At 46.6% G+C, this 72,089-nt stretch overlaps 3 protein-coding genes across 5 annotated transcripts in view; 1 reads left to right on the top strand and 2 right to left on the bottom strand.

Moving 5' to 3' along the window:
* Nucleotides 1-4,845, top strand: part of LOC144950821 (metaxin-1-like) — a 16,783-nt gene extending 11,938 nt beyond the window's left edge. Inside the window, exon 8 of the mRNA XM_078880933.1 lies at nt 243-4,845. Coding sequence (XP_078737059.1) covers nt 243-517 — 275 coding nt within the window. The 3' untranslated portion in view covers nt 518-4,845. The remainder of the gene's footprint in view (nt 1-242) is intronic.
* Nucleotides 4,846-6,791: 1,946 nt separating this feature from the next.
* On the bottom strand, nt 6,792-53,820 carry LOC144950823 (ceramide transfer protein-like). 3 transcript variants are annotated; one of them, XM_078880937.1, is made up of 15 exons: nt 53,386-53,820; nt 40,547-40,663; nt 34,848-34,955; nt 31,761-31,899; nt 30,599-30,685; nt 29,071-29,228; nt 27,359-27,451; nt 18,784-18,870; nt 17,388-17,480; nt 15,457-15,552; nt 13,026-13,158; nt 12,520-12,590; nt 10,497-10,812; nt 9,311-9,442; nt 6,792-7,634 (listed from the first exon to the last, which is right to left on the bottom strand). In XM_078880937.1, the coding sequence occupies exons 1-14, from the start codon at nt 53,671-53,673 to the stop codon at nt 9,315-9,317; spliced, it is 1,914 nt and encodes a 637-aa protein (XP_078737063.1). In that variant the 5' UTR covers nt 53,674-53,820; the 3' UTR covers nt 6,792-7,634; nt 9,311-9,314. The 3 variants fall into 3 exon arrangements, with proteins under 3 accessions (XP_078737063.1, XP_078737062.1, XP_078737064.1); XM_078880936.1 differs by having other exon boundaries at nt 30,593-30,685; XM_078880938.1 differs by lacking the exon at nt 53,386-53,820 and adding an exon at nt 46,299-46,367 and having other exon boundaries at nt 30,593-30,685.
* A 2,596-nt stretch (nt 53,821-56,416) lies between these two features.
* LOC144950824 (digestive cysteine proteinase 2-like) overlaps nt 56,417-72,089 on the bottom strand; it is a 17,789-nt gene continuing 2,116 nt past the window's right edge. The window contains exons 2-8 of the mRNA XM_078880939.1: nt 68,810-68,979; nt 66,651-66,773; nt 64,786-64,983; nt 63,862-64,089; nt 61,945-62,113; nt 59,304-59,415; nt 56,417-57,813 (exon numbers count right to left, since the gene is read on the bottom strand). Of these exons, the coding sequence (XP_078737065.1) occupies nt 57,714-57,813; nt 59,304-59,415; nt 61,945-62,113; nt 63,862-64,089; nt 64,786-64,983; nt 66,651-66,773; nt 68,810-68,979 (1,100 nt within the window). The 3' untranslated portion in view covers nt 56,417-57,713. The remainder of the gene's footprint in view (nt 57,814-59,303; nt 59,416-61,944; nt 62,114-63,861; nt 64,090-64,785; nt 64,984-66,650; nt 66,774-68,809; nt 68,980-72,089) is intronic.

The raw sequence follows: 72,089 nt of genomic DNA on the forward strand, positions 1-72,089 counted from the left end.
TCTTTCCGACAGACCTGCGCTCCACCTGAGTACGGCTGCTTGCGTTGTGGCCGAAACGTCGTGAGAATTATTTTATTATGTTTTATTTTAATTATTTTATTATTTCCATTCTACGTGACTTTACCGAAAGAACCAAGAAGATGAATCCCTGCAGTCACGAAAGCTTTAAATCGAAAAGTATGACCGTTGTTTCCGGAGCGCCTCCACCGACTATAAACTGACCAGACCTCCCTCTTCCGCAGACGGCCCACCGAGCAAGAATCACCAGCGGCGGCAGAATCAGCCCGCAAGCTCGCCGTCGCCATCCGAGGGGGATCACGAGCCGCACAAGCTGCGGAACCAGCTGCTGTCGCTGCTGGTGGCGGTGGGCGCCATGGTGGGCTACGCGCTCTTCCACGGGCTGGTGACGATCGAGCGCGTGGGCGGCGCCGACACGGACGCCGACATCCCCACGGAGATGTACCCCGACGCCGGCGGCGGTGCCGGCGATGACGACGACGACGATGGAGATAGTTGAGCGTCGTCTTTGGGGGGGGTGGTGGGGGTGGGTTGAGCGAACTCTCAAAAGATCGCACCGGCGACTTGCGGGGGAGGGTTTAGTATTACAGTAATAATGACAACAGTACTTTATTTATCTGGCGAGTGAATTTAGGGGCTCTCTCTCTCGTGCAAGATGGGGGGGGGGGGGGCGGGGTCTTGTTTGTCGAGATGATGTTTGGTCGTTTTCGCGTGGGAGGAAACCGGATGCCTCTTTTCCCACTTCGCATCCGAGCCGCGCCAGGACCCGTGGCACCGACGTCAACGTGCAATAATTCACTGGTCAACACACTTTTTCTGGCATAAGGTTATCCAACGGTTTGAAGGTAATTTTGGGATGCTGATTCCAAATCTGGCAAGTCAGTTTTTGTCTATCACATCAAGTTTTTGAGATATGAAATATTGCATTTTCAATCAAAACTGCAGAAGAAAAATATTAAATAAATGTGGATATTTTCATAAAATTATATTATAAACACACTATCCTAAAAATACAGCACCATATTTTAACACTAAAGCAGTCACTGACTCGCAACAACTTGTAATCATAAGTGACAGAGTTAATTTTGGGTAAAATCAATGAAAATGGGGTATGCCGATAGCATGAAATGAGATGTGATAGAGCAAATCTGAGATCAGATTTGGAATCAGCACCCTGAAATTAGTCTAAAACAGCTGCAAAAGTCCAGGCCAGAAAAAAAATGTTTTTTCTTGTTGACCAGTGTATAATCGAAAGTTGAGACTCCGTGTAAGATGTCGCGGGTGATGCACTGCGTTGGTCTCCACGTACCGATGTCTACACGCAGCCAACGCACGGTTAGACCCAGCCCTGCCCTGCTTGTCCCCGCTGAGCCAGATTCACTTTTGTCTTGTAAGCTCGGCATATCGGCGGCAAATAGCCAGTGGGGGAAAACCCACCTGCCCCACCGCTAAGGTCCTGCGCTGGCTCTGATGTGCCAGTGGGAAACAGCGAACCCACTGCATCATCCGCGTTCCGATCCCACGCCCCCTCGTGTTAACAACAAGGTACGGACTTGTTTCTTTACGTTTAGCAATCATTTGCCAATCGGATGTAAAAAAATTAATAAATGTGAAATTCCCACGGGTGTCGATTGATAAACCTCGTAAGCTGGACCGGCGCGCGAGGAGAGGCTATGCAGCATTAGGGCCTGGTGTCATCTCTGGATCCACCTTGATGAGATGGCATGAAACCACACAAGCGGTTAACACGTTCCTTCGGAGTGGGCAGGTAGGAGCTTGGTTGGACAGCGCATTCGTGCGATCCGTGTCACAGGGCGCAAGCTGCGTGGGGCGGTGCGTCACGTGGTGCCGAGCCTGCCGGAAGCGCTCTATGAAATACAAATCGAGGGCGTGGCTATGCACGACAGACAAGACAGACAAATAATCCCTGGTGGGCAGTGTGGAACTGTTGTTCCTACCTGTATTAACTCCACTCATGGGGGCTACTCCTGTGTCCAGCTGGTCTCTTTATATTCTTGGTTGTTTCGGTAAAGTCACGTAGAAGGGTAACAATAAAATAATAAAAATATTAATAAAATTCTCACGACGTTTCGACTGCCAATACAATCAATCGTCATCAGGTGTGAAATCCACAGCAAGAAAATTTGAAAAACGTCTAAACGTCGTGAGAATTTTATTGTTTTATATTTGTATTATTTTGTTTCCCTTCTACGTGACTTTACCGAAAGCACCAAGAATATGAATCCCTGCAGTCACGAAAGCTTTAAATCAAAATTGGTCTCTTGTCGTTTACTTCCTCGAATGCAGATGCGTCGGGGTAATTGTCCACCGTCACCTCACGGACGTGGTAAATGAATGTGCCACAAGGACTGCAGCTCAGTCGTCGTCGTCATCACGGCCCAAGGCTCAGCGCCTGGCCAAGGCGAAAGCGCCACCTTGGGAACAAGACAACGCCAGACAGCTGTGATGGCAGCGCCGCACATCGCGACAATTTAAATGACACCAGGTGCACCGCTTTGCAAATACGGCGACCCAGAGTCCAATTCTCGGACGTAGCCAAACATTCGTGGCGAGTGATATCCAAAGCCATCTTGGGCCATATCCCCTCTCTCTTTTCCCAACCTGTACTGTGACCAGCATGGCAACGATAGGGCAAACAACCCCCCCCCCCATTACCAACACCGCCTGCAGAGGCTTTTGTCCAGCAGTGGATTGAAAAAGGGCTCTACACAACAGGTTTACGAGTGAATCGGAGTTGTGTGTGTAACAGTGCATACATTCGTTGCTTAATACATTATTATGCTCATAATACATGCGCCAAACGATGTGCACGAGAATCTGTTGTTTTGTGTGTGTGTTGTAAGTTATGTTACACCCCCCCCCGCTCCTACCACTTGAGCTTGCTACATTCGCCACTTTTAAAAATGAATTGCTTAGGAGAGAGTGAATTGTTACACCCCAATAGGCATATCACAATTTGGTTTTAAAATGTTGACATGCTTTTACTACGATATGTACATCAACATGTGGATTTACGAATTCGCTATTTCCTCAATGTGATTGCTTCTTAAATATACTTTAGCCATGATTCTACTCGCACTACCAGGGCTAAACATAAGTGAACCTAATCGTAACCACAAATTCTAACCACTCATTAAACTGTGTGGAATCAGGAGGGGTGGGGGGCGGAGGCGGGAAATCAATGCGTCCCGAGCGATTTAAACCCCAGAATGTCGCTTGAAACAGCAGTCTGACGTCTCTGCTGGAAATAAACACAAACGGAACGGTCTCAAAATTGACATTCTCAAAAACCCACCACACAGTGCGTTCTTCCACATGTATTACCATTTCTCCTTCGTCCAGATACAAATTCGTTGATGGCCATCATCCCAAACTGCACGCGGTACACAACCTCAAAACGCATCGAAGAGCTGCCCAGCATGACGTAAAAACCGAGGCAAGAGAGATTGATTGATTGCGCTAAAGGGGACATCTGCTCAAGACTTGTGCATAAGCGGTTACGTAGGACGGGTGGCTTACGTAGCCCAACGGTTGCGTAGCCCAACGGTTGCGTAGCCCAACGGTTGCGTAGCCCAACGGTTGCGTAGCCCAACGGTTGCGTAGCCCAACGGTTGCGGAGCCCAACGGTTGCGGAGCCCAACGGTTGCGGAGCCCAACGGTTGCGGAGCCCAACGGTTGCGGAGCCCAACGGTTGCGGAGCCCAACGGTTGCGGAGCCCAACGGTTGCGGAGCCCAACGGTTGCGGAGCCCAACGGTTGCGGAGCCCAACGGTTGCGGAGCCCAACGGTTGCGTAGCCCAACGGTTGCGTAGCCGGGTGGCAAAGAGGGCACACGCCATGACGCTCGTTATCAAAAATCGATCGCCAGGGTTGTGGTCATTCCATGTGCCGAGCGTAGCAGTGTATCTCGGACGCGTATCATGGGTAACTTTGATGACTGGTGTACTTTTAAAAATTAATACGTTGCTTCTGACCGGTTTGTGAAGGGGAAACGCGCCAACCGTAAATGATTTGCCGTGGCCAGAGAGGGCTTTTTGTGCGATGTCGCCTCGTGAACGCACGCGGCGATCTTGAATCCCCCGTGGGATGATGTAGTGCCGGGTCCACGCCTCCACGATCAGTTTTGCAACTTGGTTGCAACATCGAACGGTGGCATCCAGTGGCCCCATTCGTCACAGGATGAAGGCCAACTTGGTTGGCTGCATGCAGCCGAATCGCTCTTATGTCGACGTCTCTGCAGGCAGTCGCGCAAGCCGTTGCTGACAGTGGACGGTTCTTTCGAGCGATCTGCCGAGCGATTTATAGCAACGCATTTCATTGTGTGCTGCACATTTGTGAACTACGATTGGTCGTTACAATCCCGATTTGGATGGCGCGATTCGGTCAAGGGCACGGGCGGACACCTTTGGCTTCTTTTGACGCGTCCTTTTTTCGCGCAGCTCCTCACTCCGATGGAGACGAAAGCAGTTGCGAGCGATGATGTAAGCTGCGACGATTTTCGAGCGTCAATTTGGTTGTGCAACCGATCGCTTAATGTGTGGAACCCGGCCTCTAGGGTCTCAATCACATCCGCCGCCCCCCACCCTTACCTTTTGTGCAAGCACCACTATTTAAAAGTTACCAAACTACTTGGGAGCCAGCTCGGGTTTTTCCAGGAATCCTCCAACTCGGGGGGTGCAGCTACCACCCGCAGAGACGAGTGTTGGCAGAGTTCACGTCTGCACAATCCGCGGGTGTCATTCTTTGCGCCCGCAACAACGCAACAAAAACTGATGCAATTCTGGAAATTCCAGACCGCCTCCTGTGCATATTTGCATTACAAAGTAAAAGAATTAAAACACAAATGGATCTCTGCGCGTTGTCATTCTTACAGGTGAGCACAGCGGCTCGTTACCAGACTTGCTACTCGTTCCCTCTGACATGGCATGCCCTGTGCTGCAACGTTAATTCCAAACAACATTTTTTTCCACCAAAAAAAAATGGTGCAGTGCATGATGCTACAGGTTAACTTTGCATGGGTTCTTGGGCACTCCAATACTCGCGTGTCATTTAATGCGTACGTGTAACACATTCCTGCGGAGGGAGCTGGTATGAACGTTGGGTTGCTCGGTCAATGGCCAGGGTCAACGGCGGCGTGGTGTATTCCGCAAATATGCCCGACTGTGAGGGCAGGCACAAGCCGGCGTGAGTAGGTTAAACGTTGAGTTTGATAAGGGCACCACGGGGTGACCAGCCCCTCTCCACCCAGCCCCACCCCTCCCACCCACCCTCCCCACCCAGCTCCACCCATTTTTGGATGAACGACGGACGGACACAATAATCCCCTGTGGGCTGGTGGAACCAAGTGGTTCCTACCAGTATAACCCCTTTTATAAATCCACTACTGGATGAGGACCAGGACCAGCCCATGCCATGCAGACTGTGGACATTATTTGATTGTAATTTTTGCTGGTCAGTGTGGGTTGGTGCAGGTGTGAAGCATAGATGTTGGTGCATAGTAGTACAAAAATGGATTTTTCGCCACTGTCCTTCCTGATAACATAGCCCTGCAGCAGCCAACAACACTTGTTTTATTCATGTTGGTCACCCATCCAAGCGCTACGCAGGCTCCAAAACTGCTCAGCTTCCGAGCTCTAACAAGATCAGTGAATCGGTTATAGGCCGTCCTTGTACGTACAAGGGCTGAAATGGCTGTTTAAAAAGGCAAAGTGACAAATTGGTCATTTCACAAGTGGAATGCTTTAAGTGGAAGGCACAGAGACAAAGAGCGGTCATCCGATAAGACTATTTTAAGTTGGCGTTTCTGTGAAAACGAAAACCAAGTGTACAACCACCGAAGCCCCTTTTCACGACGCTAGGATTTTTCTTTAGACTTGTTCACCTTAATTATTTATTTATGAACAATGTAATGATGTAAAGACCCTTTGAATATTCCAATGGCAGATAAAGGCTTTCCCCCCCCATGCCACGTTGGTGCGTGGGAGTTGTTTAACCTTCAATGCGCGCTGGTCGGTGCGGGTTCGTGCTGTGACGTTATCCGTGGCAGGGAATCGAACTTGAGTCGTAAAAATGTACACTGGGCGCGCAAAACCGCGGTGACACAACTTGCCTACCGCTCTTTAGTAACAATGAAACACAATACAGTAAGGTCCCAGACCTTGCGGGCAGACCCGCTTATACGCGACCGACCCCGATTCACACTTGTGACTTGTACTATCACTACACACACGTCGCGGCAAGCGAGTCAAATCTCCCCCCCCCGCCCCACCGCTTCTGTGTGAATGTGTATCTGACGGCGTGTAACTATAGCCCGTGCAAGAAACGAGTCCAAAAAAATTGTGTTCTGACCTGGATGCTACCGATGTTTAGTGAATCATTGACTGTACAGAATTGTACTTTATTAAACATTTATGTACATTTATATACATGTCATATGCACTCTTACGTTGTATATCTACACTCGTGTAGGCGAACACCCCCAACTTGGTGAATTCGCGCTTACGTGGGGGTACACGGAGAACCTCACCCCCCGCGTACTCCGAGACCTTGCTGTACTCCAAATTGAACACCTTGTGCTCCAATGCCGCACAATCTTTTTGTGCCACAAAACCCAACAATCTGGAATAAACCGGCCAACAACCGTGGTGGTGGCATGAGCCCTGCCTGAGAAAATAAAGGCAGAACAAGGCTGCAAGGTCGGCGTGAGAAACAAGGTTAGAGGTGACGTGAAATAAAACACTCGTCTTGACCTGCATCTACATTGTACCCTTTATTTAATCAAACCCGGTGTTAACGTTGAACCATCACCAAAAAAATATACATTCTCGACCACTTTGGGCAAAATAGGAAATAAAATACAGTATATGTACACACTTTAAAATTCTTAACGTCTGTCACAGCTGTAGTTTTTTTTAAGCACTCGCTCGTCAACTTGACGACGACACCCACTGGGGCAGGTGTGACGGTGCCGCTAGCAAACCTGTCAACCCCTTATCAGTGCCCTCTACCTTATTACAGACCAATTCGGACCTTATTGGTCACCCCGTGCCCCCTTATAAATCTCAACATTCATCCTGCAAAGTCAAATCACAAGCGAAAAAACCACAAACAAATAGACAACATGTTTTTTTTTTTACACACTCAATTTCCCTGTACAAGAATACGGGTAAACCGCATGGGTTGACGGGTATGCGCTAGGTGGCACCGCACGCTTACGCACACGGTGCGGTAGTTTACGATAGGCAGGCGGGCGGGCAGGCGCGCTGCCGCTCCCAACAGTGCATTCAAAACGAGTATGGCAAATCCTCAGGCCGAACACAAGCGCGGCGGACACGGACGCAGCAACATCCTCAGGTCTCGCCTAAAATGCAAACGCGTAAATACGAAACTTGTTCGGCATTTCTCCCTTTAGTGAACGTATAAAGTGGCTTTTCGAAAATACGAAAAATATATACAAATAACCCAAGTGTTAGATTTGTATACTTTAGCAGCGAATACTGTAAGTAGATTTAAAAAAGAAACAAGGATGTTTTTCCCCCCCCCCCGATTTCCAACACATTCACCTCTGTAGTGGGTATCATCGATAGCCAGGTGCGTCTGCGGAAGAGAATAAAAAAAACAAGACATCTGCTCATCTTCTTGCTTCTTTCGGTAAAGTCACGTAAAATGGAAATAATAAAATAATAAAAATAAAACATAATAAAATAATTCTCACGACGTTTCGGCCACAACGCAAGCAGCCGAAACGTCGTGAGAATTATTTTATTATGTTTTATTTTTATTATTTTATTATTTCCATTCTACTTGACTTTACCGAAAGAACCAAGAAGATGAATCCCTGCAGTCATGAAAGCTTTAAATCGAAAAGACATCTGCTGTCACAAGGAATCCAAACAAATGGTTCAGATGTCCCTGCCTGATGTATCACCACAAGATCCAATGACTAACCCCGGGTCTGCGTTGTAAAGGAGAGGGATTTTTCACGGTCGCCAAGTAATGGATAGCGCTGTCGGGAACGTGACACTTCAACTGAGTGGCGTGAACGGAAGCACAACGCTAAACGTGCAAAATCTCAGCGACTGCATTTCAGGCACTGGAGTGGAGGCACAGACATTAATTCTAGATTTGAAGCTTTCGTGACTGCAAGCATTCATACTCTTAGGTTTTTTCGGTAAAGTCACGTAGGTATAAAAAATAATAATGAAATAAAATAATAACAAATGACTAAATTTAATCACGACGTTTCGGAGGCAAACACAAGTCTCCGTCTTCAGGTGGGACCGTCACAGCCAAATTTACTGTATCAAGTGAAGAGAAATCCAAGAGACAAGATCTTAAATATTGGTTAAGGGGAGGGGGGAGGAGCTTATCTAAATGTGGTAGTCAGGGACTGGGAGGGGGGGAAGTGGGCGGGGCTAGAAGGGTCGGTGGGCGGGGCTAGAGGGGAAGGTGGGCGGGGCTAGAAGGGGAAGGTGGGCGGGGCTAGAAGGGGAAGGTGGGTGGGGCTAGAAGGGGAAGGTGGGCGGGGCTAGAAGGGGAAGGTGGGCGGGGCTAGAAGGGAAGGTGGGCGGGGCTAGAAGGGGAAGGTGGGCGGGGCTAGAAGGAAAGGTGGGCGGGGCTAGAGGGGAAGGTGGGCGGGGCTAGAAGGAAAGGTGGGCGGGGCTAGAGGGGAAGGTGGGCGGGGCTAGAAGGAAAGGTGGGCGGGGCTAGAAGGGGAAGGTGGGTGGGGCTAGAAGGGAAGGTGGGCGGGGCTAGAAGGGGAAGGTGGGTGGGGCTAGAAGGGAAGGTGGGCGGGGCTAGAAGGGAAGGTACAGCTGATACACCTCCTCAAGAATTACGGCCGGTGTTGGCTTCCAAAACCAAAAAATAGCAGCACTGTTGAACGCTGGGGATGTCAACAACTCGGTAAAATAGACTAGTACCTGTCAAATAAGATGGTACAAATATGCGTACGGGGAGCGGTAGTGCAATGGTGAGGTCGCGGCGCTACGAAACCCGGCGACCCGTGTTCGATTCCCGCTCACAGGCAACACCGGTGACGATTATCCGAGCCGGTCCTGGGCCTCCTCTAGGTCGACTCGGCCTCAAATGAGTACCTGGTGCGGTGTGTAAATGTCGCCACTAGGAGACAAAGGCGGCCGAGCATGGTGCTGTCCATCCACCCCCTCGGGTGCCGTGCGGGCCTTCATAGGCGCTCGCTAACAGCACTTGCCCCAACAGCCTGTAAAGGCTATACGGGGGGTCTTTGTCTGCTGTATGTGCATGCAACTCACCCAGCTAGAGCATGACCGACTTGTCACGTGTCCTCTCCTGCACGTAAGAGGTGAAGCGCCGCAGGAAGCGTGGGTATTCTCTCCTCGCCACTGTACGCATCACCGATGCAGGTGCCCAACCCCCCGGGTTCACTGTGGGACAGCGGACACGCGCGCACACACACGCGCACACACACACACACGTGCACACACACACGCGCGCACACACACACGCGCATGCACATAAACACGCACACACACACGCGCGCACACACACACACACACGCGCACACACACAAACACGCACACATATACGCGCACACACATGCACACACACACGCGCACACACACACGCGCACAAAGACACGGTCACCCCTGCACAAACGTCACGGTGCCACCCACATCCACAAAATGGCAACAATGTCGAATTAGACAACTCTAATGGCAATGTCGTTATCCAACTCATTTTGAGACCGGCACGGTCGCCAGGGGAGGTGGCTAACATTCGTAAATGCCGACAGCGCATTCCAACGCCACGGCACACCACATCCGCAAAACAGCAACGCTGCGGAATGATACAAACTCACTGGAGGCCAGTGAAGTGGCTAAGGGGGCTAAATGCAATGGAGGTGCACGGAGCCAGCACCGCTGAGATCCTGGGATTGAGTCTCAAGAGTCAATCGTTTCAGCCCGGGCACCAACGATTGCACACACACACACACAAAAACCCAAATTCAAATTTTGATTTAAAGTTTTCGTGACTGCAGGGATTCATATTCTTGCTGTGGATTTCACACCTGATGATGATTGCTTGTGTTGCAGTCGAAACGTCGTGCTACGTAGGTCAATTGTGATATCTTGCTTGAAGTCGGGTTAGAAAATCACTCAGTTAATCATCACCATCATCGGCTATCCACTGCCAGATGAAGGCCTTCTGAATGTATTACCATCCTTCACAGTCTCGTGATGGTATATTTGATCAGAGCAGTTTTAAATAAAATTTCGATTGAAAGCTTTCGTGACTGCAGGGATTCATATTCTTAGTTCTTTCGGTAAAGTCACGTAGAAGGGAGAATTTTATTGTTTTATTTTTATTCTTTTATTATTTCCCTTCTACGTGCCTTTACCGAAAGAACCAAGAATAAATATAAAACCAAATTCGTTACATTTATTTTGGATTCCCGCGCATGCTCCCCACCACTTTTACCGTTGGCCACGTAGGTGATCCGGCACTGCAGGTGCTCCCGAAGGTGGCCGTCGGGCGGAGCACGTGGGTCCACAAATGTCTGACAGATGATGGCGACGTTGATCTTGGCGCGGATTGCCTGGTTCGTCACGGGCACCGCGGGGTGATCGATGGAAAAGTTGCACGTGATCCACGTGTCGTGCGCGCCGACGCCCCCGTCGTTATCGTTGGCACCGCCGGGGCAACCCGGCGGGGCAGCAGACGACACGGGTGGCACCGGCACCTTCTTGAGGCACGAGAGGAAGAGGATGTCGCGCTGAGAGGCCGGCCACACGCGCTGCGGGCGGCACGGGGACGACGGGAGGTGCGCAGGACGTGAGTTCACTTGGCGTGTGTTGCGCTTCCCTGTTGCTTGTCCGAAAGCGGCACGCAACTGTTATTCGAGATTAGAAAATTCCTGCGAAATGTCTTAACTTCATGAATCTATGATAATTGTTTTTTTACCCTTCTATCTGGCAACAAAACTGACACCTTTTTACAAGGAGTCATGTTTGCATAGACCGCAATACCAACAGTCATAATACAAACAAAAGACATAACTCTGATAATGTGCACTGTCCTTGAAGTTGATTGGTCCACACCCGAGACAGCTTTCCTTAGAGCCTAGGCTAGGCTCTAAGGAAAGCTGACTGCAGGTATTGCGGTCTATGCAAACATGACTCCTTGTAAAAAGGGGTCAGTTTTGTTGCCAGATAGAAGGGTAAAAAAACAATTATCATATTTTTACTGGCAAATGAGGTTCCCATGGTGTTCATGAATCTATGTTGAACTTCTTTCGCACCGTACGTGGCCAACCGTGCTCATCGGAGGTGCAGTAGAAGGAAAACAAGCTGAACATAAAAATGCATTTTCCATCTACATTTAAAGGTGCATAGCTTAAGTGGCTATATATAGCATTGTTTTAGTAAGTTTTAGAGGGGCTTGGTTTGGCCCGATTTTTTTATTTAGTATAGATTTATACTTAAAATTTGTATCTGTAGTGTATTATGATTGTTATTGGGATCAAACATTGAAATGGATGTGATGTTCAGATTTGTGTACAATGAATTTTAGGTGTATCTTGTAATTGTATTGTTTGTTGCAGTTGAACCCAAATCAAGAGCCAAATGGCTCACAGGGTAAATCCTAATAAATTAAACTGAAACTAATATCAGAAGAGCATTCCAGATGGCCGCAGAAACACATAAAAGCACACGTTTAAGTTCCACCAAGACACTCAATTAGCTCCTCACACACGTATACTCACAGAAATATATATATCCACAGTATACACGTGAATATTCTCGCTCGCATCCACGTGTGCTCGCATACTTACACACAAAAGACAAAGATCCCCCCCATATTGTCTACACACTGTTGGAGTAAGTTCTGACGCTGCACAGATGGAGGTATGTGGTGCTGCAGCGTTCACGTGGGGAGAGAAGGAGAGTTGTGGCTCAATAACAACTCCAAGGTTTTGGCAAACTCTGCCAGTGGAACGTCAGACTTCAGGAGGTGCACGATCAAACTAGTCTTAACCGAGCGCAAACTTTTTTGCCGACGAGCACTCGTGTTTTGGCAACACTTCGGCGGAGACACTGCTCTAGCATAAACAATAAAAGCTGCACGTAAACACAGTTTTTTTTATATAACCCAACACGTACACGCTTACATTGCACTTATGCCGGGAAGGCAAAGGGCAACAGATACCAGCACACGATTTCAGATAAAAGCACACCAAGACGTTTACTCGTTAATGGTGACAAGTATGAATTTTAAAAAAAATGTCCAGGCTAAAAGATGAGTCGAGTAAGAATGGGAATACCCTTCTTTGGCCAATTAGGGAAAACAATTACCGAAACCACGACATTGTTGTATCGCACAAGTTGAATGGCTTCGGAGAAGATAACGAGGATTGATTGGGCTGCTAATATTTCTGGCGACATTCAACTTTTGGCTATGAAAACTGTTTCAATGTTCATAGCATTACTCTACAAACGAGTACCTTGTGCGTTTGGTGAACGAGCAGTGTGTTCGCCGACAGAACTTCCACCACGTTCAAGCCTTCGATGGTTGCTGCAAAGTAAAGAAGGTTCAGCGATTAAACTGGAAAGGTGACAAACCAAATAACCACAATTCGAAAGATGCTATTACTTCTTCTTGGTTCTTTCGGTAAAGTCACGTAGAATGGAAATAATAAAATAAAACATAATAAAATAATTCTCACGACATTTCGGCCACAACGCAAGCAACCGTCCTCAGGTGAAAACCGGGTCTGTCGAGGCGACGCTGAATTATTTTATTATGTTTTATTTTTATTATTTTATTACTTCCCTTCTACGTGACTTTACCGAAAGAACCAAGAAGAAAAAAAACAATTATCATTCGGTTTTTAGTTTAACCTCTGGAACAAGGGGCAAGCGCTGCTGCTGCTGCTGCTGCTGTTGCTGGGCCACGCTTGGTGTGGCGTGCGGCTGCCCGCCCGCCCGCCCGCCCACTCGCGGCTCTTACTCTCCCAGTCGTTGCGGTACTCGACGTCCCAGAAGTAGTGGCACACCTCGCGGCCCGTAACGCCGCGCACGCAGTGTGTCGCCTTCAGCGGATCCAGCACCACGCCGTTCTCCTCCTCTTCGCGGCGGTACACCTGGCCGCACACACGCGCGCGCCACAACAACTTTAACGGGAGATCAGAACCAGAATATTCCTTTACGCTAGAGGAATCCGATGAGTTACGAAGCTATTTTTTCTCACACAAGTGCAGTAGGACACAGATGTCTTTCAGTTTCGGTTATTTGGTATAGCCCTGTGAGCCATTCGGAGCTTGAATCGGGTGCAACCGCAACAAACAAAAAACCAAAAACATGAACAAGAAAACATCTTAAAGTGACTATGCGCAAACAGAAAAATCCTGATGCAACCCAACAGATACATTAGCTCTTCATCGATAGGCAACTCGGTTTTATTGTACGGGCTGTCCGACAGGTTTGTAACGCTCAATCGATGTTTTTTTTTAAATCACAGAAACGTTTGACTGCCATCACTGGAGCATCACTTCTGCTCTTAAATAAACAAAAAACATTTCCCCTCCCCTGATGTTTTATCCCAATTGTACTATCGGTGCCACGTGACTAAGAATCCATTCAGATCTATCGCAGAACAGTGGAAGTCCCTTCCCCAGACCTAGATTCCTATATCACAAGTATCGAAACCGCTTGTGTTTGGAGTCGCGTCTTCAGTAAAGCCCCATCGGCCGCTTGGCTTCACGGAGCCAAATTTAAAATCACGATTTCATTATGGCCACAGCCGTCTGCTAACCACAACACCTCTTGCGCCAAAGCTTTCATCATTCTCATGAAGCGATGGCTGGTGACCGCAGCAATACACCAGGTTGCAGCTCCCTCCTTCCGCATTGTGTATCGATGGCATCGATGGCATTGACCTACGTGAGGCTCATCTGCCTGGAGTAACCAATATACAGGGTGCTTCAAAACACTTTTTATACTTCTGAGAATTTGCAACAATACCACAATAAATGTGCCTCCGGGCTCTGGAGACCAACTGGAGAAGATTCCAGGCACGCGTTGACAATGATGGCGAATAAGTGGAGAGACTCTTTGACTTTTTGAAGCTATTAACATGACATTTGTTATCATGTTACAGTGTATTATCCGTTCTTGTTCCATTAAAAACGATAGTCCCATATAAGTGTTAAAAAAAATTTGAAACACCCTGTATTACCGAGGGCCCCACTACCCTGTTGTGTGCCATTGGCATCTTACAGGCTCGGCTGCCTTAAGGTATAGTACTGGTAGGAACCTCCTGGTTACACCAGCCCACAGGGGATTATTGTGTCCATCCATCCGTCGTGCAGGGAGGGGCTGGGTGGGGAGGGAGGGGCTGGGTGGGGAGGGGAGGGTGGGGATGGGTGGGGAGGGTGGGGCTGGGTAGGGAGGGGAGGGTGGGGGGCTGGGTGGGTGGGTGGGGAGGGGCTGGGTGGGGAGGGTGGGGAGGGGCTGGGTGGGGAGGGTGGGGCTGGGTGGGGAGGGGCTGGTCACCCCGTGGTGCCCTTATAAAACTCAACGTTTAACCTACTCACGCCGGCTTGTGCCCGCCCTTACAGTCGGCCTTATTTGCGGAATACACCACGCCACCGTTGACCCTGGCCATTGACCGAGCAACCCAACGTTCCTACCAGCTCCCTCCGCAGGAATGTGTTTAGTATTACGAGACAATGACCGCCCCCCTATATTCTTGACAGACTTTTTGGGGGCAAGCGCTGTTAACGAGTAGCACCTATGAAGGCCTGCATGACACAAAAGGGGGGTAAAGCTGGCCAACACCACATCCGACCACCTTTATCTTCCCCAGTGGCGATGTTTACACACTGCACCACGTACTCATTTGAGTACAAAGACAAAGATGCCCCATATAGCCTGGAACAGACTGTTGGGGCAAGTGCTGTTAGCTAGCACCTATAAAGGTCGGCACGGCACTCGAGGGGGTGGGTGGCTAACACCACCCCCGGCTGCCTTTGTCCCCCCAGTGGCAATGTTTACACATCGCACCAGTTACTCATTTAAGGCTGAGTCGACTTAGGGGAGGCCCAGGACCGGTTCAGATAATCGTCACCGGTGTTGGCCGTGAGCGGGAATCGAACTCGGGTCGCCGGGTTCTTAGCTCAGCGTAGCGCTAACCGCTACACTGCCACTCCCCCCCCACCCCGCACCACGTACTCATTTGAGTACAACCCGACTAACCCAGAGCCCGCTTTAGCCGTAGCTTTCAAAAAGAAGTACCCATCATGTTGCCTATTTTGCACGATGAGGATGTGGCGACGGGGGGGAGGGAGGGGGGGGCAGGTTGTAATTGTCAACGTAGCCAAGCCTTGTGACTTTACATTGCGACTGTAACGCGGCACAGACAGAGAGAAACGTGCAGGCACCTTCATTTCCCCTTCCTCCACCAGCAGCTGCCAGTTCGCGTCGCCGCCCATGTCCTGCAGGGAGTACTGCATGTGTCTCTGGATCACCTCCTCCACCTGACAGCGCCGACACCGCCACCGCCACGTCAACGCCACGTCAACGCCACGTCAATTGTTTTCTTTTGAACACATTCCGGTTAGAGGTTGAAAGCGTTCGAACAATAGGTCTGTTCGCCGGTAGCGTAAGGTGCGTTAAGACCAACAGAACCTTTTCACAATACGCGCTCCTAACCTTTGGATGTCCTTACCACCTTCGGTAACGTCTGCAGATTCGGCGTCTGTTTTTAAATCGTGCCTGGAGACATAGCTGCTGAACAATGCGTTTGCTCGCATTGCGTGTGTGTCGTCGATCAGATGCGTACTTCACTCTTTCCAACTGAGGTCGAAAGCGTTCATGCAATGGCTGCATCCGTATGTTCACCATGCCTGGGCCCGTCTCTAATAATGAAGTAATTTAAAACTATATTCTTGGTTCTTTCGGTAAAGTCACGTAGAAGGGAAATAATAAAAGAATAAAAATAAAACAATAAAATTCTCCCTTCTACGTGACTTTAAAACTGCTCTGATAAAATATACCATCACGAGACTGTGAAGGATGGCAATACATTCAGAAGGCCTTCATCTGGCAGTGTATAACTGATGATGGTGATGATTAACTGATTGATTTTCTAACCCGACTTGAAGCAAGATACCACAATTGACCTACGTAGCAGATGCTTTGTAAAAATGCTTACTCTCGTTGCCAAGTGCAGTATAATTCAGTGCAAATTCCAACTCTACGGTTGGGCTTTTGTGCAATTATTTGCGAGAAGGCTAAATTTCCTGCACAAACAAAACCTTTTTATACTTGATCAAGTTGCAAGTCATACTACACCAGGACGTCCCCCACACTCCTTAATCCAACTGCGCTGTTAGTGTCAAGTTACGGGGCAAAATATCCACTGAACTCTCGCCGTGTGTTACAGAACAAAACGTATAATCGGATTCCACACAACTACTTCTGAAATCCCTTCAAGTGACCTATTTATCCACACGCGAGCAAAAATGCATGCTCCTACATGACACACTCCGACAGAGAAACATTTTGGTGCGTGGAAGTCAAACCAACACTTTCATACGTTCAGAAATGCAGTCAAATTATGCGAAACATTTTTAATACAAACTTGCTACCCTTGACAAGCCAGGTTAATCACAACTTGGTCGATATGACTATATGGGTCTCTATGTATATTTTTGCATCTCTACAGAGGTCATATTGGTTTTTATGTAGGTCTCTGATTTTCTATGTAAGTCTATTGATCTTAACATGAGTACATCAGTGTCTATATTATAAAGTCCATGGGTCTCTACCTACCGAGCCTAGACAATCAACTTGCTGCACTTGAGCGTCTGGTTTAATCACGAGTGGCCGCTGTAACGTAGATTCAAACCCAAGTGCCAGCGGTGTCAGCTCCCTGGTCTGACCCGTGAGCCACTCGTCCACTTCCAACTACGTCACGTGTACGCTAAGTTAATCAAGCAGCTCCATTTCGATACAAGGACTCCTCTCCTAAACGAACGAATTAGGTTACAGAGGTCTGTTCGTAAGTCGATTTGTTCGCAAGCCCAACTTTACTCCCGTGTACACGACGTGTACACTAAACACGGCGAATGGCTTTAAAGGTTGTATAATCTCCTGTAGATGTATATGCCACTGGTCCTTCACGTTCTGCAGATGTAGATGCCACCACCGCCATCTATTGCGCGGCGGTTGAACTTACAACTCTCGGTCTGCACAGGCAACTGGACAGGTTTGTTCGTATCTCTGAAAGTTCCTAAATCAAATGTTCGTAAGTAGATGAGTCCCTGTACTAAACAGTTAGTTGGAAGGAGACCGACAGGACCATCGTTACCTGTTGCGTGTAACGATGCTGGCCAGTTGTCGTGAACAACTCCGTCGAACTCACTGATGACAGTGGTTGAGTCCGTGATCTCTCCACTTGGTACTAAAAACATTACAACACGACAACATCGTACCGTGTGTGAACCTTAAAGCTTATGACAACAATTCAACGTACGCAGAGCCCTACATCGATCCGCTGCTGGATGAAGGCCTCACCCACGCCGTGTCGGTCACGGGGGTTGTCCGACTATACTTCGCCACGTTGGTCAGTGCGGGTTGGTGATGGGGTGTGCCCAGGATCCGTTCAGATATCACTCGCCAATGCCGTGACCTGTATCCCGGGAATTCAACTCGGTTCAGCAGGTTCATCGCGCAACCCACTAACCACTGCACCACGCTGATCAGAATAAAAGGCCTGAATGCGTTGGCATTAACGATTTACACTCTCCGACCCCTATTATCTGATGAACTATCATCATTAGGGGGTTATGAACCAATTCAAGAACCAACTCTTGGTTGTTTCTGGTTGTACCTCTTGCCTTCAATTCTCTCGTCTGTGCCGACTCGTTTGGTACATGCCCAGACAGTCCTTTCGTGAGTCCACTGCTAGATGAGGACTTTACTATGTCGGGCAAATTATGGATAGGCGTTATTTCACGGTACGCCGTGACACCGGCCAGTGCGAGCTGGTGAAGGCAGGAAGCACAGACTTACAGGACAACAATGCATTGCACTGCTCTCTGCTTCCCACCGTGTAGCCGCGCAGTCTATAACCAACAGCCTGTGTGCATGGCTCAACGCTGATTAGCTGCCAAGATCTGACAATTAATTTAAATTTTAATTTTTTACCTACGTGACTTTACCGAAAGAACTAAGAGTATGAATCCTTGCAGTCACGAAAGCTTCAAATCTAGAATTAAGATCTGACAAGATCAGGTGCATTCCGCATCATTGAGTCATAGCCTAAATGTAACATTTGCTTATCGTTTTCCTAAATCATATTATTCATACGTGCATTATTCAATGTTTGTACTGTGAGCAAAACAACTTTAAAATGATGAATGCCTAGTCAGCACCAACACAGTAAGATAACGTACATACCCGTCAGGGTGGATAGTGCTTAGACGGGTGCCCACCACACAATACTGCCGTTCGAGGCTGCAGAAAGGCTACATTGTTGTCAGCAGAGGGTAGCGCAACAAAATCAACTGTTGTACAGCACTAACATATGATCCCACGTCTATGTTCACGGGCTTCAGCACCCCACACTGACCGGCGTGGTGAAGCACCCGGTCACACAACACCTGCAACCCGCACGGCGTTGGAAGGCTCACCATTCCAGCAGTGGATTGACAAAAGGGACGTGCGTATGCGTGCAGCGTATGGTGTGCACTGTCCACTGGTACCTGTTCCTCGATTTTGTCTTGCCTATCCAGGGCAGCCTCCACTGCGTCAAAAAACTCATCGTCCTTAATGATGCTGTTGGGCCCTTCCTGCATGACACACAACACCACAGGGGAGGGGGGGTGGGGGGGAATGAGTGGAACAATGAGAGGAGAGGTGGTAGTTCAGAGGAATTCAATTTGGGCATCCAAAGTATTTTACGCGCCGAGATGGCACGTAGCAGCATCCATATTCCGGAGCAAACCCCTATGGTCACTCCTGGAATACCCTCAAGTAAACTATAAACAAACTAAAGATTTCTGGTAGTGTTTCATTCAGACGCTGTCTTTCCGACAGACCTGTTCTTCACCTGAGGACGGCTGCTTGCGTTGTGGCCGAAACGTCGTGAGAATTATCTTATTATGTTTAATTTTTATTATTTCCCTTCTACGTGACTTTACCGAAAGAACCAAGAAGATGAAACTAAAGATTATTATTATTTTTTTACCAGGTAAGGCCCACTAAGCTCTACAGCTTTTTCTCAGAAGCGACCTGGCCACAAACAACATGTGGTAATTTATAGCAGCCAGTTACTCTAAACGCATGTTGATTCTAAATGTTGAGGACCCAGAGAGAAATCCATGCGACCACAGGGAGGACATGCAATCTCCAAATTTACAGGCGTCAGGGTCGGGATCAGACCTACAACCTCCTATAGACCAGACAAGGTAGTTAACATCTCTCCACCGCGGCACCCAGTGAGTCTTCATCCTTGGGGGGGAGGGGGGGGGGTCACTCCTGGCCCTAAGCCCCCAAGGCGAACTCCTTTCCTACTTTCCCATCCCCGAGTGCTCGACAGTAGCAGTCCATTTGATGAAGCTACGAGTCCTGTGGCCGGCCCCTCAGCCTCATTCTCCTCCAGACATGAGGTTCTCTAGCCCAGAGCACCTTGTGGGACATGCTCGACCAAGAGGAAGCGTCCAGCCACGTGCCCCAAGTGCCATGTTTGGTGTTCTGGTATCGTGAAGGTAGCAAGCCTCTGCTCAAATCGTCCGCAGTAGCCTATAGATTGGACACAAAGTCATCCCATGGCATCCCAAGATTCTGCATAGACGTGCTTTTCAGTACGTCTAGCTTGTTACACGTTAGCCGTTATTTTTGCCCTCCTTTTGAAATTCCCACTGTATTCTGGGTTCTTGAATGACGATAAAAAATGTTTATTAAAAAACACACAACAGTGGCTCCCGAAGCATCCGACTATCAGGCCCATAGAGCAAGACAGCAAGCACAAGATCGATACTTTGTTGCTTGCCCTTATCCAGGATAGTGCCATCCAGTCTGAAGACTCTTTAGGAAGGGTCCTTGCATTGGGATGTTTGCCAGTTTCATGAAGGAGTGTTTTCCACAGGAAATATATCCAGAGAAGTCAGAGGAAACCCACGTGTACCAGGTGACAACGCTGACAACGCTCCGCATAGATGGGTTCACAACACATGCCGTGCTGGAATCCCTTGGCCACACCACGATGGAACAGATTTGAGATTCTTATAAATATAAGTCAACTACAAACTGTTAATAATAATAATGCAATTTATAACGCGCGCAAATTTGCGGACGTAACGGCCGCAACTCAGAGGCGCGGAGCCAAGCTCGGAGTCATTCGAAAGCAGTTGACAAGCTGTGAGAGCGACCCGGGACTGCAGCCAGCTGCGGCGCTGTCGCCATCTTGCTTCGAAAAGCACTGGATTACAGGCCTGTGCCACCACGTGACTTCAAACTCGAGCAGTGCATTTCAGGGTCCCAAATAAATGGAAGTCAAAATCGTAATTATTTTATTTTTGGCGACTCCGTCCCACCGCGCACATAAACGCCGCGACCCACCTGGCGCGGATCATTCTGTTGTCGTGTCATCCAAGCACAGCAGCGAGGACGAATGCCGTAGTCATGAACAAAACTTTGATTAGCGCATTGTGTAGAGCTCGTCGAGAGGAATAGATTGCCGTGTCGTTCGCCTTCAACAGACATAAAATGATGTCGCAACGCAGTTTACGCGAGAGCCGGGGGCTTATGGGCCCCCCGGGATCCCGCCATGAGGTTCAAATGAAACACCTCTTGTGAGGCAAAGTAAAAAAAAAAGCATTACGATTAAATGTAACATTAAAAGTTATGGACAATTTAGACATGGATAGGACCAGGTTGAGGTCACGATAATGCATTAAATTGCCCATTAAACACGTACAGACAGCCCTTTTGCCAATCCACTGCTAGATGAGGGACTCCCCATGCCGTGCAGATCATGGGGGCGATTTGTCCAGATTTCATGACAATGGTCAGTGCAGGTTAGTGAAGGCGCGAAACACGGACGCGAGAGCACCGAAGTACGTGCGGTAACAACAGAGCAGTGGGGTGCGGTGCTGGCTATCCACCACTCCTATTCTTTATACTGGAGCTGAGAACAAATCGCTTGTACGTGCTGTGCTTTCTGGCTCTCATGGAGTGGGGGCATGCGTGTAGGGTGCGGCTCCTCTCCTTAATAGATCTGCCCTGGGCAAGTTGTGTGTTCTGTTCTTGCCTTCACCCGCTCCCTCTTCTGAATATGATTTATTATCCAGCCACAGCACCCCTATTGCTGAATGTACACTGCTTCTTACAAATATTCCCATTAGCAACACAAACGTTGCATTGTAGTATAACTCGGTAAAATGTCAAAGGGACATTCTTTGGCAATAACTCTTGGCTTTTGGTAGATTTATTTTCTGTTTTCAAACTTACTATCGCTAACTTTACTACTGATGACGGTGCAGGAATGTAAGGGCAGGTTAAGCATGCAGTGATGTGTCGATTCAGATTATTAAAGCTGAATCTTAAGCTCATGATGCTGGCATTGAATCACACGCTTGATAATGGATTACTTACAATCCATACAAATGCTATGCCAATAGCGATACAATTAGGATAATGGTACCAACAAAACCGCGCAAGGACTGAAAAAGGGGAAAAAATTACAAACGTGGTAAAAAAAACACGACGAAAAAGGCTCGAATTGCTACCCTGAATATGCACAACCTAACTGCTTGCTGGGGTGGTAAATCATGACATGGCGTGTGCAAGTTATGATCATGAAAGTCAATGGTCAGTTTTCCCTCGCTGTCACCACCATCTGTTGTAAGTCATTTCTGGCGATACGAGCTTTTACACCACCACGTAGCTTTTTGCAATTGCGCTGAATGGTTCCGATTTGTTTTCAGGTTGCATAGCATATTGTTCGTCACGACGTCCGACATTTCATTCCACGTACTGGCAGCTTCTTCAAGTTCAATCTCTTCAGGAACCTTCTTCTTAAAAAAAGTTCCTGAAGATTATTCAGTTCTCAAGAGCCTCGGCTTGAAGAAGCTTCCAGCAAGTGAAGCATAAACGTCAGACATCATGCCGGAAAAACACGCAGTACAACAAGTTCTCAGAGTACGCGGACCCGCTCATACGCGACCGAGCGGGAAGCAATTATATCACCCCCCACTATCACGTGAATGCGTATTTGGCGGCGTGTAAATATCGTCCGCGCAAGAAACGAGTCCACAAAAATATCTAGTGTTCTATCTGACCTACATGCTACCGATGATTAGTGAATCATTTACTGTACAGTACTGTACTTTATTAAACATTTATATACATCTTCTTGGTTATTTCGGTAAAGTCACGTAGAAGGGAAGTAATAAAATAATACAAATAAAACATGATAAAATAATTCTCACGACGTTTCGGCCACAACGCAAGCAGCCGTCCTCAGGTGAAGAACAGGTCTGTCGAGGCGACAGCGTCATTCAGACCGAAACGTCGTGAGAATTATTTTATTATGTTTTATTTGTATTATTTTATTACTTCCCTTCTACGTGACTTTACCGAAAGAACCAAGAAGATGAATCCCTGCAGTCACGAAAGCTTTAAATCGAAATTTATATACATTTTATATCTACTCTTACATTGTATATACACTCGTATAAGTGAACCCCAAATTATAAAAATTCAGGCTTACAGGGGTGTACAGGGAACCTAACCCCCCCTCCCGCACCGCATACGAAGACCTTGCTGTAATAACCTAAACACACACGTCACCGGGCTGTAACGACTCATTATGCATTTTGCACCGCAGTTTGTTGCAAAAATAATCATCCACTGCTCATTTATTCCACACCAAGAGTCGCCCATCAAACTCTTCTGAGGTCTTCTTGGTTCTTTCGGTAAAGTCACGTAGAAGGGAAGTAATAAAATAATGAAAATAAAACATAATAAAATAATTCTCACGACGTTTCGGCCACAACGCAAGCATCCGTCCTCAGGTGAAGACCAGGTCTGTCGGGGAGACAGCGTCTGAATTCAGACGCTGTCTCCCCGACAGACCTGGTCTGAGGACAGCTGCTTGCGTTGTGGCCGAAACGTCGTGAGAATTATTTCATTGTTTTATTTTCATTATTTTATTGCTTCCTTTCTACGTAACTTTACCGAAAGAACCAAGAAGATGAATCCCTGCAGTCACGAAAGCTTTAAATCGAAATCTTCTGAGGTCAATCGAGTTTCTACCAACTAAGACCTACGCTGCGAGTGCTTCCTGGAGACCATGCTGGCATGCCCAAGCCGCACACAAATTCCACTCCGCGTGCTGACTGGCGACCGTGGCTTGGTGCCAAAACCGAACGCAAAACATTTCACTTCGCGTACTGAATTTAAACTATATTCTTGGTTCTTTCGGTAAAGTCACGTAGAAGGGAAACAATACAACTATATTTTTCTAATTTTATTGTTTCCCTTCTACGTGACTTAATCAGTTAAGAATAGGCCCAAAATACCAAGTAGCAACAACAAACACCATTAAAGGTATAATAGGTAAGAGTTAATACATTTATTGAATTGGGAAAGACACGATGGGAGAGTATTTCAAAGTCAAGCAGAGGAGGAGCCAAACGGATGTGATAAAGATTAACTGTTGAAGATTTTAAATTCAATTTTTATTTAAAGCTTTCGTGACTGCAGGGATTCCTATTCTTAGTTCTTTCGGCAAAGTCACGTAGAAGGGAAACAATACAACTATCTTTTTATAATTTTATTATTTTTATAATTTTATTGTTTCCCTTCTACGTGACTTTACCGAAAGAACCAATAATATGAATCCCTGCAGTCACGAAAGCTTTAAATCAAAACAGTTAATCTTTACCTCCTCTGCTTGACTTTGAAATACGCTCCCATCGTGTCTTTCCCAATTCAAGAAATGTATTAACTCTTACCTATTATACCTTTAATGGTGTTTGTTGTTGCTTGCTACTTGATATTCTGGGCCTATGCTTAACTGATTAAACAAAATCACCGGCCATGATCGATACACTTCTGGATGAAAGTCTCCACCAAGCCGTTGGCATATCTCATCATCTTGAGTTTTAATAGACCACCGAGTACCTACACACCGAGTACAATCGTGGTAGATATATTCTTAGGTTTTTTCGGTAAAGTCACGTAGGTAAAAAATTAAAATTAATAAAAGTTAAATAAAATAAAAATAGATGTATTTGGGAAACATTCCATTCATTCTAGACCATTGGCCATTATCCCTCCGAGTAGCATGTCCTGCCCAAATAGACTTAATAAAATTGTCTTTAACCTGGATTTAAAAAGAACAAAAATCCAGGTTAAAGACAATTTATAGTTTACGTAAATCCTAGTATCAATCTCTCTCTCTCTCTTAAAGCTTCTTTGCGCATTTTTGGTGTTCATGTTCCATTTCCTTCCTTAACTGTAAATAGCAACTCAACAACACTGCTCGCTTGCCACTGTTGTTGAGGCTATATATAAACATTGCGTGAATTCATCGAACGAGCTTATCCCCGAAAAAACATTGGCATATGTACCGCGTCCCAGAATATAATGGGGATTTTTTTAGAGGGAGCCCCCAAATGATCTAGCCTGGCGGTGGTGGCGCATGCCTGCAATCCAGCACTGTGGAGGTGAAGGTTAATACGGGTAGGAACAACAGTTCCACACTGCCCACCAGGGATTATTTGTCTGTCTGTCTGTCGTGCATAGCCACGCCCTCGATTTGTATTTCAGAGCGCTTCGGGCGGGCTCAGCACCACGTGACGCGCCGCCCCACGCAGCTTGCGCCGCGTGACACGGATCGAACGAATGCGCTGTCCAACCATGTTCCTACCTGCCCACTCCGAAGGAACGTGTTGGATTACACAAATATGGGGGCATTTCCCCATCCGGTTGGCGTCGAGGTGCCATAACCCTGGGCCTTCTAGGAGAAGATAGAGCAAAGTGCAGACTAATATCATCTGTCCCATCCGTGTGGGATAATGTCTTGTCCCCTCGCATGTGTGGGTTTTCTCCGAGTGTTCTGGATTCCTCCCACATGTATAAACAAACGTTCACTTATTGGCCACGAACATTTAAATTCAGAGTACTGCAGAGCTTGGGCGCCACGGTGGCGAGATGTTAACTTACCACGGTACGAGATGTTAACCGCCTTGCCTGGTATACAGGTCATGGGTTCGATCCCAACCATGATATGCCTATTGTATATTTGGAGTTTCCATCTTGTCCCCATGGTCGCATTGATTTTTCTCCAGGTCTTCAGGGTTTTTCCCCACCACGTTTAGAAACATGTGTTTAGAGTATTTAGCTGCTATAAATTTCCACATGATAAGCCACTTCGTTGAGCTATCATTTGTGGCCAGGTCGTTTATAAAAGAAAAAGCTACATAGCTCAGTGGGCCTTACTTGGTACAATAAATAAAGCTTTTTTGAAAGTTTTAATTGTTGGCAATGGCACACCACCTGGCTGCCTTCCATCTTCCCTGTGGTTCCTCAGCGATTGTAAGATGTAAATTTACATGAACGACTTCGTTGTGTATAAAAAAAAATATATATTATTTAATTCTAGATTTGAAGTTTTCGTGACTGCAAGGGTCCATACTCTTTGGTTTTTTCGGTAAAGTCACGTAGGTAAAAAAGAGAAAGAAAATATTACTTAAGCAAGGACATTTTTTAAGTCGCACTCCTTGAAGCTAAATAAATGTAACAAGCGTACAAAGAAATTCCGACTTGCTGTTAGCTGCGTTTCCACACTGTGTAGAAATATCATGCACCAGGCAGATTCACTGTCGTATTGAACTGTGTAGTAACCACTGTAGAAGTGGATTTGCGCCTTCCAAAATTGGATTGTGATCTTTGGTGATTTCAGTTGTTTTTTTTTACCTTTCTTTTATAGTGCTCTTAATTTTTTTATGTTACATGCAATATAAATAGCATTACAAGCAGTACATTGGAGAAAAATAACTGCATGTAAATAATTATGTCGTAAAAAAGAATGGATATACAGTACCGGGGGAACCACACCAACTGACATTTTTTTGGCTAAACATCGAACAGACGGTACTCTCTGCATCGTGCGCTTTCAGATGCGCTTCTGTGGACGTCTGGAACACTCTTCCCTCCGATATTAGGAAGCCACTGGAGCTATGCACTTTTAAATCTAGATTGAAAACTCATTTCTTTAGAACTTTTTTCGTGTTTAGTTTATTGTCCTTCCCCCGCACCTCCGATTCGCACGGATGGCTACATACAGTGCGAAAGAAGTTCAACATATATACATACATGCCCGGAATTTCGAGAACACACTGTACCATACCTGCAGTGGAATTTTATCTTCCACTGAAACGTATTACAGCAGGCAACCAGTAAAACATGTGTGGGATTTTACTACTGGCAATGTGACTGAGCACACACATCCTGGGCACCTCGACTTAGCTCTGGACTTTAGCATGAGAGAGCAACCCTGAGACTGACTTGGCGACGTGGCTGGGTGGTATTAGGGGGATAATACATTATCAGAGATGCTGAAATCTAATCGCTGAGATACTGGATTTGAATCCAGGTACCAGCCAGCCCATGATTAAAACTGAGTTCTATAGTGTAAAAGATTAGCAGTCTTAGTCCAGCAAATGACGACTGCACAAAAACACAATCAAATAAAATTTGGTTTGTGAATTAATTTGGGTTATTTCAGCCATAACAATTAAACATGTTGGTTTGATTGAGATGTAATGCATACACTTTACAGAACATATAAATGGTGTGCCCCTTGTTTGGATAAATAAAAAAAATTCCTGTAATCTTACTACTTGTTGTACTTTAATGTTGGATAATTGTAACCTTGTGAAGTGCGCCGAGATGGTAATTATCATAAGGCTCTATTAAACATGAAGTTGAATTTAATTGAATAAGGAGAACAACCTAAGTGACTCCAGGAGTACTTTTGCGCACCAAATCTGTGGACCAGTTTCTGACTTGCTCGCTGTGAAGGTTCTGAATATAAAAGTCTCAATATAATAACCTGATGGGGATGCTGGCCCGATTTCAAGAGCAAATCTCATGACGGATAATAAAGGGAATATCAAGTGTGTGATTTCACGAAGATACTTCCCAACTCATCTCGTTAACATGCCCAAAAACTGCGCTCATTCCAGTCCCACCATTCAGTTCCTTTAACTGTAATCGATAAGACGGCTCAATCGACACAAATGACCAAACCCTAAGCAATTAACAGACCTCGTAATCGGGTCCGTTGAAGTAGGATTTCTTCTTGAGCTCCTCCAAGGTGTTCCTGTAAGCCTCTTCCGCCCGCCGCCTCTTCTCCACCTCCTGTTGAGACACGGTGACCAGTCAGGGGAAGACACCCGTTCACAACTGTGCCATTCATCACGGGCCCGGGAGGTTCAATTCCTGTCACAGCCACCGCGTAACAATGTGGTTTTCTGCAATTGCTTGCTCATGCTACAGCTGACTGATGGACCTCTATTTGGGAGAGTTCTGGGGAGCCCCTCTAAAGGATAATTTCCTCCACACTGGCCAGACATTGAGACAGGTGGGAGGACCCAAACTTGGGCCCCACCGTACACGACCGACCAGTTGATTACAATGTTGGGTGGACAGAGGCAGGACGATTTAAGAAACTTGTCGAGATGGCATGAAATCTGTGACCTCTGGATTGTAAGACCAGTGTGCTAATACACTACGGCAGCATCCCTCCAATGCAGCATGCTCAAAAGTGAACTTTTAAGAGCTTGTAATGTCATAAGCAAGGGGAGGCATTTATTAACTTGCAAAGTTCATTACCTTCTCAAATGTTAACGATTCTGTTGCTTGTATAACTTACCAAAAGCTCCCATCTGGTCATAAAGAAAGCATAATTGTGAAAAATAAATCAGTTTTCCTGCCTGCTGGTGGAACAAGCCTCAGCCTGGATGCTTTTTCAGCAACATGTAAAGGAAACCACGGCCCATTTAACAAAATTACACTCACAATTTCAGCACATGGGAACCCCCCGGGGCAAGTTATGATGCACGCAATGGCATGCACATTCTCACCAACCAACTTGTGCAAACTGCCCTACAAAATAACAAGCGAAACGCAACCTCACAATTCAGGCGGCTAGCCCTCCGATGTATTTTCTGGTACCGCGTGCTGTTCGGCATGATGCCCGACATTTAGCTTCACACTCTGAGTTTCTTAAGGAAACTAAACTCAGCGGCTCATTTCTCCCTCAATTGTTTAGGGTTGCCTGCTGCTGCTCTTTTATAATGAAGGGGGGACAGTGAGCAGGTTCAATTTAGTCACTGAAGCTCTCTCAGCACGTGGAAAGAATCATCGGACGTCACGTCGAACAACGCACGGGTACATCCCGAAAACACATCGGGGAGCCATACAACTGTAATGTGAGGATATATCCGGCTCAATGACGTATCACAACTCGTCATGATGATTGTCTCTGCCGGTCCTGGTTTATAGCCAATGGGGGGAAGCCTAGGGGCGTGGCCATGACGTAATGGAAAAGTGACAGCTGTAAGTAGGGGATTGGTTCTGCTGGCCTGGGCCACAGCCAATGGGGAGATGAGTCAGGGGCGTGGTCCCGGCAGCTTACGAGGGGGCCTGGAATATTCCATGCGAGGCTAACCAGGATTGGTGGAATCGTACCACGTGACCCGGGTATTAAATAGGGGTGGAAACGAACGACACGGGGTCAGAACGGGAACGAACAGTGGAAGGGGGCAACGCGGGAGCGGGGCTCCGGGTTGCCACGTGGCGGTGCATCTCTCTCTATCTATCCCTCTCACGCTGCCTGCCAGCTGTAATACAAGTTGAATAAAAGACGGATTCCAGAAGTCGCCTCAACGACCTTTATTACACAACACAACCTGCAAAAACCTACACCGTCGTATTACTCAGACGGGCAGTACAGAGTGCGGCGGCATGAAACCCACCCGATCGAGCCGCTTCTGCCAGCTCTCGTCGCACTTGCTCATGAGCTCCACGCAGTGGGACAGGGTGGCCAGGATCCCCGCCGTTGTCGCTTTGAATGTGATGGCCTCGCCCTTGAAGTCCAGGCCGTTGACGCGGCCGCCGGGGCCCGTGAAGCACACTGGACGGCGGCGCGGCAAAGGGGACCGTTGTGACAGCGGTGGAAGGGGCCGTGTCAATAACGCGACCGCAGGTTTTCGTCGTTGTGCCGCACAGCTCCCTCCCGAGGAATTTCAGATTCTACTGTTCGTTGTTCGGAACGATGTCTGCCATTCTACTCCATGTGCTGGGAGAGCTTCGGCTTAAATTCAGTTACTGAAAAAGCTCCCAGCACGAAGAGCGAAACATCGGGCATCATCTTCTTGGTTCTTTCGGTAAAGTCACGTAGAAGGAAAATAATAAAAATAAAACATAATCAAATAATTCTCACGACGTTTCGGCCACAACGCAAGCAGTCGTCTTCAGGTGGAAAACTGGTCTGCCTTCTCGACAGACCTGTTCTCCACCTGAAGACGGCTGCTTGCGTTGTGTCCGAAACGTCGTGAGAATTATTTTATTATGTTTTATTTTTATTATTTTATTATTTCCCTTTTACGTGACTTTACCGAAAGAACCAAGAAGATGAATCCCTGCAGTCACGAAAGCTTTAAATCGAAATCGGGCATCATGCCTAACAATACGTGGTACGACTCGAAATGCATCAGACAGGAGGGTGCGTGTCTATTTAAAAGGACACGATGAAATGATTACATTTGTAAAATATAAGAGTAAATTGACTTTATTTGAAGCAGAATTGGAAATGTGAAGTTTCTGCGAGTGTGCCGACGTGTAAAAGTTCACAGCATGCGTAAAGATCACCGTGACATTTCAAAGTACCTTTAGGGTGAAGAACATGTGCACACTGCAACATTAACTTACAAATTAAACTAGAAATGTCTCAATAGAATTTATTCTTTCAAGCTTTGTTCAGAGAACTATGAAATAGCACTGAAATGCCTTTGTAGGTGGCTTCATAATGAAAATATTAACAAACCTAAGTCAAACATTCTATCTTCGTCATTCCGTTTGATCCCAAATGCTACTGTACCGACTACCGGTTGAACAGCTGAAATACTAAGCTAATGCCAAGAGCCTATTCTCCTGACTGAACCTCGATGTTGGGCGTGGTGGGGCACACCTATAAACTATCACTTTGAAAGCAAGCGTTGGTGGATGCTTTGTATTTGTGTGCCTCTCATACACAAAGGTTATTACGCACGGCGGCTGTTTTTTGGGTGTTTTTTGGGTGCAGGACCCTCCTGAAGATGTAACCTTCAGTCTTTCCAGGATAAATTACATTTATACGCGACACCGGCTTGACAATTCGTCAGTGCACACCTTTGCACACGGCAATGGTTTTGCCGACAGGTGCATATCCGAGCAGACAAAGAGGCAGATCGCCCAGCTTGGCCGGCTGCTGCGGTAGCAAACAAACAAGGCACTCACTCTCACGTTTCTCCTTGTGCCCGCTGTTGCCATTCAGGAGGTGGGGTCCGTGCACACCTGACTCATGTAGAATATCATCATCATCGCCCGCAGCTGCAAAGAAATGAGCATCATCCTTTGTTTACAATACGATACTATGTAGATATATTTTTACGTTCAAGTTACATCTGAACGCAACCACGTCTCAAGATGATACACGTAAGCAGCGTGCATATTATTTTGTCGAAAGAGGCAGTTAGTCATAGGAAGAGGGGGGAAAAAAGGAAGTTTTTGAGGCAGGACTTGAACAAGGGCAGGGGATTTAAATTTCGACTTAAAGCTTTCGTGACTGCAGGGATTCATCTTCTTGGTTCTTTCGGTAAAGTCACGTAGAAGGGAAATAATAAAATAATAAAAATAAAACATCATAAAATAATTCTCACGACGTTTCAGCCACAACGCAAGCAGCCGTCCTCAGGTGAAGAACAGGTCTGTCGGAAAGACAGCGTCATTCAGACGCGTCATTCAGACGCTGTCTTTCCGACAGACCTGTTCTTCACCTGAGGACGGCTGCTTGCGTTGTGGCTGAAACGTCGTGAGAAATATTTTATTATGTTTTATTTTTGTTATTTCCCTTCTACGTGACTTTACCGAAAGAACCAACAAGAATAAAAAAGGGCAGGGGAGATGACAGTACGGATGGATAGGGGAAGGGGGTTCAAGGCTGTGGGAGTAACAAAAGAGAATGAGCAATCCCCCACTGAGAGAACACTTCATTAAGTGAATGAACACATGTCCAGGGTCAACACCTAACAGAAGGGCAAGGGCCAATACAAATCTGGAGCTATCCCTTTCACGTAATTACAGATTAGCCAAAAACAATCCGCTGATGGATGAGGTCCTCCCCAAGCCAATCACCATATACCACAATCCTGCTACGTATTAATCCACCTAGTATCTACACACAAGCTGATTTCATCACTCAATCTCCCCGCCGGACGTTCTCACGGGCGCCTTCTGAGAGGAACAATGACAGAGTTGCAGCTCTTTTCAAACACTGGATGTATATAATGCGTTTCGAGCCATCTGAGGTTTGCAAAACACACAGCCGGCTTGGCTTCCTCCTACTGATCACAGAGAGAGAGACAAGAGGGCAGCAGGGACAATGCTTTCTGCCGGAGCACTTCACCACGATCACGGTGCAAGGCGTCGAGGCTGCTGGAGTCGGCGCAGGCGTCAAAATACTTCTGCAGTGTCTCCACCTGGCGGCACAGGATGTCCCGAAACGTCTCCAGCTCCGCCAGCTTCTCCCTCAGCCCCCGTGTCCGCTGCAAGCACGGATTTGAGGGGCATCAGCGCGGAACGAGCGAAACTCACAGCGTCACAGGAGCACATCTGATTGACCGTACACAATTCGAATGTGAGCTGTTGTTGTGGCATGAGGCTTTCACGAAGGCACTATGTTTCACAGATCGGTAGAGTATGAAATAGCCTCATTTCTGGGGACGGCTTGACCCGATTACGTAATTTGTAATAGATTTTCAACGTTCTACTGTTTTTGGTATAACGTCATGGGATCTATAATATCCGCGGTGAAGCAGGCAGTGCGTAAAGTTTGGTTCGTATACCTGAAGTATTAACCAGGGCAGCCACTGGACTCGGAACCACAAACCTCTGCAACTGGAAAACGTGCTCCCGCTAGACCATCTTCACTTACAGACAGAATCTGGCATGCGTTAAGTGTGTAACGATGCATCAACCCGTCGATTAAAATATCGTCTTATGCTCATGATAATTTATGACAAGTTATGGTCCTTTGTCATGCTGCTGGAGGACAAAGGCCTCCTCAGACCATTATAATACACACGGATGTCGATTGACCATACTTCACCATGTTGGTCAGTGCAGGTCAGCGAAAGCAGGTGGGGGGGGGGGGGCTCCAGGACTGATTGATTCCAATATCACTCGCAGTGTGACCTGTGACCGGGAATTTAACTCGGGTCGCCAGGTTCATAGGGCAAGGCGTCGTGAACTGTTGCGCCATGAACCCCCCCCCCGCCCCCTAATGCTCGTGATATTTGCATCAAATCGTGCGTGTGTGAGAAAGATTATTTGCAATCTACGCAATTTCTGTCCAAATGATTGCTAACGATGATGGAAATAACGAGATGGTACAAATAAAGAAAAACATTGTGACTGGGTAGAAGACCCCCGGGTGGCCGGCCCAGAACACGCTGGCGGGACTATGTCGCTCGGCTGGCCTGGGAATGTCTGGGAATTCCCCAGGAAGAGTTAGAGTCCGTCGCCAGGGAAAGGGAGGTCTGGACCACCCCACTCAACATGCTGCCGCTGCCGCGACCCTCACCAGGACAAGCGGATTGAGAAACGAACAAACGAAAATTGTGACTCTCGTAGTCTTACTAGACACAAGACGTTACATTTTTTTTCCAAATTGTAGGTCACGTTTCCCACACTGATGAAGACATGTCCATTTTTAACCCATGCGCGTCATTCCCGCGTACTGTAAGAGAGAGCGTGCGCAAATGCACGGCTTTATTAACCGATAGATGCGAAAAGATGAACTGCGAAGATGACACACGAGGTCTGAACTTTTGGAAGAGCATAAACAGATTACAAAGAACAGAGATTGTGCATTAACCTTTTTCCAAACTTTGGTGACCTTTGGTCTAAAAAGAGACATGTTTTTCTTAGGGTTGCTTTGAGAGGTCACGTAAACAGCGGTCTAGCGACAGTAATAAAAGATAAGTTATTCATTCACACTCATTTCTTAGATTCCTTTCGTCCATTGTGTGTGCGAAAGGGTCTGCACACACACAAAAACACACGTACAAAGCACTCGCACGTACACACAAAACACACAGCCCCATCATCAGATGTGTGGCAGTGACTAACAGGCCAAACAAAAACAGTACGTAATCCACTCATTCTGTACCTGAGAAGCGAGGAAAAAAAGCATCAATACACCTATAGAAGCAGTGCAATAACAAGATCAACAACAAACACTGCTCCTGCCGTACGTAATGGGACTCTTGAGCAGTGGTTCCCATACCTGTGACCCGCCAGACACTCGTGGTCTGCAAGACCGTGGGAAGCACTCTGCGGAACTGTCGCAGTTACTTTTTTCACCTACACGTTATATTTTGTACTGCTCATTGCAAAACTATTCAGACCAATTGAAAAAAATATATAGTTTCAGTAACTCTTTGATGAGCATTTTCCGGTGCTTTTCGAGGCATGTTATTTTATGGCAAGAGGGGTCCTGAAAGCATACCTGTCAACCCATACGGTTTACCTGTATTCTTGAACAGGGATATTGAGTTTTCAGGTCCATACGGTGTACACCCGTATCAATGCGGGCAAAAAAAACGTGCCTATTTGTTTGTGCTTCTCCCTTGACTTTGTAGGATGAACGTTGAGATTTGTAAGGGCACGGGGGGACCAATAAGGTCTGAATTGGTCTGTAATAAGGTAGGTACTGAAAAGGGGTTGACAGGTGTGTGAAAGGTTGGGAACCACTGCTTTGTGGCATGAAGATTTCATGAGAAATGACATCGCGTCTTCAACACGTGTAAATAAAAACCAATGAATGTGCAGCAATGTGCTGATGAGACAATTAACAAATGAGGTGTCCCACTTTTCCAAGCAATTTTTTGTTTGTTTAAAACAGGTTCCAGTTCTACATCACACCCTTGTTATTTCATTACACACAACCCACCTTGAAACCACATATTACACGTGATAAAACACCTCTTGCATTAAAATAAATATGCACAAATGTGACTAATGCCTTGTATGCGTAGTTCACCGTTAAAAATAGGAAAGCCTGATAATCTAAAATTAACTGTTGGATGAAGGCCTCCCCATGCCGTGTCGATAAAGGGGGTTGTTCGACCTTACATCACCACCACGATAATCTGTGCAGGTTGGTGAGGGTCGGAGGGGGTGGGGAGGGCCGGGGATCAGATATCACTCGCCATTGACGTTAGCCATGGCCACGAATCAAACTCAGGTCGCAGGGTTCAAGGCGTAGCGCGTAATCCACTGCGGCACCACTCCCACCGACGATAACAAAATTGATTATCCAGGCAAAAGAAGGTACGCATAACAAACCCTGGAACAAAGATACATTTGGCCAGGGTCAGCATTTCCTTGTAGAAATGGGCTTCAGGAAAATATGTTTTGTCATTGAGGTTATTGTCACGGTTTTCATTTGAGGTATTTGTGTTGTTTTTTGCTGACACAAGCAACTGCCCACCTTGAAAGAGGATATGGAGGTGGTAGAAAAGGCACTGGTGGTCGACAGGATGGAGGCCAAGGAGCCATGGCGGCGCAAGTTAAAGTCCGACCCGTTGATGATTTCTTGCTGCAAGCCGTGGGCACGTGGAAACGACAAGGCACACACGTAAGCGCACGTACACACAAAGTCAAATATCCCCCGTATAGCCTGAGCAGACTGTTGGAGAAAGTGCTGTAGCGAGCATCTATGAAGGCTGGCACGGCACATGAGGGGGTGGGTGGCCAGCACCAAACCCAGCTGCCTTTGTCTCCCCAGTGGCGATGTTTACACACTGCACGAGGTACTAATTTGAGGCCGAGTTGACCTCGGGTAGGAGGCCCATGACCGGTTCAGATAATCGTCACTGGTGTTGGCCATAAGCGGGAATCGAACTCGTGTCGCCAGATTCGTGGCGCAGCGTGCTAACCACTACACTACTGCTCCCCACAAGCGGTAGTGTAGCATACGCACACGTAACACGCACGCATGCACACAACCGGTGCACAGACTTACCTTCCTAGTTCCAACCAGAAAAGACCCAAACTCGGTCAGCAAAGGTAATGTGAAATAAAAACTTCGTCAATAACATAAAAAGGCGACATTACAGGCAATGGCTCCCTTCCTGATTGCAGAAAAAGAACCAGTGTCCCAAAAAATGTCCTAACATATTCATTATTTATATATTCCCTTTTCGAGGCGCCATTATTGATGAATGTGCCGGGTTTGTGTTCTATTGCAGTGTCAAATTATTGTTTTGTGTTTAACATTAAACGTTGAACGGCACCATTCATCCTTTTGATTGGAATTTTTTCCTGCTAATTAATAAAAAAACGTGCAGATATTTTTTGTTTTATCATATTTTTTTTAAATCTAGCTAAAAGCAGCTGTTCGGAAAGCAATCTTAGTATAAAACATGACTGCACACGTAGGGTCAAACTGATGCAAAACAAATTATTCAAGTGGGAATTTAATACAAACAGCTCATTTTGTCTCCAAATAATGTTGCTTTCTCCCTGCCATGTACATTTTAAAATGTCGCAAACGCCACCAGTAGGCAGACAGACGCAAACCATTAGTATGATAAAAGATAAATATGCATCACGTTTAAAGCAAAACCCTGTTTGTGATCAATTATTGATGAGGGCTGTGGGATTTTATGAAGCCTTCCCCTTGAACAACCATCTGTTGAATAAGTAAACGCAGTGGGCAGACACCTCACCTCACCTCCAGCGGATGGCAATAGTTAATGAAACACAAGCTGGGCTGGCCAGGCAACTAAATCAGTCTGCAGCTACACAAGAGCAGAGGTTGAAATGAACAGGGCTTTTCTAGTTCAAGGCAATCATTACAAAAAATACACATCAAGAGTCGGCTGTGCTAAACAAAAAGCCCTACTGCTCACTACTTAACGGTCACCCAAATGGAACCATTAAACAAACCCCCATTTCAGACTTCAAACTGTTGGGGGCCAAACAGGTTTCCCAAGCGGGTCACAAACACACAACATAGCTGGAACATCAAATGAAAGAGATTGGAAGAGTGCACTCAGTAAAGGTTGGTCGGAGTTTTGTGCACAACTGTTCTTGAGTAAATATCAACTTTGGAAACTGCATTGGATACAATATTTACTCGCAGGCATGGCAAGCAGCTTCATATAAATGTTCCAAATCATTCTACACAGCTTGTAATGTGTTGATTCCTTCATACGTAAAGTGTACGTGGCTTTTGATTGTTTCTTATGTTGTGACATTTATCTAGTTAGCTAGAAGTTACACATGTTCAGGAGGTGCATCTAAATACTGAATCTCATTGACGTTGTAAACCTTTTTGTTAAAGCTTAGATCTTCACAGTTGTGCTGGAAAGTACTCTGATGTGTTATGGTTGTAGAGTGTATTGTTCAGCATGAAGTTAGACATTTCACTCCACATACTGAGAGCCTCAGGAATGGGACAATGTAAAAAAAAAATTCTCCCCAATTTTATACTTAACATGCTATCAGCATCACATCATAAAACGAATAATCCCTTCATGTGATAGCATGGTCCAGAGAAGCATATTCCACAGAGCTACCTTTGAAATCCCTTCAAGTCACCTCTAATTCACATAGGAGGAGAGAACACTTTCCCACCCTGTCAAAGTATTTTTGTCAAATGACAATTAACCAAATAGTGCCAAGGCTGAGAACATCAACCCAGTTCTAGATTTGAAGCTTTCGTGACTGCAAGGATTCACATAGGTAAAACATTAAAATTTATAAAAGTAAAATAAAATAAAAATCACGACGTTTCGGAGGCAACACAAGCTTCCGTCTTCAGGTGGAACCGTCACAGCCACGATAGCTGTATCAAGTAATTGAGAGAGTGGTAGCTCCTGCAATCTCTCATTTACTTGATACAGCTGTCGTGGCTGTGACGGTTCCACCTGAAGACGGAGGCTTGTGTTGCCTCCGAAACGTCGTGATTTTGATTTTATTTTACTTTTATTAATTTTAATGTTTTACCTACGTGACTTTACCGAAAAAACTTAAGAATATCAACCCAGTTGATTCACGGTCAGCTGCAGAAATTCAAACTGAAGATCTCAGCTGTGGCTACTCGGCATGCTCTGACCTTTGATCCCCCCCCCGAACCACCAGCAGAGTACGTCATAGATCTGATAAGCACCCGGGGGCAAGTTACATGCGTTCATTTTACGACCTTTAAAATAAAATAAATCTGGCGCCCATCCAGTATTACCAGTTTCCATATTACATGTTTTAAGCTGCAGATAAATGCCAACAATTCCATGTGAGAGCCTCAAAACACCTCCCACAGGCACATTTTTAACAGGGGTGTAAAAAGCATGAGGTTGAGATTCTAAAAACCTAAAATATATCCCATGTACTGCATACGGCAGTGGCTGAGAGTGAAGCCAAGTACAGCGTCGCATGCAATGTCAGAAGCTATCGGCTGTTATCGTGCATTTATTGCAAGGGCTATTGCATAATGTACCCTTATCAATGGGCACATTATGAACTTTGCATTATTTTGAAACTGAGGAATCACAGTATTTTTTTCAAGTACAATTTACACACTATGTATATACACAATCCACGACTGGATCAAGGTCTCCCCATGCTGTGTCAGTCATGATTGTTATTAGATCACACTTCATCACGTTTGTCAGTGTGGCTTGTTGAAGGGGGAGGGTGCAGGGTAGGCCAGTGCCAGTGAAGATAACAGTTGGCACTGACGTTAACCGTGGCCGGCAAATCAAACTTAGGTTGATGGGTTCATATCGCGATATGCTAAACCACTCTCCCACTGCTCCAACCCATACTGTATACACCACGTGAAACTTGAACAATAGCCAACCTTAAAGTTACCATTTACTGCCACACACGTGTTAACCATAAACTGTATGCTTTGCAGGTTTAGTTTTTTTGTGCACGTCTAAAACGTTCAGTCAGCACTCCTCAAGGATGGTGGCGAGATGACTGTCAGGCATATTCTGCATATATTTTAATATCTGTGAAACATAATTGGATTTTCACACTGAAAGGCGTAAACAGGAAATCGTAATTTTCAGAGCTTTAACATTGAAGTCAACACTCCTACCATTGCACGGTGTACTGGGCCATACCCAAGTCCCACTATTATGGGGAGGATAGTTAGAATAATCTTGTAAATGACCCTCCATAAAGCCATCAGATTATACTCATGTGCTTATCTTCTAAAGCTCTTGCTCACAGAGGCCAAAATAGGGCAATTTGTAGGGTTATTATCTTTTCCACGTAATCAGTGCTCAGACCAGATCATGTTAATCAGTTTTTAAAACGCAGCACGGTAAAGTTGTCGCTGGTTACTTTCTTTATGGCCACCGTGTAGATATCTTTGCCGTATTTATTTTTGTGGGACATGGGGTACTGACCCGACGCTGCCGAAAAAGTCAAGGCCTGGGCAACAGTGACAAACTCCACTCAAGAATGAGCAAACACACCACGGTGTAACTGAGATTTGGCCCAGAAGAGTGACCTTTGGGTTAGCGTTCGCGTGTTTACAACGGCAGCGACGACGTGCCAGTTAAAAAATGCCTGCTCCTGTTTACCCACCATGACAGAAGCGCACACCGTCGCTCATGCACAGGATGCTCTTGTCAACGACATAAGACATCTTAACGAGCGCTTTGGAATAATAGTCCGTTTCAAACAGTTGAATATACTCTTGCAAATTTGGGCAAATGTTTACTGCACCACCGTTGCTGCACTGCAGGGGACAAACAAAACAAACAAAAGCTACTCCTTGCTAGCTCTCACAGTGGCATTACATTCAAAATGCCATCTCGCAAGAATGACGCCATTAGAGTAAATACCGACCCCATTGTAGCCAATGGAATGAATGTAGTTAACGCTTGACTTGCCGAGGAACCTAGAATAACTCGCCACACAATGACGCCTCCTGTTTGCCCACGGATCACTCGTGGAGATGAAAACTGAGGGCTCACCACCAATTTGTCCTCCACTATTGCTGAGAGAGTATCCGAGTGACAACTTTCAACGCAAGTACACACCCAATATGCATGCGCTACGCAGAGCATTTCCAAGTGGCAAATTTGAGCTGTGAGCCAAGGTTATTGTAGGTGTGAACAGAATCAGCGGGCCACAAACCCACAACAATTGTGTTTTTGAGCCGAGTTTGGTGGCACGCGTATGTAATCCAATACCTTAGAGATGGTAAGCCTGAACACTGCTTATCACAAATGCGTGTCATAAATTGATCATGTAGATTTAGCAATATTCCGAAATCCACTGGGCTGTGATGTGGCCAGGACATCTATGGCAGTAGATAACACTAAATAATAATTTGCGGTGTTGTGCAGAATACAAATAACAAAAGAGATAAGAACACCAACGTTCCCCTTCATATGTCTCTCCACATGAAGTATAACAGTATTTGTTCCATTTGGAGAGACAGATATACGGAGTATGCCGTATGAAAAAGAGTACTGAGGCTCAGTGGGGCTGGATAAAATCACATGATTGTGTTTAGGCTATTACACAACAGACACGTGCCCTGGTTTATTTATAGCAATACCGTTCACCTCTCAAGTGCATTCTGCACGTCAAATTTTGTTTAATTTAACACTGTCTGGATGTATAATTAATTAGCAGTTTATTTATTGAACGTAAAAAAAATGTACGGATGTGGCTTTCGTCGTCCTTTTCTGGCACATAAGGCATGCAGTATAACCAGTTTTCAGACAAAAAAAACCCTCCAAGCTGCTCCTATGCCACGCAACCCGACACCCATGGCTAACCACCTATGTACCAACTAAAACTCTTTGCGCCGCCCATCGTGTCACGAGCACTTACACGTAGATTTAAAATTAACCGCAGCAGAAGGAAAGACTTCACCCTTTTGTTTGACTCCCAATTGCCACGGGTGTTGGTTACCTTTTGCTTGACGTTAACAGATAATGGAGGGCGAGTAAGGTACAGGAGAGAGAATGTGGGTCTTGAGATCATGTCTCAAGTGATGAGTGGAGGAGCTGTTAGGGCCATCAATTACCACACTGTAATAGGTGCAACAACATGCTTTGAAACATCACAATTCAGCCTGTCTTCGCAACAAATGGCCCGCATGAAGCAGTAAACCCCCACTGCAACTGTTCTTGTGAAGGTTTCCCAAAACCAGCGTACCTTGCTCTGTTCCAGGATATCCATCCAAACTCTCCTCTCCTCGGCATCTTCTGCCCTCATGTACCAGACGTTGTCGTTGACTCGGACGTCAAATCGACATTCGTCAAATTCATGCGGCTGCAATACACACATACACACAGAGCAAAACAAAACCACGTGAGTGTTTAGCCGGGCCCTCCTGCTTCTCTTCAGCCGCAATATCTTCTCTATGTGCAATGCAAACATGCTCGCTCTTTATTTGCGCGTTCACGACACCCTTATTCTCTAAATGGTGTATTTAAGTAAGTATTTCACTGTCTCGATTTAAAGCTTTCGTGACTGCAGGGATTCATCTTCTTGGTTCTTTCGGTAAAGTCGCGTAGAAGGGAAGTACATGACTTTACCGAAAGAACCAAGAAGATATTTCACTGTCAATTGTTATATCCTGCACCTGACGCAACTTCTTGGTTCAAAAGAAAGTCTCGGAGCTGCTTCTCTGGGGATCATCACTCTGCCATCACTTTACTCTTTTAAACAGACATTATTGACGTGCAAACAATACAAATGCGAATGTATGTAATTGTTTTGTGACATCATTTGGTTTGATTTACTTTATACAGTATTTCGATTTAAAGCTTTCGTGACTGCAGGGATTCATCTTCTTGGTTCTTTCGGTAAAGTCACGTAGAAGGGAAATAATAAAATAAAAAATAAAAAACATAATAAAATAATATTAAATAAAAAATATATTAAAATAATAGAATAATATTTTATTGTTTTATTTTTATTATTTTATTATTTCCCTTCTACGTGACTTTACCGACAGAACCAAGAAGATTACTTTATATTAATATTTTATATCGTGTTCGTTAACCCTTGCTGCCGTGTCTGTCTGCTGGCTGAGACACCCTTGACAAAAGAACCGCATAGCTCAAGTGGTAATTTACTCAGATAATAAACTTCTGATGTTCACGACATATCAGTACAATTTCACATGAGCATTATTTGTCTCTAGCTTTCGTGACTGCAGGAATTCATATTCTTTCGGTCTCTCGGTAAAGCCACGTATATAGAAAAAGAATAACATTAATACAAATAATAACAATATCACGACGTTTCGATCGCAACACAAGCAATCGTCATCAGGGAGAGCTGCTGAGGCAGGAAACAATATATTATTTTCCTGCCGCTATATTTTTCACCTGATGACGATATTGTTATTATTCTTATAAATTTTATTATTTTTCTATCTACGTGGCTTTACCGAAAGACCCAAAGAATAGGAATTTGCAGTTAGTTGAGGGACCAACTGGATTTTAAAGGCACATTTAAGCAGAACTCTCTTCTGTCAGCACAAACAAATAAAATGACCTTTTAGATCGTATATTGGCCTATTGGCTTTCCATAACAATACTATCCATCAGTATTTAAGCAAGCAAATTTCAAACAGAGTTGTGCAATGCTGGGTACAGCCTGGAATGGCACACAGTGATAGGTGTGGCCCCAGTTGTGATAGGTACTTTTTTTGGGCAATGCATCAGTTAAGGGGGGGTTATTTGCCGAGTATGGGTGGTGGTGGTGGCTGAGATCTAAAGTCAAGTATGGTTTCACTATGCATACAGTTCTGCATGATACATTCTTTTAACCACGGCCTCCATAACTCACTGCGTGTGCTCAATACCTTGCTAATAATTTAAAAGAACACACAGTCCATTTCGTGACTCGTTAGGTCACGGTCAATGATGTCCATTTCGATCTGAGATCATCGAACCGAAGCACAATTGTGTTAGTTCACCAAGCTTCTGACAGGTGTACTACATGAACTAAAGTTTGAATCATCAAATAACATGAGGAAATATGGTATCATATACATACAATACAGACCATCGGGTAAGGATCACTGGTTCCCAAACGTTTACAGTTCAGTTTTATTGTTTGGCAATAAAATAAACTATTCGCATTTGAGTACAACCACATTCGACTGTAGCACACTGTGTCCAGAAAACAAAGTACAATTAGAAAAATTACAAAAATTATCACCATGGTATCACAGGAGACAACAAATCACACGAGCCGATGCAAATATGTACTACTATAATGAGCCAAGAATGTCTGTGTGTCCCGCGCGTGACGTCACTCCGCATCGAACAGCCCCCCTCATTAATAATCATGAGCAGGTAACGTCACTCCACGTCAACCAGCCCCCCTCATTAATAATCATGAGCAGGTAACGTCACTCCACATCGAACAGCCCCCCTCATTAATAATCATGAGCAGGTGACGTCACTCCACATCGAACAGCCCCCCTCATTAATAATCATGAGCAGGTAACGTCCTCCAAATGGACACCCCCCTCCATTAATAATTAGCGGCTGACGTCACTCCCATTCTCAGCGTCGACTTACAACCCTCACTACAAAGGCAGAACCCTCACGTCACGCGATCTCCGTAACGCTGTTGAGACATCAGAGTAAAAAGGACGTCATGATGAACAAAGGATTATAACCTTTAAATGAAATAAGTCTGTGTCACCGTGGCCTTACAAATTGCACGCGAATGGATGCAATGAATATCACGTCGCGGTCATATTTACAGCAATACACCCGTCCTTGGATGGGTAAAAGGCTAGTTCCTATAGATTTAAGCATTTACTGAAAACACTATCCGTGTAATAGACATCTAAATTAAAAGCCATCTTACTATTTGCATGCACGTCAATGGCAGGCGGATGGGTTTTGAATCTCCCATCGGGATGCGCACGTGTGTCAAGCCACAAAGCACAAACGCGTCATTTGTGGCCAGATCGCTTCTGAAAAATAAGTGAATACCTCAGTGGGCTTTGCCTGGTAGGATGAGGATGGTTTCGTTGCATTTTTATGTGTTTGGGTGATTTTTTACCTTTCTTTTACTTTGCACTACGATCATGATTTTGTGATGTTTGTTGTTGAAACGTTCTTAACCGGCCCTACTCGACATCTGTGAAGAGGATCTTTATAGCTAATCGGATTCTATCCAGTATAAGTATTATTATGATTGTGTCATAGTACAATAGGGATATTTTTTATTCTACGGTGTCCAGACCTATGGCAGGAAAACTTACATTGTTCGGTTAAGCCAACTGTGATCCGGGGATAAGGTAACCTTTGCTTCTTTAGTGTCGCTGCAGTAACTTAATGCGTACACCAACAAAAAAAACACAACCTTTTCTTTAAAAGGTTTACTCATACTGTAATTTTAAAATGTCCATAATTGCCAATTATACTGCACGTACAAATATGTTCAATAAATGTACAACTGCAGGACTGTAAAGGTGTGAATTACGCAATTACCCCTGACAATTGGTTGTAATGATTTAAATTACAGCCCTTTTTATATCAATCCACTGCTGGAAGAAGGCCTCCCCATACCATATCAGTCATGGGGTTGTTTGACCATACTTCACCATGCTGGTGAGTGCAGGTGGGTGAGGGTTGACAGAAGCTAGGATTGGTTCAGAAATCACTCACCCCTAATATACGTACTGTATGTTGAACTCCTTTCGCACCCTATACGTAGCCAACCATGCTAATCGGAGGTGCGGATGGCAGCCATCGCCAGGAATTGAACTCGGGGCACCTGGTTCATAGCGCAGCGCACTAACCACTGAAGCAGCCACCATTCCCAATCTGACTTCTGGAAATAAGACCAAAAGCGGATGCGTCTGGTGACCAGCCTCCTTTGGCTAAGGCCTGCGCAGTACATTTCCTTATTCTGGACAGAGAAAAGCATTACATGTAAATTATACTGCGGTGCAACATATAGCGCGTAAAGGAGGCAACATGATTTGTTGGATATGAGTACTACTTTCTCAAAAAAAATAAGCATCAGCAGTCAATCCACTGCTGGATGACGGCTGCTCAAGCCTCCGCCATTTCTCCTGCGATGCAACAATCCACCCAGCACCTGCACACCGGTCTCCTGACTTCGTCACCAGGTGAAACAAAACAAACATAAACTAAACACGAGTTGATTTGATCACTCCATCTCCTCAACCTTTTTTGACGCGCTCCATTCCTTGGCCGCTACTCCCGTAAATATTGTCGACGACAGGTCATCATCCTAATAGGGGTTTTCCCCTTTTTTCTGGCAACAAAACTGACAACTTTTGCAAGGAATCATGTTAACATTAACCACAATACTTGCAGTCAAATACGTTGTCTTTGAACTGTGTGCCTTTTGGCGTCATCTGGTCGAACACCATATGAGACTAGGCTCTAAGAAAAGCTGTCTCTGGTATGGACCAATCAGTTTCAAGGACAATGCATAAATTATCAGAGTATTGTTTTTTGTTTGCATTTGACTGCAAGTATTGTGGTTAATGTTAACGTGACTCCTTGCAAAAGGTGTCAGTTTTGTTGGCAAAGGAGGCCTCATAATGAAGGTCATTATCCGTTCCATCGATGTGTCCTGCTCAAGCCCACTTACATTCCTTAACAACTGATGGAGGTCATCAACCTGAATATGTCCTCTAATCCATGCTCTTCTTTCTGTTTCTCAAAATTATTCCAAGCACACACCTGTCTAAACGTGTATGCTCAAAAGAAATCATCTGGTGTTCAAAATAACTCTTCAAACACTCTCACGTATTTTCGCACCTCCGATTAACACGGTTGGCTATGCACAGTACAAAAGAACTTCAACACACGTACATAACATCAAACATGTGACATTCTTTGGCCCCGCCCCCCCTCCCGATGCGTTGTGCAACACCAACCGCGTCCACGCCGACGTGCATTCTTTTGGCCCCCCTCCCCCTCCCGATGCGTTCCATTCATTGGCTACCACATTCTGATGAGCCCCCCCCCTCTCCTCCACCTCAACTTGCTTTTTAAGGGATAACATCTTGAATCATTGCCTCACTTGATGCAGCTAATCCGGCTGTGACGGTCCCGCCTGATGACGGAGACTTGTGTTGCCTCCGAAACGTCGTGATTTTTGTTTTATTTTATTTTTATTAATTTTGATGTTTTACCTACGTGACTTTACCGAAAAAACCTAAGAATATGTGACATTCCTCACTGCATGCCGATAAAATATTAAATATTATTGGAGCATGTTTGTTTGCATGTTTTACCACAAGTACGTTTGGTTAATGCCGACTTAATACCCTGCAAAAGGTTTGTATTTGAACATCTGAACACCTATTTTATTGCCAGAAAGGGTAACACCTATTAATATTTTTCATACTGTGATACTGGCAGAAAAATCCCATAGCTATAACAGTATTAATGTTGAAACTTTGTACATAAGCGTAGATAAACAGCTGACCCAGCCTGGAAGCGTTAACAGAATTGGCCAAGAGCAATTCTTCCTGTCTTATCAGTGGCAGCCTTGAGTGACCACAGGACTTGTACTTATGACCTCAACTCAGTTTGCAAGGCAAGCATTTATGCCGCAAAATGTGTCATGAGAAAAAAAAGTTTCTTGAGTAAAAACAAGAAGTTGATGTATCTCTTTCCAAATGCAGAACTAAGTAAGCCTTTCTATGTTAAAAAAAAGTCGGCTTTAAGCAAACAATGCAGCCATCACCTGAACTCACCACACCACTTGCATTATTTATCATTTATTATGTAACAAGCATACTTAAGGGCTAAGGCAATCTGACTGGGCTAAAATGCATAAATGTGAGGTGAATGAAATCGTCAAATTTCTTTCATACCGCAATATTTTTACTTAAAACGCATGGAGAAATGTAACAAAAGGAACCGATTATGAAAGGGAACAATGCACTAACCTGATGTACAGCAGCTTACAAACACGCAAGGCGGTACAGTGAAAAAAAAACGTCGCAAATCCAACTCGCTGGGGACTGAGGCATAGAAAGATACAGTATGTGAAAAGGCGAGATATGTGAACATGTATACAACAAAAGTTACACTACGCACACATTGAGCACTGAACAAAACTAACGAGCCAACAAACTGCTTTAAATATAGAACGTTAAGCGGTTGTTTACAAATGCAGCACTGTACATTGCTATGTGGTTTGCAAGATACCTACAATAATCACCCAGGAATGTCCGTCCTTAACGCTCGTGACGTCTCTCCACATCGACCAGCCCCCCTCATTAATATTCATGAGCAAGTGACGTCCGTCAAATGGACACCCCCCCCACCCCTCCTCATTAATAATCATGCACAAGTGACGTCACTCCACATCGAACAGCCCCCCTCATTAATAATCATGAGCAGGTGACGTCCTGCAAACGGACACCCCTCCATTATTACCTACTATAATGAGCCAATAATGTCAGTGTGCAACGCTCGTGACGTCACTCCACGTCGACCAGCCACCCCTCATTATTAATCATGAGCAGGTGACATCACTCCACATGGAGAACCCTCCCCCCTCATTAATAATCATTAGCATGTGACGTCACTCCACATCGAACAGCCCCCCTCATTAATAATCATTATAAAGTGACGTCCTCCAAATGGACCCCTCCCCCATTCATAATAATTAGCGGCTGACGTCACTCCACATTGGGGGCCGAGGCGCCTCCTCCCCCCTCCTCGGCGTCAACTCACAACCCTCACTACAAAGGCAGAAACCCTCACGTCACGCGATCTCCGTCACGCTGTTGAGACATCAGAGTAAAAAGGATGTCATGATGAACAAGGGATTATAACCTTAAAATGAAATAGGTCTGTGTCACCATACCCTTACAAATTGCACACACATTAATGAAATGAATATCACGTCGTGGTCTGCTTTTCGCTTGCAAGTTTCATATTTACTGCAATACACTAGTAAGCTAAGAAGCCTTCTCCACATTGCGGGTTTAAGAACTTAAGTGGCCCATTCTTACGCAACACAATTCATGTGGTTCCGTTACCTGTCCGGCCACACCTGTTTTAGAAGCTGTGTGCGCCCACTATTCCCAAAAGCCGCTCCTGCTACAGTTAAAAGTGAATCGGACACGAAAACTGTACGGCTTAAACTTCCATCAGATAAACAGGTAACGTGACGTTCATATTGAGTGATCAGTCAATACAACTTCAAATTGTAGCACAAATGTTTACCCAAAGGGCATTAGGTTGCCATATCCCTATGTAAAAGCTATTTATTTATATCCACTGGCTACTGACAATGCCAGTTAAGCACAAAGGCCTGCTCATGATATTAAAGGCCTGGAGGATGTTGGGTGAATTATCCGCAAGGAGATGCAGAAAATGTCATGACACTGCAGTACATGCAATAAGGTGTGATATTGCCTCTCTCGACACTGCCTTGTCCACTCAGCAGGTGTAAAATTGGCATTACGTTTTGTTTTATCTCCAAAAAACATCACTAGAAATGATTTGTTCACATGAAGGACGGTAGATTTATCCTGTCTACGTGCGTGGAATATTTTCGGGTACATCGGGTTCCTCTCAAATGTACGAATATTCAAGAACTGGCCAGTATGATTCTCCTGAAAAGTCTTCAGCATTTGTGAGCTTTTCCCGAATACATACAAAATAATTATTACAGAATGAATACTATAAGGCACACACCATCCTTATTGAGCCATGCATAAACGTATTTCAATGTTTTCATTCAACAAACTTATTGTATGAAAAGCATGAGCTCAGCGTTGTCCTTCTCGAAAATCCACCTGTAAGTTTCATCAGCAGGATGTGGCCTGTAAAAAAGATGATGCACACCCTTGGTACCCCTTGCATCACGGAGATGATCCAACTGCATGAGAACATGCATGGGTTGTAGATTGTACTCATCAAAATCATCAGCCATGGTCAATCCACTGCTGGGTGAAGGCCTCCCCAAACCGGCACCACTTCTCAAGATCCTGCATAATCCACCTAGCACCTGCCCGCGAAGCGATTCAATTGCTGTCTCCTCGGATTTGACTACTTAAATAAAATGAAAAGCATTGTTTCGCTGCTCATATGGGCAGGGAAATACGTGTGGGGTCAGTTTTATCCTCAGGAAATTCACTTATCAACACCAGACGAATGATTGGGCGAGCTGACCGCCAATCAGGATGTTAATTTGCAAACTTCCAATGACAGAACAATATTGCAATACTGTTTTTTTTTACTATATATCAAATACATTTCAAATAAATCATTACGAGCCGTTGTGAAAACAGACTTCAATTCATCCCTCCACATAAACAGTAAATGTTTTTAGTCCATTAATTAGCTATTGAGTGTTTGGACCAGTGGTTTCCAGTATAATTTAAATAGGCACACTTTGGACCAGTTTAGAGCATCTGGGTCATGTCAGCAGTCAGACTTGTTAAACCAAATACTATTGGGTTGCCATATGTTGTTGGCAAGAGGACTGCATAGACAATGGCTGATGGGTCTAAAACGAATTTGGCAAGGATCTATTTTACCACATTTAATTAACATATTGGTCCATCTGCATATGGGCCTTCAACATAAACGTTTTCCAGCAGTATTTGCTTAACAAAACAGATCCTAAATAAGTTATGTTTCAGTTTCATCAGCAGTATGTGGACTATGAAAATAATGATGCTCAATTGCCAGATGTTCTATAAAAAATAACCCCTGCTGCAACATGGAGTAAAGACAAAAAGGAACAACAGAAAACGGAAGGAAAGTATAAAAGTGCAGAAACAGGCATAAAGAGATTTTACACTTGGAATCACATTGAGAGACAGAAGAGGAACACGTGTATTAGAGAACTTGCGCAAGTTAAAGACATCATTTGACTATTAAGAAAATAATGTGGGCTGGGCAAGTTGCTAGAACGGATAATAGCCAGCAGTCTAGGAAGGAAATACACCCAAGAGAATGTTCACCATGCGTAGCATATCGTTGCATTGCAACACCGCGAGAGGCGGCGACAGCTTGGGGCGACTTTCATCCAGCAGTGGATTGATCACGACCACTGCCAACGATGACGACGACGATAAACGGCCTCTTACGACTGCTGCGGGGGTACTCGATCAGTACAAAATGTTTGTTGCACATGGCATAGTGAATACGTGCCCTCTTGGCCGATTATAAATTAAGCAAGGTGGCTGGCACTCAAGGAAGGCAGGCAGGCAGGCACGGAACCGTGGCTTTGAGACCAGTTTGCCCGGTCGCCCCAGGTAAACAACCACTCCCAGCGCACCACCATCGTCATCACCTCAGAACGCCAACGTGGCACCTTCTCACATTGAAAGGCACTGGACTGGCGATAGTTTTTACCGGCACCAGTCATTATAATGACTTTCCTTACAACGTAAATGGTGAGCAGGAAGTCCAAATATATGTGAATCTCTACAGGGCCATAACAGCTTTAGGAGAGGGGTAGAGGGACTTGCTGCCCACCCTAAACAGATACGAAGACATCTGAGCATATTACATTAATCAATGGGCATTTATCATTGCGATTAGTGGTGCTTCAATAAGGCAAATGTCTGACTGAGCACACGTTTTTATTTAAGTTTCATTATTTAATATTATTTTATCAGAAAACCTTAGCAATGGGATTTTCCCCCAATGTATACACTGTATTGTTATATTTGCATTCGTACGTTTCTCAGCACTTCGAAAATTACTCCTAAACTGAATGCGCTCATACCCGGTTATGAATAAAGGTAATTTATGTACGTTCATGTGTCTATACTCTTTTTACGGCTTGCTGTGTATGCATTCTCGATGCAAATGCATGAAAATAAATTGTTTTTTTTACCATACTTCACCAGGCAAGGTCACTGCAGTTTGGGGTCTCTAAGCCAAGGTTAGTTTGCTGTAACTACTTCTACCCAGGTCTCCCCTTGAGAAAGAGACTCCTGGTCTCAAAGGCTTCTCACATGATCCGAAATAAAGGTATCCTACTATCACCAATATCTGAGTAAATAATACAATTATTCACTTATAAATAACGCAATTCAAGACTCTCGCTTTGAGTGGCCAGCCAACTTGAGTTCTGCACACATACAGAACATAAACAAAACGAACATAAAAACTGGCACTGCATTGAGTCAAGACCCAAGCAGTAGGCAACCATCAAGAGAATGTGGAATTTCCATCACTGCATCAAGACCACCATTGCAGATGAGCAATCATGTTTCATGTCTGTGCATTCAGCTTAAGACAGGCAGCAAACCTCCCCTCAATTAAAAAAAAGTATTATGGCAATAATAATTTAACATTACACATCAAAATGTATCCCAATGTCAATGGAGACTTGGGGGCCCAATGGTGAAAATTCCACATTGTTATGGTGTGGGTAAGTCCATCAAAAAGGTCTTAAATAGAGCAGCAGCAGATTAATGGTTCAGTGAAACACTCCTGACTACGTAGTTTGGCGGTCGACTCAACCAATCATCCTTACTGGGTCAATAAACCAGTTTGTGGGAGGTTAACAGCGATTGTCCTATATGGACTGACTTCAGGCATAGAAATGTGGAATTTACACTGACCAGAGAGCCGCCTTAGTCACATGGCCTTTCCACGCCATGTTGATCGTGTTTTTTTTTACCATACTTCACCACGCCGGTCAATGTACTGTGTGTAGGCTGAACTCCTTTCGCACCGTACGTAGCCAACCGTACTAATCGGAGATGCGGGTTGGTCAAGTGCTGGGACAGCAGGAACAATTCAGATATCACTTGCCACTGATGTCAGTCGTGGAAGGGACTCGAATTCGGGTTATCAAGTTCATAGCATCGTAGTGCGATAACCACTGCGCCTCCCTATCCATTGCAATTAAGATAACAGGCCATTGAAGATGCAACGAGAGGCAAATTCGCTTATATCTACGATATCTTATCTGGTAGCCATTACTGACTTTTGGACGCGAATTTTAACCGTCGTTAAAGAGAAGAAAATACCTTCACGTCACGGTCAGGCGCCAGCAGTTTCAATCAGGTCAGCGCCTCAAAGTTTACCGAGAAGTTAAATGTACATATGTAAGGCCATTTGTGTCAATCCACTGCTGGATGAGGGAATCGTTACACCCAGCACAGTGGTGTAAATTCCACGTTATTATGGAGGGGGTGGGGGGCAAGTCCATCCAAAAAGGACAACCAATGTTGACCTCCAACAAAGTGGTACATGCTCTTTACTTTATCGACCGCCACACTGGGTCAGGGCGAGTTGAAGAAGGCGCAACAGAGACCCGGGGAGCACAGAAGTACAATACAACAGTTGCTTTTTTTTCTGCACCGCTCTCTGCTTGCACACAAAATTGCTCCCCTCACCCGTATAGCAAACCTGTTTGTTGCTACCCAGGCTCAAACCTGCTTAGCTTGAGATCTGTCGAGAGCGGGCCCAATTCCTGCTGATGTTTGGCTACAAGGCTATTTAAAAGGTAAGGCGAGAGAGAGCGAGAAAAAATGTCAGCACATAATTTGGCGATTCTGCTGCTGCTGCTGCTGTTAGCAATGGTGCACAAGAAATTATAAAATCTACACGTTCGTCAATAATACTTGCGTTATATATTACATGGACAAATATACGGCTGCATACCTGTCAACCAATACGGGTTACCCCGTATTCTTGTGTAGGGAAAATGAGTGATCAGGTCCATACGACGTACAGCCGTTTCAATACGGGCATCAACAAAATAAGTAATATAAAAAAAACTTTTTTTTTTAAACAAGCTTTTATGAAATGTACTAGTAATGGAAGAACTCCACGACTCCAGGAAGTGGCCCCGAAGCTTGCCACAACGTAAGGGACAATTAAAGCCAACGTCAGCTTACCATGGACAATTAGACCCAAGCCGCAACATAACATAAAATAACATTAAAACAATATTTCTGTTTATTTTTTATGATAAAATATAGTATTGTCATCAGTAGGACATAAGTATACCAAGTTTGCAGTCGATACCACATTGGGAAGTGGGTTAAAATTGAGTTACAAGATTTGAGGATACAATAGTGAGTTAAATAAAAGCGTGTAAAATAATAAAAACATTGTCTATTTGTGTTTCTCCCTTGTGATGTGACTTTGTAGGATGAACTTTGAGATTTATAAGGAGAACGGGGTGGACCAACAAGTTCTGAACTGGTCTATAACATAGGGCACTGTGATAAGGGGTTGACAGGTCTGTGTCTGTACAACTTCTTTCGCACCGTACGTAGCCAACCCTGCTCATCATAGGCGACGTTTCGGGCAATATCCCTTCTTCAATAGCACATGCATGCATTAGTGCATAGATACATTGACAGTATCTCCTTCACACGTGCGTCTCCACATATAAAGTACATGCGTGTATTCTTACACATCCCATCAACCACTGAGTTTGTGTGTAATTTCAGCAGCGTTGTGATCTAAGCAAGAAACACTGGGACCGGTTTTGACACCACGATGTCTCATCAGCAGTCAGGCTTGCTGTGGGAATCGATAGTGGCACTGATGATATCACAGACACGGATCTGCCTCTGTGGGCTATGTCGGGGTGGTGGGTCCAAGCGAGTTCCGACGCTAAAGGGACGGACCTTCTCCAGGCAGTGCGCTATTGATTTGTATCAAATCTATGATCAAAAACATTACCACGCGATTGCGTAATCGATGCGTCGTAACGACATTCTCAACGTACGAAGTTTCGGTGTTTTTTACCACGTAAAAAGGTCTTCACAGAAGCTAAATCTAACACGGTGCGAGAGTACATTTAACGTCGTCAGATCGCCACGAAGACGTGCAACGAGAAACTTTACACGTACGGAAACAACGATATTTATTACGTAAAAAAACGCACGAATACAACAAAAACTATACTTTTTTACGTAAAAAAACGCACAAATAAAACAAAAACGATACTTTTTTAGCATGAAAAAAAATCACACAAATAAAACAAAAACCGATACTTTTTTACGTTAAAAAAATCACACAAATAAAACAAAAACGAACCGTGATGAGCGCCTTCCCGAGGCACACGGAGCCGCGGCATCCAAACTCGGTGTCGTGCTCAGACTTGTAGTAGCTCAGCGTGCCGTTCGCAAGCATCACGTATCGCTCCTGCCAGCCGTGCAGGTAGTTGGTCCACTTGCTCAGCGTCCCCGCGTACTCCACGCCGCCGCCGCCGCACTCGCCTCCGGAGGCCGACGAGTCCGACCTGGACGACGCCGTCGACGACGACGACGCGACCTCGTCCGCGTCGTCTTCGTCGGAGAGCGTCGGGCTGTTGTTTTCCTTCATCGCCGCGGTCGACTTTCCCTCAGAAATGTCCTCAATTTTGGCGTCGGAGCGATGAGAGTTGGTCGTACTTTCTGCTTGGTGTGCAAATGCGCACACCGCGCGCGTTAGGGACGACGGTTGTCGAGCGGCGCCAAAAACGTAAACATCCGCGCACGCGACCATAGCCAGTTGGCGGAGGGGGGGGAGGGGCGTAACGTTACACGAGGGGGAGGGGGGCGTGTCAGTCTCGGCGCCAGAGCCAATAGGAACGCGAGAATCGGCCGTTAATTTATGCGCGCGCGCGCTCGGGCTGTACGCAATAGTCACGCGCGCGCCGCAAAAAAACGACGGGGAAAGTGGGCGGGGTTTACATAAATTATGTTAATGTAGAAGCGTCGACCTGGTTGTCAGACATTATGTTAATGAGTGGTGTGAATAATTATTGCGGGCGTAGTGAGTTTGGAACCAATGGGAAGGTGAGATGCGACCGCTAATTTATTAATTTATGTAAGGAGCAAGCGTGGGGCGGGGGGGGAGTATCGTAAACATTATGTTAATGACACGTGGGCCGGGATTACGTAGGTAATGTTAATGTAACACCTTGCAGGTAATCGCTCCACCTTGTGGAACCAGTGAAGACATCAACCCATACGGTTCATACCTCGTATTCTTGTACAAATGTACAGGGAAATTGAGTTTTCAAGTCCATACGGCGTGCAGCTGTTTCAATCCGGTCAAAATAAAAGTGTTTGCCTATTTTCTTGGTTCTTTCGGTAAAGTCACGTAGAATGGAAATCATAAAATAATACAAATAAAGCATAATAGAATAATTCTCACGACGTTTCGGCCACAACGCAAGCAGCCGTCCTCAGGTGAAGACCAGCGTCACCTGAGGACGGCTGCTTGCGTTGTGGCCGAAACGTCGTGAGAATTATTATATTATGTTTTATTTGTATTATTTTATGATTTCCATTCTACGTGACTTTACCGAAAGAACCAAGAAGATGAATCCCTGCAGTCACGAAAGCTTTAAATCGAAATGTTTGCCTATTTGTTTGTGTTTCTCCCTTCTGATGGTGACTTTGTAGGATGAACGTTGAGATGTATAAGGGTCACGGAGTGACCAATAAGGTCTGAATTTGGTCTGCAATAAGGTAGGGCACTGATAAGGGGTTGACAGGTATAGGGCCGCCCATAAATGACGTCACCCGATTTTGGACGATTTTTGACCCCCCCTTTAAATATGACGTCACAAAGCTCTGCCCCCCCTTCCAAAATAAAACATGCTTCAAATCGCTTTAAACTATTGTCATTGTAGCGCGTATTTAATGTGTCGCTGCACTTTGATGTTTTAGGAGAAAACATTTATAAAAAAAAAGTATATTTAATTAAGTAGAACGTCATTCCATTGGAGCCTCATGTGCTTACCCCGAGCTCTCATACTCTGATGGTTCATTGTCCTTGAGTTGTGCTCCTTTTGGCGTCATCTGGTCCAACACCATGTGAGACTAGGCTCTAAGGAAAGCTGTCTCGGGTGTGGACCAATCAATTTCAAGGACAGTGCATACATTATCAGAGTTGTGTTTTTTGTTTGCATTCCAACTGCAGGTATTGTGGTCAATGCAAACATGACTCCTTGTAAAAAAAAGGTGTCAGTTTTGTTGCCAGATAAAAGGGTAAAAAAACAATTATCATAAGTAGAAAGTGTTGTCTATATTTATTTAAATTTGCGCATTTTTACGTGACGTCACATTTCTCAACCCCCCCCCTCGTCACACATCGTCACAAATGTCTGACCCCCCCCCCCCCCAGGTGCGTGACGTCATTTATGGACGGCCCCTGTGTGAAGATAACGGATGAGATTGAAGGTTTGAATTGGCTTCGACCGTGAATTGATAAATGGACGTTAAATGCCTCGTTACATCATCGTTGGCATAAGTAGGCTGTGTATCACAGGTGTCAAACCACAAAACCAATGCTGTATATATTTTAATTACCTAAAGATAACCGGTATAGTCTAAACAAGTGCGGTTTGCGAGCACCTATGAAGGCCGGCACGGCACACGAGGGGGTGGGTGGCCAGCACCACGCCTGGTCGTCTTTGTCTCCCTAGCGGCGATGTTTACACACCGCACCAGGTACTCGTTTGAGGCTGAGTCAATCTAGGGGAGGAGGCCCAGGACCGGTTGAGATAATCGTCACTGGTGTTGGCCGTGAGCGGGAATCGAACTCGGGTCACTGTTGGGTTCGTAGTGCAGTGCGCTAACCGCTCCCCGTATATATATTGTTTTCCCTTCAACATTTAGAATCATGCGTTTAGAATATTTGGCAGATATAAATGTTCTCCGTGATAAGCCACTTCGTTGAGCTATCATTTGTGGCACAGGTGGCTTCTGCAAAAAAAATAGCTCAGTGGGTCTTACCTGGTAAATGATAATCGTTTGTAGTTTAAAAATAGTTTATAGTTTATTTTATTACCTAACAGACACGTGCACGTCATACTGTACAGCTAGTAGTCGTGTATGTCAAAACACTTGTTGTGTCGGCTTCTTCCATTGCAGCGCACTTCTTTGTTATTCCCTCCCTTCGTCTCTTTTCTCCCCAAGTTGTGATGTGTAACCGTGCCCAATTAAGAGAAACGAATCGTAGGTAACTTTATCTGTGGCCACTTCTATTGGGTGCTGTTTGTTGCAGGCCGTTTGGTGTCTTTGGGCCTGTGCTCGGCAATCGTGATTTAAATCAAATAAAAAGCACGAACAAAAAATGAACTGTTCAACATATTTTATTGGGAATTAAAATCGAAAGCTAAACATAGGCAAAACACTACAAGCAAGAATTGTTACTGCATTTTAATTCAGAAATATCGCAACGTTTAAACCCAATTATATTGTGTTGCTGTGGCCCGATCAACCAGCCTCCAATGTCAACTCCTCAGTATGTCTGAGTAGCAATGCCTTATGTCTGACCCAAAGATCAGACGAGGATACGGAGACTCCAGTCCTCACGGCCCACTAAAAAGCGAACTGACAGTGGTGCTTTTGGTGGTGATGTGGGCAATAGTACTGTAGTTGTGACAGTGTTTGTGGCAGCCATTGTAGTGGTAGTTAACGATGGCAGTGGTGCTGGTGGTGATGGTGTTAAGGCTATGATAGTGTTGGTAGTGCTGAAAGTGCTGATGTAAGTGATGTTTGTGGATATGATTTTGGTTGTGGTGGTGTTGGTCGTGGTGGTAGTGTTAGCAGTGGTGGTGGCAAAGGCAGCAGCGGTGAAGGTTATGGTGGCTATGTCAGTTAAAGCGGTGGTGATGTTTGTTAAGTGGTGCTGGCGATGGATGTTTCAGTCGCGTCTGCGGTTGTGTTGGTAGTGGTGGTTGTGGAAGTATCAGTAGCGTCGATGGTCGTAGTGACGGAAGTGGAGGTGTCAGTACGTGTCTGGTGGTGGTAGTAGTGGTAGTATTTTTAGTGGTGGTGGTGTTGTCAGTGTCTATGATGGTGTTGGTGGTAATGTGAGTACAGACAGAAGTAGTGTTGGTGGTGGTGATGGTGGTGATGGCGATGGTGGTTATCGGTGCAAAAGGCGATGGTGTTGGAGGTGATGGAGGTGATGGACGTGGAGGTGGTGGGGGTGATGGACATGGAGTTTTATGGACGTGGTGGTGGAGATAATGGACGTGGTGGTGGTGGTGGTGGTGGAGATAATGGACGTGGTGGTGGAGGTGGTGGGGGTGATGGACGTGGAGTTTTATGGACGTGGTGGTGGAGGTGATGGACGTGGTGGTGGAGATAATGGACGTGGTGGTGGTGGAGATAATGGACGTGGTGGTGGAGGAGATAATGGACGTGGTGGTGGAGGTGGTGGGGGTGATGGACGTGGAGTTTTATGGACGTGGTGGTGGTGGTGATGGACGTGGTGGTAGAGATAATGGACGTGGTGGTGGAGGTGATGGACGTGGAGGTGGTGGACGTGTAGGTGATGAACGTGATGGACGTGGTGGCAGCGGAGGTGAGACGGGCACTGGAGCTCAAGCGCCTCTAGGCCGAGCAGCCTGGCCGCTCGCTGGGTCACACGACTGGGTACGTGGCGTCACTGGCGACGCCACAGTTGTTGTTTCTGTTTCTCGCCAGCCTCATGTAGCCTTGCTCCCCCCACCCAGCGCCCCAGCTGCACACAACACACACACACAACATGCACCGTGTCTGCAATGCACGATCGTGTTTGGTTTACCTATGTTAGGTTATGTTTGCACGTTACAGGCACGGAAAAATTTATCATTTAAAAAATATATTCTCCGGGTCATTGGTAGGTTGGAGTAGTAGCCGCGTGACTCGTAGCTACGTATACTGGATGTGGTGTACCGGATGTGCAAATATGTTTTTTTTCCCAGATCGCCAACTGGGGCATAGGAGGGCTGGTAATAAATTAACATAGGGACCTTCATACAAGCAAAGCGAAAAGTCGTCTACAAGGCAAGTCTCACCTGCTACTGCTGTGACACGGATTAAAGTGGAACAAAAACTGGCAATGGAATTAAGAATCTCGGAGGGGTTTACACTTGGAATGACACGGCACTAAATAAAACTTAGGGCCGTAGTCTGAGCAGAGGTCGCAATCGGGTACCCGATACCCCTACCCTACCCGATACCCGGCTACCTGTACCCAACCAGGTACGGGTACCCGTTTACGACCTTGGTGCGGCCGGGTACGGGTACGGGTAGGCCGTGAGTCACTGGTAAGTAACCGTTTGTCACTCATTTCGGGTAGGGTACGGGTACGGGTAGGGAACGGGTACCGGTACCCGACCGGGTACGGGTACGGGTACCCATTTGCGACCCTGGTGCGGCCGGGTACGGGTACGGGTAAGGAATCAAAACCCGTTTGCGACCTCTGAGTCTGAGTCAGAGCTGGCTCTGGCTTGGATGTGGCTCAAGGGAGCCAACCCAAACCCATACGCTTACTTTATTTATTTAGTTTTACCAGGTTTAAGTCCCGACTGAGCTGTGTAGCTCTTTTTCAGAAGTGACCTGGCTTTCACAAGTGATAGCTCGACCCAGTGGCTTTTCATCGTGTGGAAATTTATAGCAGGCAAATACTCTTAAATGTGGAGGGGAAAACCGGATGACACGGAGAAAAATCCACGTGATCACGGGGAAAACAAGCAAACTCCAAATATACAGCAGCAGGCGTCAGGGTCGCAATCGAATCCACGACCTCGTGTATACCAGTCGAGGTAGTTAACATCTCCTAGCCACCGTGGTGATGAGAGAGAGACACGCAAACTCCAAATATACAGCACGCATCAGGGTCGGGATCGAACCCACGATCTCCTGTAGACCAGACGAGGTAGTGAACATCTCCTCGCCACCATGGCACCCCATACTTTACTTTAGCCGGCACCCGGCAAGGTCCCAGGCTCCCAGCCAAGTTAGGGATTTCCGCTAGCTGAGCCCGAAGCCGAGCCACGGCTGAGCCACTCGTTAGAGCCCGAGGCAGAGTCGCAGCCAGAGGCGAGCCGCCACTACAACAAAATCTGTGACTTCCACTGCAAAATTGCACACGCATATGCCGCGGCTGCCCCCCTCCCTAACCCCCCGCAACTCCCCCTCACCCCTCACCCCCCCTGACCCCTCACCCCCCAGCCCCCCCCCCCTCACCTGTTCTTCAGCAGCCAGAAATCCTTGCCATCCTCCGTGCCGTATCCCACGGCGAGCATGGAGTGGTGCAGCCTCTTGGCTTTATTGCGGCAAAAACGGCTGTAGTAGATGCCTGCACGCGAACCACAGGAATCATCGCTCGTTCATTTATTCATTCATTCGTTCATTCATTCATTAATTCGTTCATTCAATTAATTCGTTCAAACCATTGATTCGCTCGTGCGAGCTAATGGATGGATTTAAGGCCAGGTGAGAGCCCCTGGTTATAGAGTACGACTGCTTAGTTACACTTATATTCTTATTTTTTTTCGGTAAAGTCACGTAGGTAAAAAATTAAAATTAATAAAAGTAAAATAAAAATAAAATAAAAATCACGACGTTTCGGAGGCAACACAAGCTTCCGTCTTCAGGTGGAACCGTCACAGCACGATAGCTGTATCAAGTGAGTAGTGGCGTTCGCAACGCAGTCGTCCTGCCAGAACATTGAATTTGTTATCGATGAACGTGAACGGCATCCCTTCAAAGCTGCGTCATCCGATATGACGATTGATCAAGAGTGAACAAAAATAGCCGAAGACATTTTTCCGCTCATAATATTTTTAGGTTAAATTTTTTTTTCTCCCGATAATTTTTAATGAAATCTGCTTCTCTGCGCACGCAGCGCGGCTCCCATCGTAGTTAGGGGAGAGACTATATCACAGAGGTCAGAAACGGGTTTTGATTCCTTACCCGTACCCGGCCGCACCAGGGTCGCAAACGGGTACCCGTACCCGGCCGTACCCGTACCATACCCGTAGCCGGCCGGGTACGGGTAGGGTACGGGTATCGGGTACCTGATTGCGACCTCTGGGATGAAGCCATGTTGCAGGCGCGGGTGGGTTGATTCTAGGAACTTGAATTGTGAGAAGAGACAAGACGTTGGGAAATGAGTGACAAACAGTTACTCACCAGTGACTCACGGCCTACCCGTACCCGTACCCGGCCGCACCAGGGTCGCAAACGGCTACCCGTACCCGGCCGGGTACGGGTAGCCGGGTATCGGGTAGGGTACGGGTATCGGGTACCCGGTTGCGACCTCTGCTATATCATGAACGTAGTCAGCAGGAAATATGTCTGTCCAGCAGCTGGGCGAAGCAAGTACGAACGGGTGAAACAAGCCGAGTGACAGCGGCGGTAGTATCATGGGGCAGCAGCAGCAGCACAAACTGTTTGAAAGTTATATTCTTGGTTCTTTCGGTAAAGTCACGTAGAAGAGAAATAATACAATAATATAAATACGACGTTTCGACTGCAATACAAGCAATCGTCATCAGGTGTATATGTTCTTGTTGTGGATTTTACACCTGATGATGATTGCTCGTATTGCTTGTATCGCAGTCGAAACGTCGTGAGAATTTTTATTGTTTAATATTTGTATTATTTTATTATTTCTCTTCCAGTGTAATGCATTGTCTTTGAGCTGTACGCCTTTTGGCGTCCTCTGGTCGAGCACCAATTGGGTCGAGGCTCAAAAGAAAGCCGTCCCTTGATGTGGACCAATCAGTTTCAAGGACAATGCATATAATATTATCATAGTGTGTGTTTTGTTTGCGTTTTGACTGCAAGTATTGTGGTTAATGCAGACGTGAATCCTTGCAAAAAGGTTTCAGTTTTGTTGCCAGAAAAAAGGGGAAAAACCTTATTATTATTAAAACTTACTATTTTTCGATTTAAAGCTTTCGTGACTGCAGGGATTCATCTTCTTGGTTCTTTCGGTAAAGTCACGTAGAAGGGAAGTAATAAAATAATAAAAATAAAACATAATAAAATGAAATAATTCTCACGACGTTTCGGCTACAACCTGAAGACGGCTGCTTGCGTTGTAGCCGAAACGTCGTGAGAATTATTTCATTTTATTATGTTTTATTTTTATTATTTTATTACTTCCCTTCTACGTGACTTTACCGAAAGAACCAAGAAGAAAACTTACTATGTTACATATAAACCCCATGTATTTGTTAGCATTGTACTTTTCTTGGTTTAAGATTGAGAACCAAAGGCGTGCAACGCTGCAGTAAAGGTTGGCGAGTAAGGGGCGGTCCATAAATGACGTCACGCACCTGGGGGGGGGGGCAGACATTTGTGACGATGTGTGACGGGGGGGGGGGTTTGAGAAATGTGACGTCACATCAAAATGCGCAACTTTAAATAAATATAGAATTGTTATAACAACACTAATTGTTATAACAACACTCCTACAACATCAGAGTGCAGCGCCACATTAAATACGCACTACAATGACAATAGTTTAAAGCGATTTGAAGCATGTTTTATTTTCTAAATGGAAATATGGTTTTGGGGGGGGAGGGGGGGGGCAGAGCTTTGTGACGTCATATTTGAGGGGTGTGGGGTCTGACTTTTTGTGACGCCGTGTGACGAAGGTTGGGGGGGTCAAAAATCGTCCAAAATCGCGTGACGTCATTTATGGACGGCCCCAAAGGGCACAGGCCTCCTCAACATCCCGAGCGCAGCTGTGCGCGGTAGCCCCCTGCGCGAGAGGGTGGGGGGACATCGGGAGGGAGAGAGATGGGGAGACGGGACTGCGTGGAGGCGGAAGGAGGATCGGTGGGAATCGTGTTTGGGGGGTGGGGATTGGACGTACCGGATTTGTAGAAGATCTTGATGTGCCGCGCATCGATCGCCACCGCCACTGGTCCCTCGGTGGCCAAGGCGGCCTGCAGGTGGGACTCGCTGCCGCTGGGGACCCTCTTGTAGCCGGAGACCCTCACCGGGGAGCGCTGGCTGATGTTGAAGCGACACGCGATGTTGTCCTGCGGGCGGGCGGGTGGGGAGTCAAACGCGATGTAAATGACGTGGGCGGCTGAGAGCCGAGTGGCAACATCCTCACCCCAACCCCATCCTCACCCCAACCCCATCCTCACCCAAACCCCATCCTCACCCCAACCCCATTCCCATCCTCACCCCAACCCCATCCTCACCCAAACCCCATCCTCACCCCAACCCCATCCCCATCCTCACCCCATCGTCACTCCAACCCCATCCTCACCCAAACCCCATCCTCACCCCAACCCCATCCTCACCCCAACCCCATCCCCATCCTCACTCCGACCCCATCCCCATCCTCACTCCGACCCCATCCTCACTCCAACCCCATCCTCACTCCAACCCCATCCTCACTCCAACCCCATCCTCACTCAGACCCCATCCCCATCCTCACTCCAACCCCATCCTCACTCCAACCCCATCCTCATCCCAACCCCATCCCCATCCTCACTCCAACCCCATCCTCACCCAAACCCCATCCTCACCCCAACCCCATCCTCACTCCAACCCCATTCCCATCCTCATCCCAAGCCCATCCCCATCCTCACTCCAACCCCATCCTCACCCCATCCTCACCATGACCCCATCCTCACTCCATCCCCATCCTCACCATGACCCCATCCTCACCCCAACCCCATCCTCACCCCATCCCCATCCTCACCCCAACCCAATAAGTTCTTGTAGTGAAGTCAAACACGTTGGGACTGCGGCAAATCATTACAATCAATGGGCATCGCAGCCATTTCCCATACAGGGGTGGGGGAGCAGGGGGGGGTGAGAGCCAGAGCAGAATGCGGGGGTCAACGAAAGCAAATCGCATCGTCGCTCACTCCCTCCTCATTCCGATTGAGCGTTTAACACTCGTGTAGAGTTTGTTGAACATCGACTTGTGTCACGTGCCCTCCCCCTCCACTTCCCCCCTTTTCACCAAGGTCACGCCACGGGATTTCCCAGGGCTCATGCACGTCCGTACGTTGAACTTCTTTCGCACCGTACGTAGCAAACCGCGCTGATCAGAGGTGCAGTGTTGAGTCTATGGGTAGTGTTAGTCTTTGTGCAGCATGTATGTTGAACTTCTTTCGCACCGTACGTAGCCAACAACCACGCCGCTGCTGCCACCTTTGCACCCCCTGGAACCCCCCCCCCACCCACCCACCGCTGCCCCCCTCCCCAAGTAAATGTTCCTCGTAACCATGGCGAGAGCGAGAGGGAAAACAGGGGGAACATAGACAGAGAGTAGGGAGAGAGGGGGTAGAGAGAGAGGGGGGGGGGTAGAGAGAGAGGGGGGGTAGAGAGGGGGGGTAGAGAGAGGGGGTAGAGAGAGAGGGGGGGGGGGTAGAGAGAGGGGGTAGAGAGAGAGGGGGGGGTAGAGAGTGGGGGGGGTAGAGAGAGGGGGTAGAGAGAGAGAGAGGGGGGGTAGAGAGAGAGGGGGGGTAAGAAGGAAGAGAGCAGAGCGTGAAATCTTTCGTGAAATCTTTCATTTAAACGCGGGGGGGGGGGGGGGCACATAAAGCAAAGCATTGAAAAAAAACCCCAAAAAACCGAAATGATGAACGAAGCAAAGTGCCGACTACACCGAGCATCTTCTTGTTTCCTCTGAACGTAAATAAATAAATAAAAATAGAAAAACTACAAAATACAAAAAATACTATTTATCAAAAAGAAATAAAAAAAAAGAGAGAGCGAGAGAGCGGGTGAGCCCTCCATCGGCGCCAGGGTCGACCCCGGCACGTACCCTGCCCTCGTACGGGTAGCTGTCCTCCGTCTCGATGCCCTGCATCTCCTGCACGGCGACGAACCCCATGCTCGCCGAGCCTTTGCGGCAGCCGCGCGAGCCGTACGGGCGCGAGCAGTCGATGAGCTGCTGCTCGCTGAGCTCCATCATCTCGCCGTTCCGCTTGATCTTCCAGTGGCTCTCCATCGCGCCCGTGGCCGAGAAGGCCCACGAGGCCCAGCAGTTCCTCTGGTACGGAGAAGGGGAGATGGCGGCACGGGAAAGGGTGGAGGTTTTTCAGAAATACACCATTGGAACCTCCTTTGCCAGTAGCAAAATATGATGATTGGTTTTTTACCATTTTATCTGGCAACAAAACTGACAACTTTTGGCGTCATCTGGTCCAACACCAGGTGAGACTAGGCTCCAAGAAAAGCTGTCTCGGGTGTGGACCAATCAATTTCAAGGACAGTGCATATCATTATCAGAGTTGTGTTTTTTGTTTGCATTTAATGCAACATGACTCCTTGTAAAAAAAAGTGTGAGGTTTGTTGCTAGAAAAAAAAACTATTATCGTTTTCAGAAATAGTTTGTTATCACGAGTAAAATAACTGCCACATTCTAGATTTGAAGCTTTCGTGACTGCAGGAATCCATACTCTTTGGTTCTTTCGGTAAAGTCACGTAGGTAGAAAAATTAAACAAATCACGACGTTTCGATTGCATCACAAGCAATCGTCATCAGGTGGGAAAACCACAGCAATATATTTTGTTTTGCTGAAGTGGGAGAGAGAGCTTTCCCTTGAATATGCCCTCACGTTTTGATCTTTTTTTATCACATGCGTCTTAATTTTATAGGTGAGATTCACACGGTAAAGTATTGCGATGCCCTCTTTAGTGGGGTCGAGTTCTTGCTCAACAAATACATGGAATGAAGGAGGAGTACCGGCTTCTTCTGGTTCTTGACGGGCGTCACGGCGTCGCGATTCCGCCAGTCCATCTCGTTCGGCAGGGACATGTCGAGTGGAGCATTGACGGACGATTCTGTCCACTTCTTCACCTCGTTGTCTTCCTCGCTCGCGTCACCGTCGTCATCTGCCAGCGGCTCCAACGCCGCCATCTGCAGCTCGAATTCCTCCTCCGACTGCCATGGGGAGAGGATGAGGCGGGAGACGTGGGAGCCACGTTAGGGTCACTTCCCACTGTTAAACAGTTGCATGTATTCTGGATTTGAAGCTTTCGTGACCGCAAGGATTCATGCTCTTAGTTTTTTCGGTAAAGTCACGTAGGTAAAAAAATTTAATAAAAAAAATAATAATAAAAAAATCACGACGTTTCGGAGGCAACACAAGTCTCCGTCATCAGGTGGGACCGTCACAGCCAGATTTGCTGTATGAAGTGAGGCAGGGATTCCAAGATGCATGTATACCGTACGGGTGGTTCACACCGCACAGTGCCGGATTAGACTAGTGCGGGGCCTGTAGTATGATGTTATAAGGGACCATAAACAAATAAATAAACACAAGTATAAAACAAACAAATTTTACTTGCATAGAAAAGTAATTGTATTTTTTTCATTTGCTATGCAGCCAGATCATACGACAAATCGCTAGCCTTAAACACCCAGTCGTTCATAAAAGTTGAAGGTGGTATAGTACTATAGTAATAGAGCAAGTGCAGAATCACAGAAACGGAATTGATAGCTTGAAAGCATTTAGTGCAGGGCCCTTGAAAGTGCGGGGCCCTTAGCTACGTCATATGTAGTAGTAGCTACTACTACATATTAGTAGCTACGTCATATGTAGTAGTAGCTACTACTACATATTAGTAGCTACGTCATATGTAGTAGTAGCTACTACTACATATTAGTAGCTACGTCATATGTAGTAGTAGCTACTACTACATATTAGTAGCTACGTCATATGTAGTAGTAGCTACTACTACATATTAGTAGCTACGTCATATGTAGTAGTAGCTACTACTACATATTAGTAGCTACGTCATATGTAGTAGTAGCTACTACTACATATTAGTAGCTACGTCATATGTAGTAGTAGCTACTACTACATATTAGTAGCTACGTCATATGTAGTAGTAGCTACTACTACATATTAGTAGCTACGTCATATGTAGCTACTTTTGCTATGAGGATAATCCCGCACTGTCCATACGGCGTACAGCCGTTTCAATACTCCCTTGTGATGGGACTTTGTAGGATGAACATTGAGATTTATTAGGGCACAGGGTGATCAATAAGGTTCTGAATTGGTCTGTAATAAGGTAGAGGGCACTGATAAGGGGTTGACAGGTATGCATCAGATTGGTGTCGGAAAGATGTGGCACCACTTGAGCATATTGGCACAAGGCAGAGAGGAAAGTGGAGACAACTGACAAAATCTTTTTGGTTCTTTCGGTAAAGTCACGTAGAAGGGAAATAATAAAATAATAAAAGTAAAACATAATAAAATAATTCTCACGACGTTTCGGCCACAACGCAAGCAGCCGTCCTCAGGTGAAGAACAGCGTCTTTCCGACAGACCTGTTCTTCACCTGAGGACGGCTGCTTGCGTTGTGGCCGAAACGTCGTGAGAATTATTCTTTTATGTTTTATTTTTATTATTTCCCTCCTACGTGACTTTACCGAAAGAACCAAGAAGATGAATCCCTGCAGTCACGAAAGCTTTAAATCGAAATTTAACTGACAAAATGTGCAGAGGACACATACGGGGCTCTCCGCCCATGGATCGTGATGACGACCATGCCCATACAGCACTTGCGTAGTGATCCGGACTCAGATGCGGCCGCACTTACCACGTCTCCGAACTGGTTCATGGCCAGCGTGTAGGAGTGCTTGCCGAGGGCCTCCTCCAGGTTGTGCCGGTCGATCATCTTCAGGTTGTGCTCCCACACGAGGCGACGCCGGCCCTCCTCGGCCTGCGCACCACCAGGGGGAGACGAGGTTGAGAGTGTAGCGGCCTCTAGTGGCAGCGGAGGATCGCACGGAGCCATTAGAGTCCAGGGGTTGGGAACGTCCGGCCCGCGGGCCGTGTAGGGCCCACGAAACCATTTGGTGTCTGGCCCTGCCAAGGCAACCGCAGGCGGGACTCGAAATTCAATAGATCTAGGAGCAAACCTGGAAAAGCAGTTGCGAGTAGCAATATCGTCAATACCAGCTAACATCATCACACGCCTCACCAAAGAGAAGCAGTTCCAGCCATCGCATTAGGGGTGAGTTAATTAAATGTTTGACCAAATATATCGGGCTAATTTTTAAGTTGATAATTTTGTATGGGCCACGAATGATGTTATAAATATCCAAATGGCCCTTGGCAGAAAAAAGGTTCCCCACCCCTGCTAGACAAAGCATACAAATGGGAAAACGATATCTTCCCTTTAATTCGTTCAATGTAAACAAAACATCTATTCAATTTAAAACTAAACTATGCTTATTTATTTTTACCAGGTTGGGCCCACTGAGTTGTACAGCTCCTTTTCAGAAGCGACCTGGTTATCACAGATGACAGCTCAACGAAGTGGCTTATTGTGTGGACATTTTCGCAGCAGACACATACTCTAAACGCGTGTTTCTAAATTTGGAGGGAAAAAACCGGAGCACCCAGAGAAAAATCCACGCGACCACGGGGAGGGTGAACACGCAAACACCAGATATACAGCATGCATCGTCAGGGTCGGGATCGAACCCACAACCTCACGTATACCAGGCGAGGTAGTTAACATCTCTCCACGGAGAGACCGAGAGACGCAAACTCCAGATATACAGCATTCGTCAGGGTTGGGATCGAACCCACGACCACCTGTGTACCAGGTGAGGTAGTTAACATCTCACCACGGAGAGAGACGCAAACTCCAGAAAAACATCATAGATCAGGGTCGGGATCGAACTAACGACCTCCTGTGTACCAGGCGAGGTAGTTAACATTTCTCCACGGAGAGAGACGCAAACTCCAAAAAAACATCATGAATCAGGGTCGGGATCGAACCTACGACCTCCTGTGTACCAGGCGAGGTAGTTAACATCTCACCACGGAGAGACGCAAACTCCAGAAAAACATCATAGATCAGGGTCGGGATCGAACTCACGACCTCCTGTGTACCAGGCGAGGTAGTTAACATCTCACCACGGAGAGAGACGCAAACTCCAGAAAAACATCATAGATCAGGGTCGGGATCGAACTAACGACCTCCTGTGTACCAGGCGAGGCAGTTAACATCTCTCCACGGAGAGAGACGCAAACTCCAAAAAAACATCATGGATCAGGGTCGGGATCGAACTAACGACCTCCTGTGTACCAGGCGAGGTAGTTAACATCTCTCCACGGAGAGACAGAGAGACACAAACTCCAGATATACAGCATGCGTCATGGTCGGAATCGAACCCACGATCTCATGTGTACCAGGCGAGGTAGTTCACATCTCACCACGGAAAGACAGAGAGACACAAACTTCAGATATACACAGCATGCGTCATGGTCGGGATCGAACCCACGACCTCCTGTGTACCAGGCGAGATAGTTAACATCTCTCCACAGAGAGACAGAGAGACACAAACTCCAGATATATAGCATGCGTCGTCAGTGTTGGGATCGAACCCACGACCTCCTGTGTACCAGGCGAGGTAGTTAACATCTCACCACGGGGAGAGACGCAAACTCCAGAAAACATCAGGTATCAGGGTCGGGATCGAACCCACGACCTCCTGTGTACCAGGCGAGGTAGTTAACATCTCATCACGGAGAGACAGAGAGACGCAAACTCCAGATATACAGCATGCGTCGTCAGGGTCGGGATCGAACCCACGACCTCCTGTGTACCAGGCGAGGTAGTTAACATCTCCGAGCCACCGGCGATGGCGCCCGAATTTGAACCGACGAATCGACGGCTCGTTAATGAATCTCCCCACCACCACCACCACCACAACTTTATCGCCATAAAATCCCCGCTTTTCACACCTCGTCGTAGGCCTTGTCGTAGCGGCTCTTCCACGCCTCCCAGTGCGGCTGCAGGTGAGGGTCTCCCAGCTGCTCCGGTCCTGCCGGCGTCGCCACGGCAACGGTGACCATGACGACGACGAGGGGGATGAGGAAAAGGGGCGGAGCCACGGTGGTCCTCTGATTCGCCACTGTGAAGGGTGGGGTGTGGGGGGTGGGGTGTATGAGGGGTGGGGTGGGATGAGGTGTGTGGGGGGTGGGGCGTGTGGGGTGGGATGGGGTGTGTGGGGGGGGGTGGGGTGTGTGCGGGGTGGGGGGTGGGGGTGGAGTGGGGTGTGTGGGGGGTGGGGTGGGGGTGTGGGGGGTGGGGTGTGTGGGGGTGGGGTGTGTGGGGGGTTGGGTGTGTGGGGGGTGGGGTGGGTGTGTGGGGTGTGTGAGGGGTGGGGTGGGGTGTGTGGGGGTGGGGTGTGTGGGGGTGGGATGTGTGGGGGGTGGGGTGTGTGGGGTGGGGTGGGGTGTGTGGGGGGTGGGATAGGGTGTGTGGGGGGGGGGGCGAACAGCTGAGCACTTCCTTCACGAGCGCCTTCCAACTTGAGACTGAGAGTCGTGGTGGTGTGTGTGAGTCTCATAGCTGTCAACCCGTACGGTTTACCCGTATTCTTGTACAAGGGAAATTGAGTTAAAAAATAGTTTGTGTCTATTAGTTTGTGCTTCTCCCTTGTGATGGTGACTTTGTCGGATGAACGTTGAGATGTACAAGGGGCACGGGGTCACCAATAGGGTCTGAATTGGTCTGTAGTAAGGTAGAAGACACTGATAAGGGGTTGACGGGTACTGTCTGTTCGACACCAATGACGATGAACTGAACCTGTGTTGGGCCTCCTCCCCTAGGTCGAATCAGCCTCAAATGAGTACCTGCTGACGTGCGTAAACATCGCGACTAGGGAGACAAAGGCGGCCGGGCGTGGTGTTGGCCACTCACCCCCTCGTGTGCCATGCCGGCCTTCATAGGTGCTACTCGCTAACAGCACTTGCCCCAACAGACTGGTAAGGCTACACGGGGGATCTTTGTTTGCTCAGTTCGGCCAACGTGAATCAGAATCTTCATTTGGACCGGGCGAATCCGATGAGCTGTGAAGCTCTTTTTCACAAAGATGTCCCCGCTAGGCTCCAAGATGAACCCACTAGGCCCACAGATGTCCCAGTAGGTGGCTCAACAAGGCAGCTCGCGATCGGGAAGGGTGCGAGTTCAAGTCCTGGTTAAGGTGTTGACTCATCCCATCGAATGAGTACCACTCGAATCAGTGCCGCTTAAATGAGTACCACTTTTCAACGAGGATCACAGAACGACTCGCCCCTGCCATAGGAATGCAGAATTTCCACCACCGGCATTGGAGGACTGTAGAAACAGGAGATGATCACCAATCTACTAATGCTCATTGGAGCAGGAAGTTGCTTTTGGATGTTTCTTTTCTTGATAATTGGTTTTTTACCCTTTTATCTGGCAACAAAACTGACACCTTTTTTTACAAGGAGTCATGTTTGCATAGACCACAATACCTGCAGTCGTAATGCAAACAAAAAACATAACTCTGATAATGTATGCACTGTCCTTGAAGTTGATTTGTCCACACCCGAGGCAGCTTTCCTTAGAGCCTAGTCTCACATGGTGTTGGACCAGATGACGCCAAAAGGGGTTTCCACATAGCTTTGAGATCCCTCAACAAACTATTGTTTAATATGTTTATTACTTTATTATTTCCTTTCTACGTGACTTTACCGAAAGAACCAAGAATATCATCATCATCGGACCTCTTCCTGGCTTCCTCAACGACGCCGGTGGAGTGTAACCATCACCCGCATCGTCAGAACATCGATAGCAGGCCGATGCGCGCGTCTCCTTCATGAACGGAAAATTAAAGCCACGAGCGAACGGGAGTGAGATGGTGGCGATGCAAACCCAAACTATGGACCATGTAGCAAACGCACAGAGACGCGTAGAAGCCCATAGAGACCCATAAAGACCCATGGAGATGCATTAAAGACAAGCCACAGGCCACAGTAGTGTGGTGGTGGCCATGCAAGCCAATCGATGGGCCATCTAGCAAAGCGCACTGCAGTCTGTGCTCCTTCAACGGAGAAGGAACAGCAACACGACGCAAACTCTTCTTCTCTGATGAAGCCTTGTCGAGGCCAGCACACTTCAACATTGCCACCTGTCACCTGAACGCATTGCTGCCACCACGTGACAACTGCCACCTGAACACATTGCTGCCACCACGTGCCAACTGCCACCTGAACACATTGCTGCCACCTCGTGCCAACTAGCACCTGAACACATTGCTGCCACCACGTGCCAACTGACACCTGAACACATTGCTGCCACCTCGTGCCAACTGTCACCTGAACACATTGCTGCCACCACGTGCCAACTGTCACCTGAACACATTGCTGCCACCACGTGCCAACTGTCACCTGAACACATTGCTGCCACCACGTGCCAACTGTCACCTGAACACATTGCTGCCACCACGTGCCAACTGTCACCTGAACGCATTGCTGCCACCACGTGACAACTGCCACCTGAACACATTGCTGCCACCACGTGCCAACTGCCACCTGAACACATTGCTGCCACCTCGTGCCAACTAGCACCTGAACACATTGCTGCCACCACGTGCCAACTGGCACCTGAACACATTGCTGCCACCTCGTGCCAACTGTCACCTGAACACATTGCTGCCACCACGTGCCAACTGTCACCTGAACACATTGCTGCCACCACGTGCCAACTGTCACCTGAACACATTGCTGCCACCTCGTGCCAACTGTCACCTGAACACATTGCTGCCTCCACGTGCCAACTGCCACCTGAACACATTGCTGCCACCTCGTGCCAACTGGCACCTGAACACATTGCTGCCTCCACGTGCCAACTGCCACCTGAACACATTGCTGCCACCTCGTGCCAACTGGCACCTGAACACATTGCTGCCTCCACGTGCCAGCTGTCACCTGAACACATTGCTGCCACCACGTGCCAACTGCCACCTGAACACATTGCTGCCACCACGTGCCAACTGGCACCTGAACGCATTGCTGCCACCACGTGCCAACTGTCACCTGAACACATTGCTGCCACCACGTGGCAACTGCCACCTGAACACATTGCTGCCACCACGTGCCAACTGTCACCTGAACACATTGCTGCCACCTCGTGCCAACTGCCACTTGAACACATTGCTGCCACCACGTGCCAACTGCCACCTGAACACATTGCTGCCACCTCGTGCCAACTAGC

Source organism: Lampetra fluviatilis, chromosome 59 (assembly GCF_964198595.1).
Source record: "Lampetra fluviatilis chromosome 59, kcLamFluv1.1, whole genome shotgun sequence".
Lineage (NCBI taxonomy): Eukaryota > Metazoa > Chordata > Hyperoartia > Petromyzontiformes > Petromyzontidae > Lampetra > Lampetra fluviatilis.

Coding starts and splice junctions, on each gene's coding strand:
- LOC144950823 (XM_078880936.1), bottom strand. CDS start 53,673: ATGAAGGAAAACAACAGCCCGACGCTCTCCGACGAAGACGACGCGGAC. Junction 30,686..31,760: donor CGCCTTGCACCGTGATCGTG/GTGAAGTGCTCC, acceptor ATTTCTTTGCAG/CTGCGGGCGATGATGATGAT. Junction 17,481..18,783: donor AAGACAAAATCGAGGAACAG/GTACCAGTGGAC, acceptor TAATGTTTTTAG/TACCAAGTGGAGAGATCACG.